The sequence below is a fragment of the Nyctereutes procyonoides genome, unplaced genomic scaffold (assembly GCF_905146905.1).
Source record: "Nyctereutes procyonoides isolate TBG_1078 unplaced genomic scaffold, NYPRO_anot_genome, whole genome shotgun sequence".
Lineage (NCBI taxonomy): Eukaryota > Metazoa > Chordata > Mammalia > Carnivora > Canidae > Nyctereutes > Nyctereutes procyonoides.
Genome location: NW_026575049.1, coordinates 51,461,948 through 51,534,036, shown reverse-complemented (window position 1 = coordinate 51,534,036; position 72,089 = coordinate 51,461,948). Strand labels below are relative to the sequence as shown.

General features: G+C 42.1%; 1 protein-coding gene across 1 annotated transcript; it reads left to right on the top strand.

The window, feature by feature from the left end:
- The first annotated feature begins 15,143 nt into the window (after positions 1 to 15,143).
- Positions 15,144 to 71,186, top strand: LHCGR (luteinizing hormone/choriogonadotropin receptor). Its single transcript, XM_055329446.1, has 11 exons — positions 15,144 to 15,313; positions 34,824 to 34,895; positions 37,270 to 37,344; positions 40,295 to 40,369; positions 42,402 to 42,476; positions 42,565 to 42,642; positions 52,538 to 52,606; positions 57,542 to 57,616; positions 61,801 to 61,986; positions 65,253 to 65,333; positions 70,034 to 71,186. The coding sequence occupies exons 1-11, from the start codon at positions 15,144 to 15,146 to the stop codon at positions 71,184 to 71,186; spliced, it is 2,109 nt and encodes a 702-aa protein (XP_055185421.1).
- The last annotated feature ends 903 nt before the right edge of the window (positions 71,187 to 72,089 follow it).

The window sequence follows — 72,089 nt, the reverse complement described above, 5'->3', positions numbered from 1 at the left end:
GTCTGGTGTGTCTCTGCTTCCATGACCAGCATACAGAAAAGGAATTTTTGCCATTGATAGCATGGGGGCCTAAGATCAGGCTCCCTAGATTCATCATTCGCCCTCCCCTGAAATCTTGCTGCTGCTTTAGGCAAGGGGCTCTCACATTACTGAGCCTAAGTCCTCACTGGGCTTTCTCCCTGCCTCCTTTCAGTTCTGGTGTCTTATTGGAATCCCAGGGAAATCACTCTCCGCCTCCCCCTCCCCTTGTTGCTCTTCCAGGCATTCCTCAGGCTCTTCCACGACCACCAAGGCCAATCAGGGCAATCTCCTACTCATTCCACAGTTAGGAAGTTAATCTGCTTGCTAAAAGGAAGAAGCACTTGGGGCACTGGGGTAGCTCAGTGCTTAAGCATCTGCCTTCAGCTCAGGGTGTGATCCCGGAGTCCTGGGATCGAGTCCAAGTCCAGGACTCAGTTCCCTGCAGGGAGCCTGCTTCTCCCTCTGCCTCTGTCTCTGACTCTCTTTGTGTCTCTCATGAATAAATAAATAAAATCTTTAAAAAAATAAAAGGAGGAAGCACTCCGTTCTACTTTGGGTCAATGGAGCATAGAACAGAAAAGACCATATATGGAAAGAAAAGCAAAGAGAGACTTTGTATACAATTGGGTTCTTTGGTTGTAAGCATTAAAACTGACTAAAAAAATATATAGACAAAATAATAATAATTTGTTGGGACAACAAAACATTGGGTAACGTCCTAGAACTGAAGAAAGATCTGAACGCGCAGTCCTCAAGAAGGACAAGAAGAGTTCCAAGAATTTCAGTCAGTATCTCTCAGATGAAAGAAAATGGCTCAGCTCCAGCCGCCACTGGAGATGAAACCCCCAGGCGAGAGTCTGATGGGCCCAACCCTAGTCATGGGCTTGCCACCTCTTGGATAAGACACTTGAAGGTCAAGGAGTACTCAGATCAATAGGTTAAAGAGGGGACAGAGAGTTCCCCTAAAAGGAAAGCAGAGTGCTGCTACCAAATGAAGGGAATACTAAATTGACAAGATGAACAGTGACCATCATAGACAGAAGAGAGCCTTTCCAGGTAACAAGGCACCAGGGGCAGGGCATATGTGTATGTGGAGAGAAAAACATCCTCACCCTAGTAATGACATCTGATACTTAAAATGAACTTGGGACAATTGCAGATGCAAAACCAAGAGCAGGCTGGAGAAAAATAGTACAAATATTAATATAAGAAAATAATCACCCCAGAGCAGACTAGGTGGTAAGAGAAAATATTATTGGCCACACCCTATTGAATCTGGCTATTTGGAAACAGCTGGAAAAGAAAACTATAGACAAGACCAAAAAGAGGACTATTTTCTTAAGAATAAATATTTTATCAGTTATCTTAAAAGGAATAACTTAAGAGTTATTCAAGAATACCACTCCAAAAACATACGTCATTGCTGTGTAATAATGTCTAGGCTACCTATATAGGAAAAGACATATAATTCTCAATTACATGTGAGTTCAACTATTGTCAACTAATTTCTTTATGGTCTTCACAAAATCCCTAGTTAAAGAATCCATCCTGTTATTACTAAACATTGATACCATGACTGGATATCATTCCAGGGAAGATTCTGAACACCAAAGTGGACAAAACCAGGTAAGTATTGGCACTTAGAAATGATGTCTCAAGATTTATTTCTCTGTATATGCACTGTGCATGCATAAAAACTGAAATGTAGAATTTTGAAAACAAAAATGCTATGTCAGGGCAGTATTTCTCAGGCTAATATCTGACACATCAGCTCTCTGAGATGTTCCTGAGGGAAAGGAAAGAACGAGATTTTAATTAAAAAAAAACAGAGACTAGAAACTAGAAGTCTCCTATTAGGAGACCACTAAGGTAGCTCATTGACCAGGTACTGAGGACCATGATAAGAACTGACCATGAAAGCAAAACAGAAACAAAAGCTATAGAAAAGCTGAGTGAGGTACCCCATCTGGGAAGTAAATCATCAAGTAGTGGCCCAGGACCTAGAGGTCGTATCTCTTTATTCTCAACCATAAGCTTTTTTTCCTTTTCAAGAATAAGTCCTTCATGGGATGCCTGGGTGGCTCAGTGGTTTAGTGCCTGCCTTCTGCCCAGGGCATGATCCTGGAGTCCTGGGATCAAGTCCTACATCAGGCTCCCTGCATGGAGCCTGCTTCTCCCTCTGCCTGTGTCTCTGCCTCTCTCTCTGTATGTGTGTGTGTGTGTGTGTGTGTGTCTCATGAATAAATAAATAAAATCTTTAACAACAACAACAAAAAAAAGAATAAATCATTCACAATTATCATATGGTTTCACTGATACGTGGAATATAAGAAACAGTGCAGAGGATCAGAGGGGAAAAGAAAGAAAACTGAATGGGAAGTCATCAGAGAGGGAGACAAACCATGAGAGACTCTTAACTCTAGGAAACAAACTGACAGTTGCTGGAGGGGAGGGAGGTGAGGGGATATGTAATTGGGTGGTAGGCATTAAGGAGGGCACATGATGTGACGAGCACTGGGTGTTATACACAACTGATAAATTACTGGACACTATATCTGAAACTAATGATGTACTAATGTTGGCTAATTAAATTTAAATTTAAAAAGAAAAGAATAAGTCATTCAGCAATGACACGGATAAATCTCAGAATAATTATGCCAAGTGAAAGAAGCCAGACCAAAAAAAAAAAAAAGAATATATGCCATATGATTGATTCCATTTATATAAAATTCTAGAATATGCAAACCAATCTATAGTGATAGAAAGCAAATCAGTGATTGGCTGGGGATGAGAGGGTGGGATGGATGGGAGAGCAGAGGTCTAAATTACAAAACAATGGGGGAAACTTTTGGTGGTAATGGATATGTTCATGCTCTTGATCGTAGTGATAGTTTCACATGTGGTGACGTCAAACACATCAAATTATTTATATATCAATTAGACCGTGCTAAGCCTCTTTAAAAAAAAAAAGAATATGTGAGTTTTAATCTATAACAAAATTTCTCAACCTCTGCACTACTGACATTTTGGGCCAGGTAATTCTTTGTTGGGGGACTGTCATACATCGCCTGCTGTTTGGCAGCGTCCCTGGCTTCTACCTACTACTATGATAACCAGAAATGACTCCAGACATTGCCAAATGTCCTCTGCTGGGAAGGGAGGAAAAGGGAGAAACACTCCCAGTTGAGAACACATGTCTCCAAGAATTCAGCAAGTTGCAAAGGAGGTAAGGAAAGAGACCATCCCCAGGGAATCCATTCGGACTGAGCCATCAGTACGGTGAACTGCACAGAGCTGCAAGCTAGCAGGCAGGAGCAGGTGCAGCTGGAGCCTGTGAGGCTCCTGCTGGGAATGCCATGAAATGCCCGAGTCAGTGCTGGATGACAGAGAAGGCTCCGACAATAGCAAAGACTCAAGGGAAAAGTGAGAAGGATGTAAATATTAAACTTGAGCTTGTTTATATTTTCCTGAGTACTTTTATGCATATTATCTCATGGGTCATTACAAGGTGTGTGCAAGGAGGAGAGAGGTGAATATTGCTCTCCTCACATTCTAGACCTAGAAAGACTGTCCAGCAGCCTCTGAGCTCCTAGGTCACTGAGCATAGTGTCAGTAAAGGACAGTTAGGTAATCCCTCACCTAGAGCTGCCAGATAAAAATTCTGAAGGACTATGATTAAGGATTCTCAGTCTCTAATGGCAATCCAACAAGTAACAGGCTGTAAAATGTGGGTGAGAGGGCAGCCCGGGTAGCTCAGCGGTTTAGCGCCACCTTCAGCCCAAGGTGTGATCTTGGAGACCTGGGATCGAGTCCCACGTCAGGCTCCCTGCATGGAGCCTGCTTTTCCCTCTGCCCCTCTCTCTCTCCCCCGTCCCCCGTGTCTCTCATGAATAAATAAATAAAATCCTTAAAAAAAATTGCAGGTGAGGGATGTAGAAAGTTTAGCTTAGGGAAGCATTTCTGGGGTGAGTCTTACCAGACAAAGAATGTATGACTGAAGGATGTTGAAGAACATCCTCTTCTGCTGCTTAAAAATAGGAGGAACTCACTTCACTGGGATGACTTGAAGCTCCTGCCAGAGGCAGGAGGATAAATCAGAGGGCGGTGCCCAGCCCCTCCAGCCCTGTGAGTCTTTGCACAGTAAGACAAGAGGAGATAATTCAGGAGTGAGGGACTGAAGGCCATTTGATGTGAGATTTTGGATTCATGCCTAATAGCACATTCAGGAAGGGGCTAGATGTCCCTGTGTCCTCCCCCACTTCTTTTCCCTTCACAGATATTAAAACCTTTCCTTTGGAAAAACGCCATCATTTACACGCAGTGTGAAGGTCACAGTGCCTCTCCTTGAACGGAAGAAAGCATTGCTCCCCCCCGAAGAACTGCAGACCCGTGCAGGAGATAGAGAGAGATTTGGGGAAGAGGCGTTCATGAACCACAGAGATGATGCCACATATTCCACTCCTCGAGCAGCCTCCCAAAATCTAGGTTAGTCCTCAGTGCTGGCTGACCACAGCAAGCAGATTCACGGAGACTTCATCACACCAACATTCCAACTGGAACCTCGTTATCAGAATTTAATGACCATCCTTGTGTGTGTTTACGATGTGATCATATTTTGATGATCATGCTTTCATTTTTGGAGTGCCTTTCTTGTAGAGCTGCTCAAGGAATGTTCTAAATGGGATTTTTAATTTTTAAATTATATATCAATGCCTTTATGGTGAAATACAAGCAGAATCATCAAGAAAGGAAAACCTCAGCCCTTTTCACCATAAAACCTAAACTAGTGTCAAGATACAATGGTCTCTCCTTGCTTTAATATTGTAAGATACAACTTTTCAGAACTGCATTGAAAGTACTCATATTATTTTAAGGTTTTATTTTAGTTAACACTATAGAATCTAGGTTTTGTTTTTGTTTTTTTTTTGTTTTGTTTTTTGCATTCCTACCTTATTTACATATTTTTAAAAAGCCACATGATATTCAGTTTAACATACCAGATTATTTAAACAAAGTACCACGGTTTGGTCATTCACATTGTTTTTCATTGAGAGAGAAAAGTCCTAATGAGAATATCATAGTTACCTCCCAATATTTTGCCCATTCATTCATTCATGCATGCATGCATTCATTCATTCATAGAGCAAGATGGAAAGATCTTGAGTCCTTGGCAGTGTCTTATTGCCATCATGCTGGTTCTGGGCTGCCTATCACCTAAACTACTTATTTAAGCCACAGTAGTGAAGTTTCTGTTTCTTGCAGCTAAAAGCAATCCTAACTGAGAGACCACTGAAACCTCTCTTTATGTACGCACCTCCCTCCTTCCATTGCTCATATCTCTGAGAGAGAGGTAACCCTCTTGCTATTGGAACTAGCCCTCCATGTGCATTCTTGATCCCATCCCCTACACTGCCTCTTCGTAGACCATGCTCATAATGTCCTTTCTTATTTGCGTCCTCTGTCTCTCCTTCCATTCTAGCCCTTTTTTGTTTACTAAGAACCTGTTAAGGTTTCCCTTCCCTTTACCCAGCTCACCCCTAGAGTAACGCTCTCTTCCTCTTCTTCTTTTTGCCACCTGACTTCTTGACAGACTTGTCTTCACCTACTTGTCTTCAGTCGCTTCCATGCTGGCTGTCACCCCCAAAACTATGGAACCAGCAATAAATTCACTGACTCCCTAGTTAGCAAGTCCCACAGCTTTTTCAAACTCTATCATCTTCCAGCTTTCTGCATATAGCCCTTCAGATCACCTTTTTCATCTTCTTTAAACTTTCCTTAAAAGTAAAAACACATTTTGTAAGTTGTGGAGAGAATCATCTTAAATGATTGAAAAAAATGAACACAGAACTACATCCATCTATTTCCTTTCCTTCCCTAGATGCCACTAAAATAAAGGAAGGATTTTTTTTTTAAATACACTCTCTCCACCCTGCCCCCTAAAAAAGGAATCATCCAAAAGATAAAGGGACTGAGAGAAGAAATTGTTTGCAGCAGCCATGAGACTGCTCAGACCTCCATCTATAGGAATGTAATTGACCAAGGGCCGGCTATTGGGCTCTGACACCCACCTAAAATCCACAGCAGTAGCTGATGCAAGCAGTGTGACCCGAAAGCCAAGCAGAAAGGAATGCTGATAAGCATTAAGCCAATTCCACTAGCAGATCTAGGAAATCTCAGCACTTGGAGACACAACTTACTGCAGATGTTGAAGGGTGGGGGTGGGAGGTACCCTGTGGAGCTAAAAACAGCTTTATTCATGGGAAGTCTATATCCAGAGAGATCAGGCCACCAAATCCTCCCCCTGACCTTGTCCACCCTCCACCAGCTAAGCTATACCCAAACTCCTGACCCACAGAAACTGTGCAATAACAAATATGTGCTGCTTTAGGCTGCTTGGTTTGTGGTTTATTATACAGCAATAGAGAATTAACAGAGATTGCTATAGAAGTATATTATTTAGAAATGAAGCAAATGCCAGAATTTTAGATGAGGGAGGAATATGAAAAGTATTATATTTTTCAATATTAGGTACAGCTTTACATTTGGATAGTTTTAGCAGGTTCTGATGCAAAAAAAAAAAAAGATATTTTATGACTGTTGAAGTAGATGTTACTACCTGAGATTGTCTGAAACTGGGAAAGCCAGTCACAGCAGAGTCTGAGGAGAAGGTGAAAGCCAGGAGTGAGACAGACCAGAGGCTGATATTAGATGCAGAGGGTCCCAGGTGGCATCCAAAGCTCCATAAAGAGGCAAGGGTTGGAAGATCTGGAAACCAAACCAGCGAGGAGGGGTTTAGGGGGTTTACAGAGCTACCTTGGCCACCTGAGAACCATATCACTGCTCAGAACACCAACTGGTATCCGAGGCTTGCTTTAGATACCACCGGGCACATGGAGCACGACGCTCATTTAGAGACATGAGACTGGGACAGAAAATGTGTCCATTTTTCTCTCCTCACAGGAGTATGTTTATGTTATTGGGCTTACAATGTAAATATTATTTTCTATTCTCACTTTTTTATTTGACCTATCTAACTTTACTATGTCTCTAAATTAGTCAAATTGTTAAAATTATAGCGTATTCCATTGATTATGTGAATCAGAATTTCTTTATGTCACTGTAATTTCACTGAACATTCAGGCTGTCTCATAGAAATACTCCTTCATTCTCACAGCATTTTTATCCCGTTCAATTACCTTTGGAAAATCCTGAGTTCTAGAATCACTGGATTGAGGGGTATGTATACACATATGCCCGGATCTAGATGGGAAAAACTGTATTGCTTCCCAAAAGGCTTAAATCACTTTAAATGCATGAGCATATTTGTTTTACAATTATTTCTCTACCATTTGGTGTTTCCTTTAAGTGACTTTTCTCTTGGCTAATTTAGTAGAAGTCAAGTCCTATGTAGGATTTTAACTTTCATATCTTTAACTTCAAGGAAGAATAAACTTTTCCTTTGTGCTGGCCTATCATTTGTCTTGTTGCTGGCATGGATGGTCTATTCCTTCCATTTTGCCTTCTGCCTGGTGTCCTAGAACCTATCTGATGGCTCCTCTGATTCCACCTCCTCCTCCCTGTGGTAGATATGCCAAGTTGTCCTAATTCTCTTCCAACATTCTCTCCCTGGATTTCATCTGGAGCAGTGTTTCTCAGAAGGTAGATTGGGGTCTTTTCTCAAAAAAATAAAAAATCATTTGAGGCACTTTGAAAATTTCCTATGGTGACACCAAATATACAGGAGCAGAATCTCCCAGAGTACCTCCAAAATCAGCTTCTTAAGCAAATTCTCAAAAGTCAATCTAAGAGTTTGACAACCCCTGGAGCACCTGGATGGCGCAGTCAGCTAAGTGTCCAAATGTTGCCTTCTGCTCAGGTTGTGATCTCAGAGTTCTGAGTTCAAGTCCCACATTGGGCTCTGAGCTCAGTGTGGAGTCTGCTTAAGAGTCTCTCTCCCTCTCCCCCTGAAATAAATCTTAAAGAAAGAATGAGAGGGATCCCTGGGTAGCTCGGCGGTTGAGTGCCTGCCTTTGGCTTGGGCGTGATCCTGGGGTCCCGGGATCCAGTCCCACATCGGGCTCCCTGCATGGAGCCTGCTTCTCCCTCTGCCTGTGTCTCTACCTCTCTCTCTCTGTGTGTCTGTCATGAGTAAATGAATAAAATCTTAAAAAAAAAAAGAAAGAATGAGAAAGTTTACAACTACTGATGTAGACATTTTCACCATCACTGTTTCCCTTGCTGAGCACCAGTGCAGTTAAGCTGTCTCCTGGATCCCTCCAGCCAGATGTCCCTCAAACTCCACATGTCATCTTCCAGAGCTCCCTGCCTTTCGCGGGCACTCCCCGTGCCTGCTGATCCCCTTTTGCTGAAATCCATTCTTCCAGGCTGTCAGCCCCACATGCATGATTCAGTACTGAGAACTACTTCCAAACTAGTCTTTGAAGGAGATTCCCTTTTTGGAAACAGGCCTTGCAGGCCCTAGGGTAATGACTGACCTCTCTGTTTGTCTGCATGCCACTTGATGGCCAGAAAGCCTAATTCAACGTGACAGATATTATCAGCCAGATATTAGCAGCTGCAGGCTGGCAGACGTGCATCTCTAATGGAGCCCTACCAAGTCTCAGCAAACCCAAGAGCCCCACGCCAGCCCCCTGGGGCAGGATGTATGCAGGAAGGAATGAGAAGAGGGCTGACACCTCCACTCAAAAAAGCCAGGAGGTTTTCTTCACACGCCAGGCCCCAATCTCTGTGTTCTGCATGCATCTGGGGGCAAAGCCTAGGGACTGATCCTGGCATAGCTCTGATGGGAAGAAGCTTCCTGCAGAAACTCCCTCCCCATCAGCCAGAAGCATCTACCTCCCAAACTCTACACATCCTGGGTCTTCACACCACCGTGGGCCTTCAGAAATTACTCTGAAAGTGAATAATTCTGATGAAGATACCATCAAATCAATGTGCTCCCTCCCTGTGCTGTATTTTCATTTTTTAAATGGAGAGAGCAGGGGCGGCCTGGGTGACTCAGCAGTTGAGCATCTGCCTTCCACTCAAGTCATGATCCCAGGGTCCAGGGATTGAGTCCCACATCAGGCTCCCCACAGGGAGCCTGCTTCTCCCTCTGCCTGTGTCTCTGCCTTGATCTCTCTGTGTCTCTCATGAATAAATAAATAAAATCTTAATAAAATAAAATAAAGCAATATGCAACCTACAGAAGTATATTAATAACCTTGGGATTTACAGACCTTGAGCATCACATGAAAGAATGGAGGGAAAAGACGGACCGGGTGCCTCTCCTCTCACCACCAATCCGCACATTATATCCATGCAAAGGTTAGCTCTGGCTTCCAGTTCAGTGAAGAGTTCTTTGCCATAAAAGTCAGTCACCTGAAAATTTGTTAATAAATCCACTTTCTCAAGGTGTAATCCCAAATCAGTATTCTCAGAGTATGTCCTGAAGAAACATCTGTCCTCCACATATACTCTGTAGCCCTCTTAAAGATTCAGAATACATGTTAAAAGTCCCAAGAAACTGTCTGGTACAAAACTGTGCTTAATTTTTTTAACCCGATTTTTCCCAAATTTCTTCAGCTTTGACACCTTTTCCCTAAATGCTGCCAATTAGCATGGCAGGCAACCAGTATCCTGTGGTATACACTTCAATAAATTCTACATCCATTTTTTAAAAATCAAATCCTGTTTCTTTGTTGATTTATTTCATCATTTCAGAGGGTTTTCTCTCTTCCCTCCTGTTGGCTCTACCTAATATTTTAGCTTGAAATTTGATTTCTACACCAAGGTCACAAGTTTACTAGGAGGCCTTCTCTAAAATGGAAAGAAAATGCTTGGTGAATTATTTAGCAAAGTGCAGCTTCTCTAAAAAGAAGAATAATGTGGCTCTATGCCACTACCTCTTTGTTCACTCATTCGTCATTCATTCATTTGTTCATTCACCCCTCCACCAGTTTATTCCCAGAAGCACAATGATAAATACTCTCGATGCAAAGGAGAAAAACTCACTGTGTTTGTGATGAGTCCTATGATGGAGGTAATCCCTATATCTTTCTTATCCGAGAGTAGGTGGAAAAAGTAGAAGGTCAAAGAAAGATCACAGACAGTAGAGATAGTAGAGATCAGAAATTTTGGTGTCAAGTGAGAGAGACTCAACTCCAATGACCTTAATTAAGCAAAAGAGGCAACATATTGGCTCATCACTGGGGAAGTCCAAGGGAGGTCCTGGCTTGACTGTTTGCCCCCCATCCGTCTCTCAGTTCTGTTTTTCTCTTTGTAGCTTTAGTCACTATCAGGGCAGATAGGCTTTTTTCATGAGATAAGGACAACAACCCCCAATGCATTCACATCCTTCAGCAACATAATGACCAGAAAGGCCAAGCCCCTTCTCTAGCTCTCTCTGTGTGTCAGCCTTAGAGAAAGTCTCTCAGGTCTCAGAAAGTTCTCTCTCTCTCCACTCCCAGACCTACCCTGGGGCCAGGGCCCAGGCACTCATCAGCCTGCAGTTTCTCGTTGATTCCTCCTAAGGCCACAAAAGCCCCAGAGCAGCACTGGAGGTGGACACAGCTGATCATATCTCTGATCTCACACCATCTACACAGTGAAATGGAGGATAAAATTTCCAAGCAAGCTACTAGAGGGGATGCACAAAACTTCTCACTGTAACTTTTAGGGATAACCTTTTTTGTTTTGTTTTGTTTTGTTCCAGGTGGCAAGGTGAGAAGCTCATAGGTGTAACTGTATTTTTCTTTTCTTACACATTTTTTTTCCTCTGCCCTACATTCACCTTTTCTTCTGAAGGAAAGGTAAAACTACTGCTTTTAAGGGGAACAAATATCTGTTATGGTACTAACAAGACATATGTTCAAGAATCAGAAAGTTTTGCCTATTCTACTTGAGGTTTTTTTTTTATTATTTTGCTAATTTCCTCCAACTCTAAGGTCTTAGCGCGACATCAAGGGCTATTGAGTTCTGATCTAGTCAGGCATAAAGAAAAATAAGATTCCCTTCTAAAAGAAAGAAAGAAAGAAAAGAAAGAAAAGAAAAGAAAAGAAAAGAAAAGAAAAATAGGATACATGATCATGTGAAATTGTTCACTCCCCCTCCCAACAAATTAAATTTAAAAATTAAAATAAACTGCTACTTTTTTTAAAATGCCTCAAGATTACAATCAATTGTGCAATTTTACACATATACACACTATTATTTGTATGCATGTGCTTACATATGCCAGGTTTCTTTAACAATGCATCAAAATTCTTAGGCTTTATTCAGAGTCCTTAGTATGGATTCTCAAGCTTTGTCTTCCCAAGGCATATTGAATTCTAAAATTTCCCATTTAGTGTTTCACCAGTTATGCTCTGGGTAACCCATGAATCAGAACTACATGGGAGCTTATTAAAATACAGACTCCTAGGGGCACCTGAATGGCTCAGTTGGTTAAGAGTCTGACTCTTGACTTCAGCTCCGGTCATGATCTCATGGGTCATGGGATCAAGCCCATCATCCAGCTCACCACTCAGCAGGGAGTCTACACAGAGTCTGCTTCTCTATTTCCCTCTGCCGCCCCTCCACCACTGCCACCCCCCCCAACACACACACACACACACACACACTCTCTCTCTCTCTCTCTCTCTCTCTCTCTCGAAGAAATAAGTAAATCTTTAAAAAATAAAATAAAATGCAGACTGCCAGGGGTGCCTGTGTGGCTCAGTCAGTTAAACGACCAATTCTGGATTTCAGCTCAGGTCATGATCTCAGGGTTGTGAGATTGAGCCCCACATTGGGCTCCACGATGCGTGTTGGAGGCTGCTTCAGGTTCTATCTCCCTCTCCCTCCGTCCCTCCCCCCTCTTAAAAAATTCAGACTCCTGGGCCCCACTCTATACGAACTGAATCAGAATCTTTCTGGGGGAGGGTGTCTTTGAGGAGTATTTGTCTTTAAAATTTCCCAAATTATACTTTTCATCCTAAAATATAAGAAGCCCTGCTCTAGAATTTTGGAGAGTTTTATTAGGATTTCTGAGTTGTGGTGTCAGATATTTCTATATCTCTAAGGCAGGATAAACTTCTTGTGAATTCCATGAACTTTAGTTTGTCAGTAAAATATAATAGCAATCCCCATGGGTCATGCTCTTTTGAAGTTCTGTAACAAAAGTAACTATAAGCATAGTTATAGTACACAGAATTCTTTCAGATTTAAAAATATCTCCTCTAAATAGGTCACATATTAATGAGTAGGATAGGTAACTTCCATTGTAACAAATGTTTGTGGTTATAACAAACAATTCAATGTAATTTTGTTAAAATAGGTACATTGCAAGAACTGACATGATAATTAAAATCCAACTGAAATTAATCACAGAAAAATGTTATGAAAACTCATTAGTTTTGAGTTTTCTTCAAAATGAACTCATCCTCTTCATAAACATGATTTTATTTTTAATCCAAGACAAATAGTAAGAAGTCAATGTCCACAATCTGACTCCTTCCACCACTAATATAGTAAGAGTCGTCAACAAAGTCTTTGCATTTTAGAGCTAGAAGAGTCTTAGGGATTGTGAACACCAACCCTCCTCTTAGATGAAGAAACCAAAGACCAAGTCACACTGTGGACAGAACAGAAAAAAAAAAAAAATCCAGATGCCCAGGTGGCCTAGTCCTTTTCCTACTGAAGCATAAGCAACCCCCAGGTGTACCCAAGCAGGGAATCAAATGGTTCTTCAGGTGCAGGTAGAAGCAACCATTCTTTTTCCATAACAAATATGCTACGAAGTAAAAAGAAAAGGCCACATGAAATTTAAGGTTTGAAATAAATACCACTCAGCCATCTTGAGTTATTCATTCCTTCTCTCCTACAACTCAAGCTACATGGTGAAAAGATTTGAAAACCCCAGTGCTACTCCAACTTCTCTACCAAAATCTGCCATATTAAAATAGGAGAGAATATCTGACCCCAAAGTCATGAGTAATTACCTGATACCTGTCCAGATTGATCCAGTGTGGTTGAGAATAAATCAAGCAAAGCTATTAAGCTCTTCTCAGATGATTTGCTAAACATATGCTATAGGTCTGCACCTGGGTTTCATTTATTCATTCTGTTATTCAATAGATATAGACTGAGCACCTATGAGGAGCTAGAAGCTGTGACATGTTCAAGCAATATTAAGATCAATAAACAGGAGAAGGAAAACTAAAGCCAAAATTACAATGTGTTACATTACAGACTATAGAATCAGGTATCATGGGCACAGATGCAGCTAGATTGTGTCAGAGAAGGTGTTACAGTGAAAATGACATTGAGCTGAGTCTTCAAGGACAACCAGGAGTTTAACTAATGGGATATGGGAAAGGAAGAGAAGATCGTTCCAGGTAAATGAATAGCATATGCAGAGGTATGAAAGGGTGAGAAAAATCTAGTAAGCTTTGTTTTTCATGCCATCTAGCACAATGAGGGGAAAGCCCATTTTTAAAAAAATAATAATAATTTTTAAAAATCTCCTTGGGCAAAAAACTCACAACGGACTACATACTTGTGACTGAGCCAGTCTGACCCTGAGAGTTAGTTTCAAATAAGAAAGAAAGAAATCTGTTCCTTCACTTCTTGTCTGTAGAGTCTTAGACACCTTCCAGACTCTCAAAGTCCACTTCTTCCTGCAAGATTCCAGGATTTCCAGAGTCCAAACAGAGTCATTGTAAGAGGAGGAAGGAAAAATGTTTTGATGATGAAACTGAGTAGGGGAAATTATGCATTCCCATAGGTAACCATAAAATTGTCTTCTACATTCTTTGTATGCAGATCATATAGAATTTATAGAATTTTTTTACACGGGTAAGATAAAGTGGGTGATAGAAGTGAGCTCAAACAGGTTTCCAGGGATCCCTGGGTGGCACAGCAGTTTGGCGCCTGCCTCTGGCCCAGGGCGCAATTCTGGAGACCCGGGATCGAATCCCACGTCGGGCTTCCGGTGCATGGAGCCTGCTTCTCCCTCTGCCTGTGTCTCTGCCTCTCTCTCTCTCTCTCTGTATGACTATCATAAATTTAAAAAAATAAATAAATAAAAAATAAATAAATTAAAATAAAAAAAAAACAGGTTTCCACTTCTTAAGAACTATGTGACTTTGGGGAAGTCACAAAACCTCTCTGGACATCATTTTTCTTGTTGCAAACATCCGGCCAGTTTGTTGTGAAGCTTAGACATAACCAGAGGGAGGGCACCTGTCACAGGGCCTAGCTTGTAAGGGGCCTCTCCCTGGGGCAGTTGCTGTAGGTTATCATAGCACTTTCATTCATTCAACAAATCTTTACTAGAGACTCAACATGGAGAAGCCAGGAATAGAAAAATATATCTGAACTGGATTTTGTTCTCCGGGATGGTCACAGTCTATGGTGGAGATATAGAACAGATTCATATAGCTATACTATAAAGAAAAAAGTGGTGTTGAGCAAGAAAAACACAAAGAGGGGGATGCCTGGTTAAAAGAAAAAAAGATTTTTTTATTTATTCATGAGAGACACACACACACAGAGAGAGAGAGGCAGAGACAGAGACAGAGGGAGAAGCAGGCTCCATGCAGGGAGCCCGATGTGGGACTCGATCCAGGGTCTCCAGGATCACACCTTGGGCCAAAGGCAGGTGCCAAACCGCTGAGCCACCCGGGCTGCCCTAAATAAATAAAATCTTTAAAAAAAGAACAGAGAGAGAGAGTGAGAGAGAGAAACTACTTGGGAACTTGCGAGGACAGAGATTACTTGTGCAGAGGGAGTTGGTGGGGGAGAAGGAGAAAGGGTTTGGGGCTGGGAACCCGGGAGAGGAAGCGCATCTGGGCGGGACAGAGGATCCCTGGAGGTGACAAATCTCCCTCCGCTTCACGCTCGGTGACAGCAGAGCCTGGTAAGAGGTCAGAGCCCCCTGCCCCCGTCCGAGGCGCTCTCAGTCCCCACGTTCTCCTGACCTTGTGCCGAGGGCAGGCCGGCCAGGGAGAGGCCAGAGGGGGGTGATGAAGGGGTCGCCGCCGCCAGGGCGGGGTGGGGGGAACCAAGGGGCGGGGAGCGGGCGCACGGGGCCGGCCGGGGCCCCCGCGCAGCCGCCAGAGCCCGCGCTCAGCTCGCCAGCCATGGGGCCGCGGGGGCCGGCGCTGCTGCCGGTGCTGCCGGTGCTGCCGGTGCTGCTGCTGCTGCTGCTGCCGCCGCGGGCGCGCCCTGGGCCGCCCTGCCCGGAGCCCTGCCGCTGCCCGCCCGCCGGCGCCCTGCGCTGCCCCGGCCCGCGGGCCGGCCTCGCCCGACTGTGAGTACGCGGCGCCCCGCCCGGACCCGCCCGACCTCCTGCCCCGGGCCGTCGGCTCCCGCTCTTCCGCCCCCTTTGCCGGGAAGCTTGCAGAGAAAGGCTTCGCCCGAGCAAACTCCTCCACTTTTTAAAGTGCTGAGAAGGCGAGGCTTGCGGAGGGTCTCGGCCTCACCTGCTGGCCTCGCCTTGGGGCCTCACCTGCTGGCGCACCCTGCAGCCCCCGGCCGCCCCAGGCCCGCGATTTCCACATCCCACCCCCACCCCCGGCTGGGGCTCCCGCAAGGGGCGTGGAATTGCCCTGAAGCCACAGGGGAGGCCTGCTCCCTGCCGCTGCTGGAAGGGGCCCGGTATGATGCCTCCCAATCAGCAGCCCGTCCCCGCTAGACGAGTCCTAAGCCGTCTTTGGCCCTGGTGCCGGCCAGGCTGGTGCAGGTTACTGTGTCCTCTGGCCCCCTGCTCTCCTCTGGGCGCGTGGGGTGGCGGGCCCTGTGGTAAGAAGGGGGTGACCTAGTCATCAACCGGGATTGCTGCCCGGCAGCCTCGCCCAACGCGTGCATTCCCGCCACTGCTCTTTCTACCCCTTCCCGGATGCACTCGCATTTCAATCTGGTTGTCTGATCAAGGTGTGCCTTGTGTCACGCCTCCCACACTCCACCCAGGCCTCCCGTTTACAGAAGTGATTAGAAGAATTGCGTACGTCAGCAAGCAGGTGGAAGAAGCTGTTTACTGAACTGATGGGGTAAAGAGAAGAGGGGCCTGTAGTGCTAGCAGATCAGAGTGTCACCTGGTGTCCTTTCGATTTAGAAAAAGGTACCACACAATGGGGGCCCTGGGTGGCTCAGTAGAGCATCTGCCTTCAGTTTCAGGTCATGATCTCAGGGTCCTGGGATGGAGCCCCCATCCTGCTCCCTGTTGGGGCAGTGTTGTTTCTCCCTCTCGCTCTGCCCTTACCTTCTGCTTGTTTCGGATCTCTTTCTCTCCCTCAAGTGAATAAATAAAATCTTTAACAAAAGAAAAGAAAAGAAAAAAGAGAAAGGTACCACACATTATATGATTCTATTTTTATGTCCAGATTGAAAGGAGATTAGTAGCTGCCAGGTAGAGGTAAAGGACTGGTGACTGCTAATGGCTGTGGCTTCTAGGGGTAACAAAAATTACTTAAAATTAGATTGTGGTGATGACTGCACAACTCCATAGACATACTAGAAACCATTGCACTGTACACTTTTTAAAAAAGATTTTATTTACTCACGAGAGACACACACACAGAGAGAAAGAGAGGCAGAGACACAGAGGGAGAAGTAGGCTCCATGCAGGGAGCCTGACGTGGGACTTGATCCGGGGGCCCCAAGATCATGCCCTGGGCTGAAGGCAGTGCTAAACTGCTGAGCCACCCGGGCTGCCCACACTGTACATTTTAAATGGGTGAATATGGTATATGAATTATAGCTCAATAAAGTTATTAAAAGAAAAAAGGAAAGAAGAGTCCTATAAAAATATTCAAAAGGCACTAGCCTGGTGGAAGCCTGGGTTATATTCTAACCATTGGCAGCAATAGAATTCCATTCTTGGGGAGGAAAGAGGCAAGTCCCCACCATTTCCTTGGGTCCCAGGAGCCTGCCTAGAGCCCACTTCCTAGAGGACCTCCCTCCTGAGGGGCTAAGCCTCTCCTCTGAAAAAGTTAGTAGCCTTCATTGGGCACCTGAGTGGCTCAGTGGGTTAAGCGTCTCACTCTTGATTTCCACCCAAGTCATGATTCAGGGTCAGGAGATCCAGCCCAGCACTAGGCTCTAGGACTGGGTATGGTGCCTGCTAAAGAGTCTCTCTCTCTCCCTTTCCCTCTGCCCCTATCCCCTCTCCTGTCAGAGTGCTCTCATAAATAAATAAATAAATAAATAAATAAATAAATAAATAAATAAATAAATAAATAAATAAATAAATAAATAAATAAAGTTACTGGCCTTCAGGGAGTGTTTGCAGTTGAGAGATACAGTTTAAAGGTTGAAGGGTTTATATTAATTAGTTTCCATTAATTATCTTGTCAGCTCAATTCCCTGTAGCTGAGGACCATGCTGACGGAATTGGTTTCAATCAATCAACAAATTCATGGAACTTGCCTTTCGAGTCCTAGCCCTTGTCCTTCTGTGACAAACCTCCCATTCTTGCTCTTAGGAATGATTGTGCCACTAACAGCCTTTCTCACACCCAGTACTTTTATACAGGCTTCCGGAAACTGAGACCCAAAGAGATGGAATAACCTGACCAAGGTCTCCTTTTGCTATTGAGTAGCAAAGACCATTAAATGTGTTTTTATATTTGCTTATCTTTGTGAGAAAATTACCCTTTCCCAAATACACACACATTCCCGGCTCCTTTCAGTTTCAGCTTTTCACCTAGCTCTCTCAACAATTCCTACTGCCACACCACACCATGTTGGCCTCAGAAGAGTACCTCTTTCCTGGAGAAAGCTGAAGTGAAAAGACCAAAACAAAATAGTTCTCCCACTGCCCCATAACACAGTTTAGAGGAGCCTAGAACCCCTCAAAAAAGATTGTACAGGCTGACTAGGTTTGTGGGTAGAGGCAAGAGGCAAGCACAGTATGAGCAGCACAAGCATGCTGAAGCTGGCTCATCCCACTCCCAAAGAGGAGCAAGCTGTCCAGGCTCTGACACCCTTTGTCATCCCTCTGAGTTTCTGGAGAATCCTCAACTTCCCCCCTTCACATACACTATCTTGGTATCCACACTAAGCACATCTTCTAGACATTCAGACACCCTAGGTTAGCAAGCATGCTACCCCACACAAGGCCAGGTTTTCTGAGGATCAGATAATTGAGACGTGACCTCCTCCTTTAGGTGGGAACCCTATGGGCACAATAAGGTGACCTCAACATCCATCCATATGCCAAGGGAAATATATAAGAAGGGATAGGAGGGTAGTTACTTTAAGGAAATTTACTCAAAGTGTGGTTCTAGACCAGCAGCATTAGCATCACCTGGGAAAAGTTAGCAATGCACACTCGAGCCCCACCCCCAATCTACTGAATCAGAAACTCTGAGGATGCGGTGCAAAGCTGGTGTTTTAACAAGCTCCACAAGTGGTTCTAATGCATGTTAAAGTTTGAGAACCAAGATCTTATACTTTCCATAAAGGAATACAGTCTTTTGGAAAGTAAGAGTATGTTTTCAACTTCCTATGCCATATACTTTTCTTCCTCGTGCACCCCTCCATACACACACATATACAAAATACCTATTTATTGCAAAAGGCAGCTGTGATCAAATTAAAAGCCCAAACTCTGATGCATATTGAAAATATACAGGATTGAGAAAAGGTTTTGTTCGGTTTTGCCTTCAAAGAGGAACAAGATGGGGGGGTGGGGTGTGCCTGGATGGCTCAGTGGGTTAAGTGTCTACCTTTGGCTCAGGTCATGATCCTGGGGTCCTGGGATGAGTCCCGCATCATATCCCACTCCCTGCTCAGCAGTGAGTCTGCTTCTCCCTCTCCCTCTGCCCCTCCCCACCTTGCTCATGCTCTCACTCATTCTCTCAAATAAATAAATAAAACCTTAAAAAAAAAAGAGGAATAAGGGAAGGAATACCTGGAGGACAGCCTGAAGATAGGAGGGATGGCGGAGAAGGTATTTGATGGAGAAAGATCTCTGTGCTGATGGGAGAAAAGTGGCAGTCTCAGATCATAGGGGGAGAGTTAGGCTTAGAAAGAGAGGTACTTCTGAGTCCTGGGGGATGGATAAAGGTATAACTTCACATTGAGATGAAAAACAGGAAAAGTGAACAGCTTCCTACTGAAATCCTCTTTTCTTGACGATGAATGAATGGAATGGTAAACAGTAATTACAAGATAGGGAAAAAATGTTATGAATAACCAATTATCAGGAGTTTGTAAAAAAAGAAAGCTGAAATTAGGAAATAAGGCAGTCGAGAAGAAGAGAGATATGGTCTTAAACATCATGCACAGGGTCTGATTCTGCAGAAAGAGGGGGAGCACTCTCATCTTTTGGGGGTCAGAGGAGGCAAGTATTGTACAACATTTGAGAATTCACCATCAGCCTCTCAGTAGATACTAGTTTGTATTTTAATCTTCCAGGCCTTGGAAGTCTGTCCTGTAAGACTTCCATCTCAAGTCCACTATTTGGTTTAAAAAGGGGGGAAAAAGGAACGTGGATTATAATTGTTATTGGCAAGCCCACTGTTTGCAAATTTTGAAAAAGGCACTGTTCAATCATTCATATCTTTCTACCTCTTCCATGTTTTATTAAAAACTTAGGTATTTAAAATCTAAAATGTGATATAAAAAGTAGCCTCCTGCATGTTCATTCATTTTCATTGGGGAAGGGGGAAGTAAAGAAGAAAACTGATTTAAAACATTTCCTTCTCCTTTTCTTATTAGTTCCAGACAACTGGAAGAAGAGAGAAAAAAATATTCTCACCTTGCCCATGGATATATAAAGATCTTTGTCTCTATGACAACAGAAAGGTTGATCTTCTTGATATGGAAACAGCTTCTGAAAAATCTGTTAGTAAGAAAATGCTAATAATAATAATGGCAATTTATTTTTTGCATGTCGTGCCTACTGAACAGTTTAAACTTTAAACTTTATTATAAAACACAATCCAGAGACTTTGGAAGGATAAAATGTGCTGTATCTATCAATCCAATATTACAGGAAGATGTTAGTCTCCTGACATCTTTCCTGTCTTTCTTCTTTTCATCGTACCTTCAGTGGAAATCATAGTCCAGAACGGTGTTCAATGCTATAGAGGGATGTACGGGTGGAGGGCATGGTCCCAGTCCTTAGGGGGCCCACAGTCTAAATAGAAACACATGCAAGAGACCACTGTGGGCAGGGAGAGAGGCAACAAGGGTCTAGGAATTCAGAGAACAAAGCAAGTACTATGGACTGGAAACTCCAAGGGAAGGCTTCACAGGTGAAGGGGTATAAGGCTGAACCTTGAAGGAGAGAAAGGAAGAAGAGTCCTGATGGGAGAACCACAGGTTCAAGTAGATTCAGATTCCTTGCTGGGAAGCAGAGAATAAAGTTGGTTGGGTTTGAACTGTTTAGGCCTTTCCTAGGCTCTTTGGGGAATTTTTTAAAGGAAAAGATAAAATCATTAGAAATATTTGCTTACATTACCCAGAGGATTTGTGCACAAAGAAAAAAAAATCCCAATACATAGTGCTTTAATAATAAATTCTCAATCAGAGCCATTCTTGGACAAATGATTACAAAAGCATTAAGTAAAAATCATGATTTGGAGTCACTTCCCCATGAAGCTTTCCCTAGTGCCTCCTCCCTCCCAGACATGCATCCTTTGATACCCTGTACTTACCTGTATTTTTGCACATACCCTGCCATAATGTAACCATTTATTCAAAATAAGCCTCTTCTGCTAGAGCAGGGTTTCCCAACCTCCGTGCAATTGACATTTGAGGCCAAATGATCATCTGTCATAGAGGGCTATTTTGTACACTACAGGGTATTTAGCAGCATCTCCAGCCTCCACCCACTAGATGCCAGTAGCACTGCCTTCCCAAATTATGACAACCAAATATGTCTCTAGACATTTGCCAAATGCTCCATGGGGGGGGGGGGAATCCACACCCACCCTTGGTTTTGAATCATTGTGCTAAAGTAAGAACCACAACCACTTGAAGAGAGATCCTATTCAACTTAGGAATCCCAGAATTTCATGAGTATTGTGATTAAAGGATTTATTGAACTACTATGATTATCAAACGGAATAGGTGGACTATTAGGAACAATGAACTAACGCCAAAAAGAAAAAAAATGTGTATTAGTTAACATGTACTGCATCTAAAAGTCATTTTAAAAATCTCCGTCCTGGGGATCCCTGGGTGGCTCAGCGGTTTAGCACCTGCCTTTGGCCCAGGGCATGATCCTGGAGTCCCAGGATCGAGTCCTGGGATCAAGTCCTGCCTCAGGCTCCCTGCATGGAGCCTGCTTCTCCCTCTGCCTGTGTCTCTGCCTCTCTCTCTCTCTCTCTGTCTCTCTCTGTCTCTCATTGATGAATAAATAAAAATCTTTTTTAAAAAATCAGATGAGCACTGGGTGTTATACTATATGTTGGCAAATTGAACTCCAATAAAAAAAAAAAAAAAAAAAAAACACTCTGTCCTACAGGATGGGGAAGCCAGGAGGTGCTATGGGTAGTGGAGAGAGTTCTTTATTATGTCAACATCTAGGTTTCAGATCTTGCAGACACCCAGTCTGTCTTTGAACGGGCATAGTATCAGCTTCAAAGAAGCAAGACTGGAAGCTTACCTATAGTATATCCCATTCAAATTGATTTTTTTTTTGTTATTTATTTTAATTCACTTATTAGAGAAAAACCAATCCTCAGCCCAGGATCCATTAAAAAAAACCAAAACAACCACTGAGGAGCCTGGATTGAGACCAGCGGGTTCCCAGTTATGTTGTATAACTATTCTAGGATATGGAGAAACCTACCAAGTTCTTGCAAGTACAACAGCTTGGCCCTGCCCTCAGCTTTCCTACAGCTGGGACTGACAAAAAAAAAAAACAAAAAACAAAAACCCAGAATTCATAAAGCTCATTTCCTACCTCCCAGCACCACTGCCCCCACACACCCAACAAAAGCAAAGGCCGAAGGTAGAGGTTGATCTTGAACCTCAATTCTGACTCAAGTCTCTCAGGGGCACCTTAAAGGCAATTCTTAACCTGGCTGTGCCTATAAACAGACTCCAGAGGGAAGCTTTGCAAGGACCAGATTTTATTAGTTTAAAGATCATCCTTTTGGGGGCAGTGAATGATGGCCCCTAGCAGGACTCTTAAAAAGCAAGCAACAGAGTTCCCAAAATCTCAGTGGAAGTGTAGAACCAAAAAGGTTCACATACCAATTCCTTTGGCATTGGACCCAGCTCCCCCCACCTCACAGAGCAACAATTCCTTGGGTTTGTTTTCCTGCCTTATTCTTTTTTTATTTCCAAAGCAGTAAGTCAGATTAATTCAGGGCTCCAGTTCTGCTCCTTCGCCCCCTCTATCTTCCTCCCAAGCCTCTCAGTTTGGCTTCTCTTCATGTCTTGAAATGAGACGCAAAAGCTTTTCTTCCAAAATGTAATCTGTCAGAGTGGCTGCACCAGACGGTGTCTTGGCTGCGTGTAACTATAATCTTACACATGGAATTTTAAAGTCAGGTGAGTCATGTTGGTGGAGGGAGACCCTGCTGCTCACTTCCAGGCCCAAGGGGGCTGGCTCCATGGAAGCATATGAATTCTGTTCTGGCACCATCCCTTGGCATGCAAAAAAATTATATTTAATGCAGATTTTAGCAAATTTCTCACCAGCTATTTTTTAAGAGGAAAATTAAAATAATCCCACCCACCCAGCAGGTGGACTCCCTGACTTGGTGGGCAGCTTCTAGCAGGTTCTCTTCATGGTCCTCATTTCCTCCTAGCTTTTGCCTCACAGGGAGATGACAACCTACCCCCCCCACCCCCCAACCCCACCCCCCCACCAACCAGCAAACCATTCACAGCTGCCCTCTGTGTGGTCCTGAACCACAGCTCTTTGCCACCCGAGCCAAATTCAGAAAAGTCCAATTTCTAAGCAAAATAACTTTCAGAATGAAGGGGTTTTGGATTTTTTTCCCCTGCAGTTGTGACATTTGTCCTTGACTCTGATGAAATGAGGTGACTCCTGGGTTCCTAATTCTACCTCAGGAGCAGTAGCAGCATTTCTGAGCCCACAGGGGTAAGGCTGCTCAGGTATGACAAGGTAGTGTCCAACACAGCCCTCCAATTATCTGAATTGATCAACAGGACAAAAACAGGGCAGACCTGAGTTCTAGCACAAGGTCTCCTTGCCCTAATTTGCACTGTGGGTTCGGGCTAGTGAGAAAACCTCTGTGCTGTCTATAAAAGGGGCGTGATGGTTCCTGCCCCTGAGCGGGGCTGACTGTGGTGAAGATAAACGAGCCAGCAGAGCCAAAAGTACTGGGAAATAAAGCCTCCACGTAACTACAAAGCGTGATGGTAACAATCTGATGATACAGAGAAGAGTGCAAACCCACAGCTGGTGTATGTGGTTGAGCAGAAAATACCTATCATCCCAGGGGCAAGCCTGATGGAATAGTTTTGTTCCTGTGAGGTGTTAATTAGAGAAAATGACCCACTAGGTCTTCTCAAACCTGGATGGTGAATAAGTTAGAATCCCAAAATAGCAGCACTCATTATTGCCCGGAGTCTGATATGCTAGTCTTTTCAGCCCAGGCTGAGCTGCCTTTCAAATATGCCACCTAACACCTGATTCTGGGCTGCCTACTGTTGTTCCACTGGATTAGTCCCTGTATCCAGCTAGAGCATCAGAGCCTCTTCTGGGTCCTTTCAATTCCCCATTCCCCATCCCAAACCTCAGGCTGACACATAGAAGACCTTCAGGGCAGTCTGGTTGACCATTTGGGAACTAAATACTGAAACATACAGGACAATGTACAGAACCTGTAGCCACTCCCCCTGTGCTCCAAGAGCGTCTTGTCTTCAGCTATAGGACAGAAAGGTCTAGTTCTCAGATGACTGGAGAGAAATGTAGAAGGTGATAAAAGTCAGCAGAAGATTATAAACCAAGGCTCTTAGGAGTTCAGGAAAAAGGGCCATCCCTTCTGGTCTGAGTAATAAGGAAACCTCGGTGGAGGCGTCACATGAGCTGTAGTTCTTTGAGCCTCCCTCTCTCTGGGGCAGCCAGTGTGGTTATCCCAAAAGCTCAGTCCTGCTCTGACACCAGCTTAGAAAGGCCACTGGGGAATCACTACTGAGAGCCTTCTGCACTCTCACTGACCACTAGCAAATACCTTGTATTATGGATCCTCCGTGGAGCAGAGGATTACTTCCCCCAGGAAAGGCCTGGGGGGCTCTGATTAAGGCTTTTCTTATTTGTGGGCACCAGAAATCAACTCGGGCAAATTTAATCATAAGAGGTTAACTTGATAGAAGAATAAGGAGGTAAGTAGATGGATGTGGGCAAGATCCAGAGACAATTTGGCATTTTAGCAGCAAGAGGTCACTCAGCATTTCTCTAGATTCCACCTTTACAATGAGTCAGCTCCACAGATCCTGTCTATTACAAGTTTGAAATTCCTCCAAGAGAGAATCTGACTGCCTCAGCCTGCACCCCCTAGGCAAGAGCAGAGGAGCACAGTCAACGAGATACTCCACCCAGACACAACCAGCAATGAGATGCTTCTGAAGAAGCATACAACCACACAAATTGGTGTCCACCAGAGCCGGGGAGTTAGTGAAAAGTGAAGGCACACATGCTAGTAATTTTAGGCACTTCAAATCCATCCTCGGATTAATTAAAAGTACGTGGTATATCAGTTGCAACCAGCTTTTACAGACTTATTTAAGAAAAAAAAAAAAAGTTTTTAAGTGCCTGGAACAGGAGCTTGTAATGAAAGAGTTTCCTGAAGCATATCTGCAGTGTCACTGTCCTGACAACATAATATTCTCTGCTTCTAAAAAATACTTTTGAAAAATGATTACAGATGATACAGACATTCCCTGGGGAGAATTCAACATGCAGTTTTATTTACCAGAGTTATTCTTGTCATGTTATATTATTGCTATTCAGTTTAGGGGGTAAAGATTGGGTTCTTTTGCTTGTGTCTTTAGAAAACTTTAAATGGGTTTTGAGTAAGGGCTTAAATGTGTTTACCATTTTCCTCTGAGGCTTTATATTTTTTAATTTAGTTGTTGCACAAATGACTTGGAAAATCCATTATCCAGGGAATCTTCTTGAAAATTTTGGTTCACAGTTTAATTCATAAGCTCCTCACAGCTTCTTAGGTGCTCTATAGAGTTTGTCTTGGAGGAGAATCACCCAAATAGCACTTCCCAATGGGAGGGCTCCAACTGACTGAACTTTTTTAAAACCAGTGAGTAAATGAGAGCTCTGCAGAGTGGCTCTCTAGGGTTGCAACATTTAATGGAAGGTTGTTCTTTATCAATTTTTAAAAAGGGCTATCAGGTGACACCTGTAAGAGGTAACTGAGCCCAAAAGAAAGGTACCTACCAAGTAGGAATATTTACCCTCCCCCTCAGTTGTCCCATAATCAATCAGCAGAGAGTTAAGAGTCAGGAACAAGTCACAGATATTTTATAGATTAAAGCATGACCCACGACAAACAGAAGAGTCCATTCCAAGGTACTGAACTCACCAGCCCTCCACCCCCATTAATCCCCTACCCTTGACAAGGAAGTTAAAGTTGTCTCTTGAAGTGGCTGGGGTATCTGTGAATCCTCCACAGTAAACAGCTATGAATTATGAATATTTACTGTGCTCTTATCTTGTGTTAGATGCTGTATTAGTATTATATAAACATTTCCTATTTAATCTCAGAAATCTCTGTGGTAGTTCATATAATCATTATTTTATTAATGTGCAGTGAAGCTGGGATTTGAACACAGGCATTCTGACTCTCCACTGCCCCATGATGCTGCTTCCAGAGAGAAAGCATGTGCAGTTGGTGATGAAGGCATAGTCTTGATAGTACATAGCACCTAAGAGAGACCTCTAACCAAGAGTAGAAGCTAACCAGCAGAGAAGGGTGAATGTGCCAGCTAGTGGAGACAGTGGGAATGAAGGCAGAAAAGGGTGAAGTGAGTTCAGGGAATACAGTAGCCTGATTTGTCCAGGGTGGCACAGTCCAGCAAAAATGTAGTATCAGTCACGTGTGTAATCTTCACTTTCTAATAGCCATATTTAAAAAGCTTTTAAAAAGTGAAACCAACAAAAAACAAAAAAAACAAAACAAAACAAAAAAAACAAAAAAAAAGTGAAACCAATTTCAGTGAAATATTTCATTTAATCCAAGCGTACAAAATATTATCATTTCAACATGTAATCAGTATAAAAGTTATTCACAAGATACTTTATATTCCTTTTTCTTGCCGAGTCTCTGACATCCGGTGTGTTTGATACACTTTACAGTGGATGATTCAGACTGGCGTGTCTCAAGTGCTCAGTGGCCATGTGTGGCTGGCAGCTGCCTGATTGGACAGCACAAATGTAGTGTATGGGTTATATAAGAGGAATAGTGGGTGACAGGACCAGCAAATAAAGTTTGAGCTTTTATTTGGAGGGCCTGAATGCAGGGCTGAGACATGTGTCAATACTAGGCAGGCTAAGGGGAGGCACAGAAGATAATTGAGCATAATAGTAACAAGGTGGAAGTTATCTGGAAGATTAATCTAGATCTGTTAGGGAAAACCCAGGGTGGGATGAGGGGAAACCAAAGACCAGTCAAGGGTGGAGAAAAGAATGCCCAAAAAATTTGGCAGTGGGAAAATAATAAAAGGGGTGGAAGCAAGAGACCATTGTGAAGGTTGAGTCACCAGGGAATGGGTGTTCAATGGTGGAACAGAGGAAACATTCATATAGGGTACCTGGCAAATTCTCAAATAATAGTACAGGGGGAAAAAATGAGTAGTTATTCTTGCTGAGGAGGATGGGGAAAGAAAGACAACCCACTCTGGTAGGCTTATGGAGGAAGAGGAATTCGAGTAGCATCTTTGAAGTTTAAGACTGAGCACAAGCCCTCCTGAAGCTGTCAGAGCCTAGGTTTTCACCAGAGAACCAGAGGACTGTGTAGCAGAGTGTATCAACAAAACCCCCAAAGGAACAGCACTGATGTGCTTTGATTAGTGAAGGACACAGCACTGGACCAGGAACGAAGTGAACTATGTTCTAGTCTAGATCTGCCCCTGAATTGCCACATGGTTTTGGGGAAATCATTTCACTTTCCTAGCTGAAGATTCCTTGTCTATAAAGTAAGGGGTTGGACCAAATCACTTGCAAGCAGCCCTTTTCTCTGATTCCTTGAGTCAAATACAGTAAGTATTTAAAAGAGTAGTCAATTAAAAAAAAAAAGAGTAGTCAATCAAAACCATATGGTTGTATTTTTAAGGAGGTTTCCAAATTTTTTTTTTTTAAAAAAAGATGTTATTTATTTATTCATGACAGACAGAGAGGCAGAGACATAGGTAGTGGGAGAAGCAGGCTCCTCTCAGGGAGCCTGATGTGGGAATCGATCCCCAGACCCAAGATCACGCCCTGAGCCAAAGGCAGACATTCAACTGCTGAGCCACCCAGGCATCCTGCATTCCAAATTTTCTGATGTAAAATTTAACAAATTGCATGTCCATCTACATTGACTTCATATTTCAGGTAACATTGACATCTCAGCTCCCTGTAGGTAAATGCTACAAAGACAAGAGGCCAATAAATGAAGACATACCCAGTAATGAAGTTACCAAGTAGACCAACACATTTGAAAACACAATGATTTAAAACCATCTGGAAAGGGGGAAGCCATTTTTATTTCATTCCAAGATGAAAGCAAGTTTATTATAATTACTGAGCAGCTTTGAAAAGAACACAGAAATTCTTCAGTCTCTGTTGAATTTAGATCAAGGTCTTATGCAATAAATACAAAAATATTAATGTTCTTTTAAATAAAGTAATGATTCCCCCTCCCATTTCAATGAGGTCATTAGGCAAAAAGGCTTTGAGTCTCTCTGATTTCTGTCTTTTTTCCTCCCTCTGATTTTGTAGCATTTTAAAATTCAGAGCGTATAGGTCTAGCAATAAACTAATGGTCTGTGAAAGATGGATGGATGTTTGTAGCTTTCTTAAATCGATAATATAGATGGCTTTTCTAAATAATTAGAGGGAAGTGAATAAAAATATTTCATTTATGCTGTGCTGGGCAGAAGGACAGGTAAAGGCTCGACAAGATACCTAGGATTTCACCCAGTCTTTGGGGACTCTAGATTGGTACAGAACTTTTTACGTGGCTCTCATCTTCCTCTGGCCCTGCTCAGCCCATGTGCTTCAGAAAGTGGTCCTGCCCTGGAAACCCTTATGCAATCCAAGCTCTTAAAGGCCAAGGAGAGGTGGGGAACCTACAGTTGTAACTGACTTCATGCAATACCTGTCTTTAAAAGAAGACAGCGTGTCAAGTGGAACTGTATTTTCCATTCACCTAGGGAGTTTGCTATTTAAAGGAACCTTCCTAAAAAATAAATAAATAAAAATTAAAAATAAATAAATAAAGGAAACTTCCATGGTATCCTTTTGTAGAACAAAGAACCTTTGATAATGCAAATGTATCTCAATTGATAGGTTTTTATAAACAGGGATTTCTAAATCCTGGATTTCACAGGGGGGACACAGCCCTCTTGACACTGAAATTCTCCAGCTAACATTATTTGAAGGTTCATTAACAAGCCAGTGAACTGGAGAAACTGACCCCTTCTAAGGTCATCTGTATTATTAAACTCTGAAAAAAAAATATGAGGGGTTCAAGCCCACTTTTGAGTATTCAGGAGACAGTAGGAACAATTATGGAGGACCCGATAATATGGCATCATCCTCTTTAAGGTGACTGAGTTTATGTAAATGCTATTTGCTTATCTGCAAATTATCCCCTGGTAATGAGTTCTAACACACAGTGCACTGGTGTCTTGGCAGTTGGAGTTGGCTGGGAAGGGGAGTAAATCTGGGGTCCAGGTGAAAGAGTGGATGGGAAGGAGCTCTAAAGGTGGGATAGCCCTTCTTACTAGTTCCACCTTGAGGCAAAGGGGCCAGGCCTTCACCCTGCATTGACCAGTCATTGGATGCATGCTGCCCAGGACAGAAGATGTGATCTTGGGTAAGGTGGCAATCTTAGGCTGAGGGTAATTCCAGGAGAACAACTATTTAGGAGCTTCAGCAGACCTGTCTCCTGGCCTTTGGAGGAAGGAGTGCCTCAGTCCTGAAGGGTGAGCTTGGTAGCCCATCACAGCATCCTCTATGGGAACTCAGTTGTACTGGGTAGCCCCAGCAAAGAGTCTCCATCTGTGCCACGGGCCCAGTTTGAAAGTCAGAACCCACCAGTGAGAGATACTAGGTTGAACCTAACCAGACAGCAAGTAGGAACTATTTCAGATCAGTTGTGTTTTTTAAGAAGCAGAGACACAGGAATCAGGATCTAGTGACTGAGAAGCCAAGGAAAAAGTCAGTTACAACTGTAGGTTCCCCACCTCTCCTTGGTCTTTAAGAGTTTGGATTGCATAAGGGTTTCCAGGGCAGGACCACTTTCTGAAGCACATGGGCTGAGCAGGGCCAGAGGAAGATGGGAGCCAGGGAAAAAGCTCCACTCCTAGATGGACTCTGAGGAGACCAGGGAGGCTACAGGATAAGGAATCAAGGCAGGAACAACCACCACCATGGCCTTGGGGGAAGCAAGTATAATTCAAGACACTGCAGGTGTACTTCTGCCTTCCAAATATTGTTAGGTTTAATGTAGACAATGTAGAAAGACACAGGACTCCACCAGAGGCATGACCAATCACAGGATCCCAGAACTAGAGTGAGTGCTTAGCTCCAATCCTAAAAGGGCAAAGGATGGTGCTACATCAACTTTAACACCTCCCTGGGAAGGCTGGGGACTTGCGGACAGGATTCATGAATAAATGGAGTTTTCATACTTGATGAAACTAAGGCAGACTGTCATTCTGTCTAAGTATTTGTTTCAATAACTGTGACACAGACACTTGAGCACAGTGAGATTTGGCCATAATCCAGGTGTCACCTGTGTTGTACCATGCATTCATTTAAAAACCAAAGTGTCAAATGGTAAAGAAAGAGAGGAAAGGGAAAGGAAGGAAAAGAAAAGAGCTATGAAACATAATAAAAATAAGTAGCTGGAGTGTCCCCTACCATGGACTTCCTTACTCATCTCACTATTTAGGAGGCAGAGAGAACTCTCCACCCTGCGAGTTCAACCTCAAGTTTGCCCAGTAGCCTGGCTCTTTATTACTCTCTGAGCTGCATAGTTTGGGTCTGTCACGCTTTTTGTCTGATAAAATAGGCTCTGCCCCTCTTTTATTGGTCTTTGCTTTATGCATAGCTTTCATTTCCTCTTTTGACCCTGGACAGCGGAGTTGCTGAACTGTCCTTGCCCTTGGTCTTCTGTCCTCAGCTCTCCTTGGCTGCTGCTCTATAGCAAATGATATTGCCTAGGCTTTTCCACAAGTTTCTGAAGTTCACAAAATTCTTGGAATACACAGAGGCCTAACTTCAAGAGAAGAAGAAAAGAAAGAAGGGAAAAGGAAAGCAGGGGAGCACTCTATACATCAAAACAAAACTTTTATTCTTTTTCATCTCTCAGATACAGAGGGTTAAGTTGATCACATTTCTTCATCCAAGCAACATCATCGCTGGTCCAAAGTCACTCTGCTTTTATTTTATCCCCTTCTCTCACTTCCTTTCAACTTGCCATAGGCAACAATCCTAATAGGTGCTCAGGTGTTTTCTCTTAAAATATCTAATGTTTTGGGACGCCTGGGTGGCTCAGCGGTTGGGTGCCTGCCTTCGGCTCAGGTCATGATCCCAGAATCTGGGATTGAGTCCTGCATCGGGCTCCCTGAGAGGAGCCTGCTTCTCCCTCTGCCTGTGTCTCTGCCACTCTCTCTCTGTGTCTCTCATGGATAAATAAATCTTTTTTTAAAATCTAATGTTTTGTGCACATGTAATTTTAATTCTGCAAGTAGAATTTTATTCATTAATTTCTTACTTGTTGCTCTGAGCACCATGATTCCACATAGGCTGCTCTGTGTGCCTTTAGACTCTTGCTTCTAGCTGCTTACCTATTAGTTAGATATATACTGTCCACACTATGATTCTCTCACTCAGTAATGGACACTTGGTTTGTATCCAACCCCCTGATGCCACAATGCTGTGAAGAAAATCCTTATACAGGTTCCCTTAGGTATCAATGTCAGAATTTCTCTGGGATGTACACAGGAGTAGAATTACAGGGTTATTATGGAGACAGTAGTTCATGTTGCTACAAGTTTTGGCCTCATAAAAGCACCCATCAGCAGGTCACCCGGGTCACTCAGTTAAGCATCTGCCTTTGGCTCAGGTCATGATCTCAGGGTCCTTTGATAGAGCCCTGCATTGGGCTCCCTACTCGTTGGGGAGTCTGCCTCTCCCTCTCTCACTGCCTGCTGCTCCCCCTGCTTGGGCTCTCTCTCTCTCTTTGCCAAATAAATAAATAAAACCTCTAAAAAAAAAAAGCATACACCAGAGCAGGGAGCACCTTCAAAGGGAATATATTCTAATGGTTATTGGCAAATCACGGGCTAAATGAACAATTGTTTAAATACAGGAGACAGACACATGAATGCTTAGAAACTGCTGCCCGTTAAAGATGAATCAGGAATGAAGACATGACATCTCTAAAATAAAAATGTAAGTCAGCGGGTAAAATAGCTTTGGATTCAGAAAACTACATTCTGCACCCACTTCATGAGAATACATCTAGTGTCAAAAACTCAGTACCCCTGCCTCACCCACCTGTCTCCCCATTCTCCAGCCCACAGGCTCTTCTTGCCCCAGCCACATCCACAAAGCTACCTGCTGTTTGCTAAGTTCCTTTATGGTAGGAACTTTATTTTTATTCTCATTACTGCTGCCTTTTCTGATCTGCAGCATCAACATCAACTGCAAAATTTCATCTTGCACTAGGGCTGTTCTGTAGTCATTGGGGACAGCCAGTGCATGATCTACAGCCTCTCTCACTTCTGTCCAACCTTTGCTCCTCATCCCTCATCCCTACATCAATCAAAAAGCTCAGGCAACCTCCCTGGTCCAACCTGAACCAAACTGCTCTCCTGGGAGCAACACTATGCTCCCTTTTGGAGGAGGAGGCTGCTTGCTTGAGAGGCTCCAGCTTCTGGGGTCCATTTGCATGAATAAACAGCTCTGAAGAGTTCATTTTAAGCTTTTATGTAAACACTCTCCAAAATATGTTCTGCACTGCATTATCCCCAGCAATAAAGATTCTGGAATCAGAATTTGGCTGTCAGTTTTATTGATGTTGCATGGGGTACAGTAGAATACAGCTTTCTCTTCTGGAAATTTATTGACTTGGCAGTGCAGAGAGCAATAAAACTGTGTTTTTAATCAGTAAGCCAAGCGGACATGATTCCAGAAGAAATATAGGAAGCAAACATGCCACCATAAGAATATTTCTCCCCCCACTGTCCCTGTTCTTCTTAGATGCCCTGTTAAATAAGTTCGGGTATTGAACAATGTGCTTAGTGGGACTATCTGCAGGAATAAGATCAGAGGACCAGGTTTGGATAACTTCCCCTAGGTTGTACCATCTCTAAGAGACTGTTGAGTAAAAGCATTTTCCTGAAATGAAATTTCTTTGCATTAGCCCCTAGAGAGGAACTCTTGGTAAGCTGCTTTGCAGGAGAAATTGCCAGAGTATAGATAGCATTTCTCCTTTCAAGAGAAAGAAGGTTACAAAGCTCTCCCTCCACCTTGCTCACTGAGAAAGACTAGGTTACCTGGAGATGGATGGATGGATGGATGGATGGATAGATAGATAGACAGAAAGAAAGAAAAACAGACCTGAAGGAAATGAAATCACTCTAAGAGATATCTGCATCTCCTGTTCATTCTAGTAGCATTCATAACAGCCAAAATATAGAAACACTAAAGCGTCCTTCAACTGATTAATGGATTTTTAAAATGTAGTAAATACACCTACATACACATGCATGCACATACACGCAGAGGAATATTTTTCACCCATAAAAAAGAAGGAAATCCTGTCATCCATGATAGCATAGATGAACCTGGAGGGCATCATACCAAGTGAAATGAGCCAGACAGAGAAAGACAAATACTGTATAGTATCACTTATATGTGGAATCTAAAATCTAAAATAAATAAATGAAACACTAGAAACAGAGAAGAGAAACAATTTCCTAGAAACAGAGAAGAGAATCGTGGTTGCCAAGGGCTGAGGGGAGGAGAAAATGAGGAACTATAGATAAAGGGCACAAATTCTGAGTTATAAGACTATGTTCTTATGATCTAATGAAAGCAGATTTTAAATGTACTCACACACACCCCCGGCCCAAAAAAAGGAATTAACTAGGGAGATGACGGATGTGTTAATTTTCTTAATCTTGGTAATGATGCCATAATGTATGTGTATATCAAATCCCCACACTGTACACTTTAAATACATACAATTATAATTGTCAGTTATTCCTCAATAAAATCTGGGGTGGGGGAAAAAGAGACTAGGTTAGGAATCAAATACTTTGGTCCAATATAGAACAGTAAAAAAGGTATTTGGGCTCAGTGTGCTTGGTCATGTTGCTTTGTTTAGGCTACAGAATCTCTCTGTGATCTAGTTCTTCTGCTATCAAAGGGAAACACCCACCTCACACCATTGTTGAGTGGATAAAATAAGGTTGTGTGCTCAATTCACATAGCACCTTACACCAGTAGCAAGTCCCTTCCGAGACCATAAGACATCTCTCTGATTCAAATATACCCCGATGCAGAAGGTGTGCTTTCCAGGCAGTTAAGGCAGTCTGCTTATAGACACACGAAAAGGAAGGCAGCATCTTCCACCTCTACTCTCATATTCCTGATACTCACTTTCCTCCTGAAGTGTCCTCGTCCATGCTCCTCCTCTCTGCCAGTGCTTGGTCCAAAATCCTGCACCATTGTAGATGCTTCATAAATGTTGGTTGAACATTCATCCCTGCTTTGCAGATGCTTTCTTCTGAGTTAACTTAACCCCAGTTTCCTTTAGCACGTGTACATCATCCCGTTCTGCTTTTGCTATTGCTGAGTAACTGCTCTTTTCTCAAATTTTACATAATGCCTAACTTTTATCTCAATTCAAGAACATTTAGATTGTTCCTCTGAATATAGGTGAGTGCCTGAAAGAAATGTTCTGTAGATGTTCCCCCAAAATGGCATGAGATGCCCATGTGATTGAGCCATAGCAGCCACATGATCTGGTTGGGCGCATACTGAAATCGGCTGTCTGGGGAAGATGGTATAGATCAAAATAAGAACATGTTCTTAGTGAATCTTCCCTTCTCCCACCAGTCTGGTTTCCAACTGTATTTTCACCAATCACTTCTCCACTTTACCCAAGACAGTTTCTTTTCCATCTTCCCAACCAGGTCTATGGGGCCACCTAGAACTATTTATCAACTATTTACTTGGTACCAAGCTCTGTTCTTTACATTACTTACCCTGATTAGTTAGCATAAAAACCTGTAAAGCAGAAATTATTATTCCAATTTTACAGATCTGGAAACAGAAATAGAGGGCTTAAATAACATCCTCAGGATCACCTGGCCAGTGAGAGAGTGGGGATTTGGACCTAGGTGTATCTGATCCCAAAGTTTGGGATCTTACTTACAAAATAACATACTCTTTGACATAGACCAAGAGTGAGTCATGGCACATCACTTTATTGATATAACTTAGAATTCTCCATCTGAATCCAATCATTGGAACTCTGTAGTCACACATGCATGCGCGCGCACACACTCACACACACACACACACACATTTTATTCATGAACTTAAAAGATGCCCAGTCTTAAATATTAAACTCGTGGCTTTCCTTTCTTCTTTTCTAGATCACTCACCTATCTCCCTATCAAACTAGTCCCATCTCAAGCTTTCAGAGGACTTAATGAGGTCATAAAAATGTAAGTAAGATACTGCATATCAAAAGACATTCATAATTGGAATAATAAAATTTTTGCAAGAGAAAACATAATTGAAAAGGGATAATTTTTCTAGGAGAGAAAGTGTGTTAAAGAAACCTCAGTATTTTTATCTTTATAATACAAATAATATCTAGAGACTTTTGAAGAAAAGTATGATTTTCAAGAGTCATTAAATTCCAGATAATTAACCTTGCTTCAATGAACTGAATGGATTTTGATAAGTGACGATAAACTTCTCAAGTAGAAAAGAAAATAGATTCCAATCATAAAACTTCTGCTTCTGCTAGAGCACTATTCCCTTGTGTCACATTTTTAGATAACACCTACATAAAAGAAAATGTGTTGGAGGTTTATTGTGTATCAGAAGATAATCTTTATATCTAAAATATAATAAGTGTATGACAAAAACAGAGTATTTATAGTTGTATTGGTTAAAGGCCTTTATCAAAAGTGTAAAGCAACCTGATAATACAGGGTGATTTCACATTTGTGTCAGATGTAACTTTAATCCATTCTCCCTGGGTCTCAGCCTCTAGGGCATAAGACACCAGACATGAATGAAAGAACTTTCTCAGGAGTCCAGTATTCTAGCATCCTCCTTAAGGTTAGTCCACATGAAAGGACCTCAAAGGTCATTTAGTTCCTAGAGAGTGTCTCTGATTTTAACAATCCACTGGGCTTTCCAAGCCAATTTACATCTCTAAAGATGCTGCATCATCAATCCTAGCTCCTTGGGGAATCTCTGACTGCTAGATAGGGTATCAGCAAGCAATGAGGATATTAAAAATAATTCCCCAAGAATTACAGAAATGTCAGTTTCTTGAACCTAACCCTATTCTTTTGCTTTCAAATTTGATAACTTTTAATGCATTAGACCTCCTCATGAGAAAAAAGGCCACAGCTAAAGAAACAAACCATTAGGTACAAATCAAATGCATCAGTTCAGGAATAATCCATTACTGTATTGTTCATAAAAGACATTACCTGCCTTAGGCTCAGTCTTTCTATGGGCTAAAGCTCTCAAGTCTGAAAGCTTCAGTAAATGTTAACCTTAGAAACATTCAAATGTACAATTTATGAATATGAGACTTTTTTCTTAGCTGGCAGCAAGTGTTAGCTTATGTTGGGATTTTAGGGTAACATTGACATTATTTGCATGCCTGGGATGATACATGGCAAAGCTGGTTCCTTTACGTTTGTGTCTTAAAAAAAAAAAAAATCCATGCAGGGGTGGCCTCGGTGACTCAGTTGGTTGGGCATCCAGCTCTTGGTTTCAGCCAAGGTTGGGATCTCAGGGTCATGAGATGGAGCCCCATGTCAGACTCTATGCTCAGCGTAGTCTGCTTGGGATTCTCTGCCTCTCCCTCTGCACCTCTCCCTGTTCACTCTCTTTCTTTCTATAAAATAAATAAACATGTAAAATCTTTTTTAAAAACTCCATTCATTCATTCATACTCTATGTACCAGGCAATATGAAGTCACCACAGATTCAGAAGTGAACAGGATATACTGCTTGCCCTCAATTTGCTAAAAGAGAAAAATAGTTAAAGATATAGACAATTAGGGGCAGCCCAGGTGGCTCGGTGATTTAGTACCACCGCCTTCAGCCCAGGGCGTGATCCTGGAGACCTGCGATGGAGTCCCATGTCAGGCTCCCTGCATGGAGCCTGCTTCTCCCTCTGCCTGTGTCTCTGCCTCTCTCTCCCTGTGTCTCTTATGGATAAATAAGTAAAATCTTTATTTAAAAAAAAAAGAAAAGAAAAGAAATCAACAGTTATAACCCAGAAAGGGCACTAGGTGCAGAAGTTGACCATCTTGCAATTGCCTCAGAGCCGGATTTTGGGAAAAGGAAAGAGTTATGAAATGACAAATGCAACCCAATTTAAAACCTCACTGGAATGATCGAGTTGAGAATTCAGACATCTGGATCCTGGTCGTGAACCTTCCCATAAACACTTTTGCCTCTCTTCAGAAGAATCTCAATTTCCAAAGCTGCAATACAAGAGAATCTGACTAGATTTTCTCAAAAGACCTGTCCACTTGTAACAATCTGTGACTCCAAGTCACAGATAAAAAAGAAAAAAACCTGTCACACAAACAGGGGTTACTGAAACCTGCATTTCAACTTCACCTGGGTTATAGATGCCCATCAATGCTCCTAAAGGGAGATGGTAGCACTTTATGATGTGAGGACAACATAAGGCATCCCTGTTCTTTTTTAAAAAGACACCCTAGAGCCTCCAGTTGTTGAGTCACACACACAGCTGATTGTGATGCATGCATGGTCATTTCTTTCACGTTTCTTTTTTTTTTTCTCTCTCTCTCTCTCTCTCTCTCCCTCTCTCTCCCCTAGTGAAATCTCTCAGAGTGATTCTCTGGAAAAGATAGAAGCTAATGCCTTTGACAACCTCCTCAATTTGTCTGAAATGTAAGCATCAGCTAACAGTTTATTGCTGTACACTATTACCCTCGCTGGCTGGAGCCCACTCAGTATTTGTATTCAAGCATCCACTGCTAGGAATCCAAGAGGAAAAGACTATAGCAATTACTAGGTCTGGGCAGGCACTAATTTCTCTCACTGCAGTGCCCTGAAGGTTGCCATGGTGACAACTGCTTCTTCCTGGGAGCTGTGTAAACTCTGAAACATCACAACACAAAGTTGGAAATTAAAATTGACATTGTGGAGTCCTGCCAAGTAGCTCTTATCTTATGGAAGGGAGGGTATGAGGTATCTGGAATAGTGAGAAAATTTGAAAAAGAGCTTAAAGATCATGAATTAGTTTATTGGGGACTGTTTGGGCATCTTCATTTATTTAGTAAATGATTCTTGGAAGCCTACCATGTAAAGCCCTGTGTTGGACATGTGTATGCTGTTTGTTATTGTTACTGTGATGTTTTAGAATTGATTCTTAAAAACAGTTTTTCCCAAATTATCATTTTCCTCAAATTTACAAAAAAAAAGATGGGTGAACACTGGCTCAATTCAGTTTTCAGATGATGAACCCATGACCCAAAGAGGTTAACTGACTTGTCTGATGTCACACAGCAAGTCAGTGCTGGAATTGGGGCTAGAAACTGAGTCGTGTGACTCTCAAACCAGCCTTCTTACTGCTGCCTCATTTGGCTCAACCCTGAGCTTCTAAAAATTTCACCTTTTGAAAGTTAAGGGAAGGGGAAGGAAGTTAGCAACAAACATTTTCTGTGCACTAGTGCTTGGCATTCCCCCCACTCCCACTCCAGGTTGTGTTTATCCTCACAGCTTCCCTGAAAAGTGTGTTAATTACTCCTTTTGTTCTGGGGAAGGAATGGAGGCTCAGAGAAGTCAGTAACTTGACCTGTGTGGCACTGTAGAGAATGGCAGGGCTGTGATTCCACCCTGGCCTTTCTTCAACGCTTGGGCATTCCCCACCACACCACAAGGCCTCCGTATGAATGGTCCAATTAGCAATTATCTAAAGAGAATAACTGATTGATAAGTATGTGAGAGGTACCTGCCACATGTCCAACCAAGGGTCCAGTGCTGCTGGAATACAGAGGAGATAAAATATAAATCTTCCCCAGGAGATGACAGTATAGTCAGGAAGATGAGACTACCTCATCAGCTGATTATGGGAAAATCCAAAATAATGGGTATTCAAATGCAGATAGTCTGGACTTGGCTGTGAAGTAGAATTTTGGGGGTGGGAGGGTGGGAAGGAAAGTGGAAGAGAGAGGAGTGGGGAGAAGAGGTCATCACTATTACAGATGACAGTGCTATCCCAGACCTAGAAATCTGCCCAAGTGATAATGAAACACAGCTTATACTGGGAACCACCAGAACAGCTTAAGATAAATAAATTGCTCGTGGTGCAACAGAAAGAAAAACAAAATGCTCTAAGGGAAAGTTTATGGACTTTTCCAAAGGAAGGCCCTGAGACTAGGATGTTAGCCCCATGAGGCTTTCTTTGTTAATAGCTGTATCCCCAATACTTACAAGTGTAGGTACTTACTACATGTTTGCTGAGTGAGGGAATGTATGGATGAGTAGTTTCAGGTGAGACCCCAAAAGCTCTTTAAGAGATAAAATTTCCTTCCATCCTACCTATATAATGCCTTATATGGTCCATGATTGCTTGACTAAGTTGTTATAAAAATAATTACAACAAATCACTCACCTCTAAAGAATCAAAAGGACATAAAAGATGGAAATAGGCACAAACATTAGGTAACCATAGTAAGGGGGAATGAACACCAGACTCAGGGTCAGACAAATGGAGTTTACTTCCAAGTTGTGCTACTTCTCAACTGTGTGACTAGAGATAAATCATTCAACATCCTGATTTCATCAACTATTATAATTGTTAACTTTGGTTTAAGCTTTACTGTGAACCAGAAACACAGATTGACTTCTCAAAAACTGCCCTATGAGGAAACTGAGCTTTAAGTGATGTATCCAAGGTCACACAATTAGTAAAACCAGGATGTAAAACCAAACTGACTCCAGAGCCCCTCTAACTAGCCAATACACTATATTTTCTCTGTAGAACAAGAGTAATTATCATTTCTTCAGGTGGTTGTGGCAGGGGGTAAGAAAGTCAAAGGCATTTACTGGCCTTTTATTGAATCCAAAGTAGACACACAACTGTGGCCATTTCTCAAAGTGTCAGAGTCACTGGAAAAATAAGGAGAAGGCCAATCACACCACTGTAGTGTTAGTTATAGCTATACTTTAATACTTTACAAAGCCCTGCCTCTGACATTATCTCTACCTATTCTATTACTCACTACATACCAACCTATGAGGTAAGAAGAGTGCATATTATTACTATAATTTTATAGAAGGGCACACTAGCCCATGGAAGTTAGGAGGCTGGGCATCATCACCTAACAAATTACCTATACAATGGGCATAAATCTCCCCCAAATCCAAGCCCCTGTACTAATCCAAAGAATGAGTGCCCATCTGGATAACTGATCAGTGGGCTGCCAGCCCAGTATGAAGAAGACCAGTTTGCCTATAAAGGAGAGTAGCCAATTTGCTCATCTGACTTGAGACTGGAATCTCCCATCACCCCCAGTGTGTAGGCTCCATGGTGGGGCAGGATCTTCTTAGCCAGGAATTCTGGAAGTTGGTGCTACCTCACTAAGTTGGGGTGGAACAGACTCCCAGCTATGTTTACACCTGCCTCAACAAGAGGTTGAGAACAGAGCTTCCTGGCAAGAGCCAGCTGGCTCTCACCTTGCAGTTTTAATCTCCAGGCTCTCAGAAGCTCCTCTCAAGCACATCAAAGTCACTTGATTTTTGTTGATGCCATTTTCAGCCAGCATCCTCCGGTGACCATGGTCTGGTGCATTCCAAACAATATACATTTCTTAAACTGCTCCTTCTCTCTTTACAGACTCATCCAGAACACCAAAAACCTGGTGTACATCGAGCCTGGAGCATTTAGAAATCTCCCCCGGTTAAAATACCTGTAAGGATTTCTCCTTTTTGAGTAACTGAGGAGGGACATTGAGTATCTGATGAACATCAAAATAATTAAAAGATTGGGAAGAATTTTTTAACTATATACTTAGCATTATTTGCACGTCTGTCTTCAGCCTTCTGATTAAAATTTAATCAGCATTTCTTGTCAGCCACCAGGCTGGGTGCTTTCAGAATCCATGTAAGTGGCTCCCAACATTTTCACTCTCCAAAAAACACAAGAGAAGAGTATCATCTCCTTTGCAATGATTTTCAAAACTGATCGTGGGAATGGGGAGGAGAGGCCATGACACTTTAAAAAGGGTAAATTGGAATCTCTTCGGTGAGGTGGTGATGCAGACAGACCACAAATGAAAGGAGGACAGGCATTCTGATTTGACGTCCATCTCTGGTTAAGAATTACTGATTCCTTCATCTCATTTGTTCATTTCTGAAGTGAGAACTTTTAAGTACTGCCTTGAGGTAGGCACTGTTATAAACTAAATCATTATTTTCTATTTCCCATTAAATCTTATTAAGTCTAGTTAGAATTATACATTGAGTACCACTCTAACCCAGCAGATTCATTGCCTTGCCAGCAAAACCAAAATTCCTGAAACCTGATACAGCCTCTAAACTGATCTCTATGGATCTTCTCACACGTCAAGCAGTCACATATTCACACAGAAAAATTTAAATCCTTCTAACACAGATGTCCTCTCTTCTTCCTGACAAGTTAAATTTCATAAAATCTCCAAGGGGTGGAAACCCACAACCTCTACCTACCACCTAAAAAAAAAAAAAAAAAAAAAAAAATGGAAAAGAGGGGAGGACATCTCTCTGGGTCTGGACATCTCTCTTGTCACCTGTATAGCTTTGCCCTGGGGCCTCCTAGAGGAGCTGCTGCTGGCACAAGCGTAATTCTTTTGCCAGCTCTAACACTGGACAGTTCCCAGACCAGGTGTTCCACTTTAACAGGCCTCTGAGGTTGTGCAGGACACATAGGCGTCTGCAAAATCAATCACTTTAGAAAAACAGAAGGAAAAAAAAAAGAAAAATACAAGAAAATCTCAGAACCAAATTTGACCTCTATATTCCTTGTTATCTAAGAATCATGGTCTTTATTAAAAAGCATTTCACCCCCAAAAAAAGTGATATTCCTCCAACTCCAGTACACATTGCTAAGTTACAATGCCATCATCAGTCACAGAGAGGGCAAGGATTCAGTGCGATCTGGGGTTACAGGAAAGAAGGAGCATCAGAAAGAGCCAAAGGAGAACCTGGCTTCCTTCCATTGTCACCAGAGTGCAAGGAAGTTCCTATCAGTTTCTGCAGTCCCTCACAGGTGAATTTAAAACTTGGTTAGGGACAATCCAGATGTCTGGACTCCTCTAAAGGAGTCCCATTCTTGTGTAATAAGATATCCTTCAATTTAACCTATCACTACTTCTCTCTTCTTTGAAGTTTAAATAAAAGGTGAGAGGAAGAAGAGCCTTGACTAGCTCCAATGACCAAAAGAATGTTCAGTGATTCCAGTAAGTTATAAAGAAGAACTTCCTGAACCACAAGGTAGTGAAAGAGAGAACTATTTTTTTAATAAGGGATATGTATTTCTCATAAGAGATTAATATTCCTAAAGTGTTTGAGTTAGAGACTATTCCAAAGTAGAGGGATGTTTTCTAGAACTATCAAGAGCAAATTGCCATAAAAGAATAAGATAGAATACAACAGAAAAAATGCAATTGATACAATAGGAAAAAGGCTGGAAACATAAATATAAATGAAAAAGACCTGGAAGTTCAGTCCCGGCTCCCAGATCTTTAAACAGGAGTCTTTAGAGCAACTTTTTCCATTGTGTTAGGGGCTTTAAAATTCTGACAATCTTCAACGGTCAAAAGTGCTACCAAGAAAGCCAAACTCAATATTTTTAATGTGAAAATAGTCCTTGCAAAGTGCCTTTCTGCTGCTTTTATCTTTATGCCTTAATAACAATCACTTTTACTCACTCTCTGCCTACATCCCCACCCTGCCCCAAATCACAGGAGCATCTGTAACACAGGCATCCGAAAGCTTCCAGATGTTACGAAGATCTTCTCCTCTGAATTTAATTTCATTCTGTAAGTACCAGGCTGATTGCTATGCGTAACAGTTTCCTATTTGCAGCTAAAATTTGGAAAGTAAATATTTCCCATTTTATTCCTCCAGGGAAATTTGTGATAACTTACACATAACCACCATACCAGGAAATGCTTTTCAAGGGATGAATAACGAATCCATAACACTGTGAGTAAACTCCCAGATTCACATACAGGCTCCTGCTATTCTCGCTTCTAGCTTGAGGTGAGCTCTTTCTCATCTTTGGCCACGTTCCTCATTCACCAGTAACATTCTTTATGACCTAAAATGCTAAGGATGAGAGCAGTTGTGTGGATTGCAGCTGGGCCATGTGTTCACACAACCAACCAAACCACTCAGTTTAAAATTAATCAGACGGGCACTGAGGATTGACAGTGACCAAATTTCCAACTGATGAAATTGTTCACCGCATCAATGGAATGCTTTGAAGCTGGGAAGACAGAGCCTGGAGGGAAATGGCTGCCCTGGTTCAAAGAGCACAGAAATTTCAAGTTTTAAATGAGAAGTTTGGAAAAATATTCTCCAAGTAGGTAGGATAGTTGATCGATAGACCCTGCATTCACTAGTTTACTCTCTCTCTCTCTCTGATTTTTTACTTTGCTTTCATTCCTTCTATCACTTAAAACTTGAAAATAGTGTCTTTTTATTTGACAATCACTCATCAGGTTATGAGGCTCATAGCTCCTACCCCTTTTATGTTCTTTCCTAAGGCGTGCTATTCAAAGTATGGTCCACGGACCAGCATCTACTGCATCTTCTAAGAGCTGGTTAGACATGCAGACTCTTGTGACTCAGAACTACTGACTTGGAATCTGCAAGTACCCGAGTGATTCACATGCACATAAAGTTCGCAGATAACCCACTATTCTCTTCACTGTTCATCTGCCTGACTTCTTTCTTTCTGGGGTCCCAGTCATCTGCACATGGGGTACCTGCCTTTGCCCCACCATTCAGACAGAGCATTCTGGGCACCATGTCTCACTTGTATCAAAAGTCCAGTACCCATACTCAATTCTTTTCCCCACATCCATATCCCTCTTTGTCTTTCTGCTTTGGTTACAACCCTTGACAGGGTTGTAATGAGTCAATAAATGAGCTTGCCCTTAAAGACAGAGCATGCACTGGATGACCCCAAAATGAGGAGGTAGTTGTGAAGCAAGAGAAGAGATCATCTCAGAGGTTTCACTTTTATATTATGGATTCTAAATATTGGTATCAATATACATTGCAATTGCATAGTACTTTTTACTTTGTGTAGTTGTAACTCCACAATATAATTACGTTACAAGAGTATTGCAATCAAAAGAATACAGAGCAGCAACCAAAAAAAAAACAAAAAACAAAATTTATTTCAAGATAAATTTTTTACCTGCAGCTCTTTTTTCTTTTTTTCTTTTTTTTTTTTTAAGATTTTACTTATTTATTCATGAGAGACACAGAAAGAGAGGCAGAGACATAGGCAGAGGGAGAAGCAGGCTCCCTGTGGGGAGACCGTTGCAGGACTCAATCCTAGGACCCAGGATCGCAACCTGAGCCAAAGGCAGGCGCTCAACCACTGAGCCACCCAGGTGCCCCTACTTGCAGCTCTTAAATACCAGGAAGGAGACAGGATAGCCTAGAAAATCTTCTCTACAGTCTTTCTGCTCTTCTACTTCCCTCACACACTATAGCCCTTCCAGCTCTTTAAAAAGTATTCCTAACTCACTGCTGCATGTATCCAGAACTACTCATCTATCACATCTCCTGTCAGAACAGAGCAAAGATTGCATGGGGTGTGACTGCATACCTTGGGATGGGGGGGGTCTTCCTATGTCTCTACTGAGAACACAAAAGACATACAATCCATGTCCCCAAGGAACTCAGAATCTCACTTACAGGGAAAATGGAGAAATTACGGGGCCAAACATGAAATAATGAAAGAATAATACAAACCAGTAGATATTCGCTGTGAGAGTTTGTGTTATGCAGAAATTAGAAGTCTCGAAGAAGTCCTCTTGGGCTAGAGAAGTGAGAAGAGGCTGCACAGTGGAGCTGAGACTTCAGTTAGACTTTGTAGTATCAGCAACATTTGTATGGATAAATGTGATAATAGCAGCTAATATTTATACAGCACTTAAGTAAATGCTGCACTGTTTTTAAGTACTTTTTTAAAAACTCATTTACATCTCACAGCAACCCTATGAGGTAGGAACTAACAACCCCATTTTTAAATGAGGAAACCAAGGCACTACAAGGCTAATTTTCCCAGGGTCATGATTTAGAACCCATGTGGCTCCAGAATCACAGTCTTAACCATTATGTGGTACTACATACCAAAAAAGGGGGAGCGAATAGTCTAAGCGAAGGAACATCGTGAGCAAAGGCATGGCTATGAGAACAAGGACAAGAGGATATGTCTTACTTATTGGGTAGTACATACCCAGCTGAAGAAACAGGAAATAGGTTTAGATAAATGGCAGGGGTGGAAGGGAAACTGGATTGCTGAGTCTTGAATGCTAGGATAAAGAATTAAAACCTAAAAAAAAAAAAAAAAAAAGAATTAAAACCTTAGAAGTAACTCTGACAAAAGTAATAAGAAGAAACCACCCAATAGAGTAGCCTTTATTGAAAGATCACAAATATCCTAGACTTCCTTTGATTTTGACCTAAATCTAAAAATAACCAGGACCCAAATGGTACTCCTCCCAGGTAACTGTACAGCCATAGAAATGAAGTGGAAATGGAATGAAGGAAAGGACAGAAGATGCCGAGAACAATCACAAGAATACAAATGTTGGGATGATCCACAGGGTTCTGTGAGATCCCAAGACTGGACCACCCCATCAAACTCAAGGAACAACCAAAGGTTCCTTTCACATGCTACATTTCAGCATGTGCACATGAGAGCTGCACAGTATTTTTATTGTGGAGTCATTAACTTATATTAGTTATGATTTTAAAAAGAACAGTGCCTACCAACAGGGCAAAATTGCCCCACCTCTGAAGTTAATGAGGATTGCAGATCTATCTCTCCTAGCAAGCCCAGGGGGCATTGTGCTTCCACCACCCCCCCCCCCTTCTCACTCTCAGCCCTTCATCTGGAAGCAGAGTGATTAGTCATTTGCTTGGCACTTGTTCTCAACTGAATGGGCCCTTCTGTCAGTGAAGGATCCTGTGGAGCACCCTGCTGGAAAAAGGGTATTACACTTAAAGAGGAAAGCCCTATTTTCTCGGCTATAAAGTTCAACTCCCTAATTAGAAAATAATGAAAGTAGGCCATCTCTCTTCATTATTAGTATTTGAGATTTTGCTTTTTGTGGAAACTTTCCTGCCCTCCCCCCCACCCCCAATTTTTACCAACCGTGAGCTCATTTAATGAAAACAAAACACTTCACTTGATGCTGGAGAAGCTCAGTGGGGCTAATGCTAAAACTATGCATTATACTCTTATGTCCCTTTATAGCCACTTTGGCTTTTCATTAAATCTCCTCAAGAGGCCACCTTGAAATGTACCCCCTGAGCGAGCAGGATTTGGCTGCACCACCTTTAAAATATTCTAGATGACTGGTCATACAAGTCTCAAAAAAGAGGCAACTTTGATTCATGTCTGAACTCTACAAAGAGAAGGAAAGGTCATGGCAACTAATTCTCAAAGAAAGAATGCCTGGCAAAAAGGATGGCAGGATTCCAGGCTGCACCTCTGATAAGCCACACTAAAGAGACTGCTGAGGGTTGAAACAGAAAGCCTGGGTTCTAGTCCTGGCTCTGTGTTTAATGAATCTTAGTCAAGTTACACCACCCAGGCATGGCCTTGTCTCTGTGTATCCAAAGGGATTATTAATACCTCCTCATGCAAATTCAATTACATCATGTCAACTACATAACACCGCCATAATTAAAAGCTAATTAATATTCAGAAAGCCAGATGTTTTAGACAATCCTGAAAACATCATGTCTCATTGTCTCTTTTTAAATATTTTTTATTTTAAAATTTTCAGTGGATAAGTGGAGTCAATTTCCATTTGTCTTTCCAACATCACCCCTATACATCTTACCTAGATTTATCAACTATTAGGAGCTTGCTACACCCACCCCATCTCTATGTATGTAATTACATACAGTGCATTTCCTTTGGGCCAAACCATACAAAAGAAGTTTATAGATATTATGACACTTCATACCTTAAATACTTCAGCATGTATCTCCCCTAAACAGGGATATTCTACGTAACTACACCATTACACCTGAACAAATAATAAACAAACAAACAAAACCATGAATTTAATGACATTGTCCAACCTACAGTCCACATTCCAATGAAAATGTCTTTTATAGATTTTTTTAAAACTCAGAATCCAATCAAAATTTTATACATTGCATTTTCACTATTATGTCCCTTGGTCCTCTCAACCTCACCTCCTATCCACCCACTAAGATGTGCTCCCTCACTTTCCTTTGTTCTAAATGACACGAATTCCTTGAAGGAGCCCAGGCCAGTTGTCTGGATTCATCTGACTGTATTGTCAGGATTAGATTCAGGTCAACATTTCTCCAAAAACATTGCAAAAGACATGCTGTATCTCTCCCAGTGCATCAAACCAGAAGGTACATCATCCCACATTCCTTGGCCATTTGGTTAAATGTGACTGCCAGACATCTTCATTGTAAGGGCACATTTTTCCCTTTGTCATTAATAATAAACCATAGTGGGAACTTTGAGTGGGTGCAACTAGCCCATTGGCCAACATTGCTTCATCTAATGGCTTCAGCATCAAGTGATTATTCGGTTATTATGCAGTGAGTTACAGAATGGAAATTTTAAATTTGATCATTCTTCTACATTTGTTATCAGTACACTTCTATAAAAAAAGAAGAATAATCCTCTCCTCTCAATCTCTTTTTAAAATATCACTGTGGAAGTAGATTTTTCAAAACTTTTATTCAATATATTATAATCCATTGCTGTCATCATTCTTTTGGATGCTTGTTATCTTTTTGTTATTACATATGTTAAAGTCCTATAAGATGATATGAACCTGGTTGAGGGAAATGAAGGGAAACAAAACAACTCAGTGCTGCTGAAAGGCAGGAGGTATGCCCACATCAGAGAGAGGGTTCCTTTGCCATTGAGACTGTGAGCCCCACAGAAATGGGGGTATTCTGATGATCATTCAGAACTAGGGTCATGGCAGTGTACAGTGATCGGCTTGGTGACAGTGACTGGTGACAAGTTATCCATACAACCACTGCCACGGTATCCACTAAAGAAGCGTCTTCATACACTCTACACAGAGGAATTATTCAGGTATAAAAGAAGTCCAGCAAAACACCACAGGGAGGATAAAGTGATGAATTTAGGATCCTTGTTCTTTAGTAGGTATCTATATAGTCAAAAATTTGCTTATAGATATATCACCATGGGCATATTTTCTAAAATGGAAACCCTGAGGCCACTTTTTGAGACCCTGCATATCTGCAAACACAAATTAAGCTTTCTGCTTTAAAATCATCCAAAAGCTAGGTGGTCACATGATCCAAAAGTAAACTACAGTAGACCATCTAATACTGTTAATATAACCCCAGAAATGCTTTTAGAGCCCCAGGAATATTTGGAGTTTGTTTCAGGGCAGCATTCAGAATTAGAGTATCATCTGTGATTAAGTTCTAAAGCCTGAACCTTATTTTGAATAAAAAGGTGACATTCTCTCTTTTTGAATCACAATTGCTGACATTTGAATAGAGAACATAGACAATGCTTTAAAGTAAGGTGCAGCTATTGTAATACAGGAGGGGTGGGGGAATCACTTCTGTGCTTGTGACAGCATCCTCAAGGCAAAGGGAGCCGTTCTCATTTAATTCTGACACCATGATGTTTGGGGAAAAAAGTTATCTGAAGTGACTCTCCAGATGTTCTAAGGGGCATTTTAAAGCATTCTGCAGGCCTGACAGCAGGAGGCCTCCCACTCATATTTATAACTTCTCCAAAGTAAGGAAGCCACTGTTGTAATCAAAACAAAGCAACACCTTCTCTTGTGCACAACTGGTAAGAACAAAGCCGAGGAGCAGCAGCTGAAAAGAAAACAGCCCCATTCTTTGGAAAGTCGGGACAATAAGGACCCAGGCTATTAAAAAACAAAAAACAAAAACACGACATGAAAAATGTCCTAATACAAAAATGTCAATGATACCAATATAGACCAAAGATGTTTGAGGGCCTCTGGAGAGTGAGTCCATGTGAGGCAGTCTGGGCCACTAAACTGACCTGCTCCATGGAGAATAGGAAGGCCCCTGCCCCACTGGATGACAGTTCAATTAAACCAACTACTGCATTTCATGGAAGTCCTCTCCAGAGCATGGCAAGGAAGACCCTTTCCCTCTATTTTGGTCAGACAGATGGAACAACCACAATATAATGATGATGATGATGATGATGATAATAATAATAATAATAATAATAATAACAACAACAACACATTAAGCCTTTACTGTGTTCCAGGACTTATTTCTAAGTGCTTAATACATGTTTAGCCTTTTAATCCACCCAACAGCCTTTTGAAGTCAATACTGTGATTATCATCCCTATTTTCAGATTAGGAAATTAAGACACAAAGAGGTTAAATAACGGCTTAAAGGAACTCAGCTAATGAGTAGCAAGCTGGGATTCAAGCCCAGGCAGTTGAGTTGAAGATTTACAAATTTAACCAGAAAGCTGCACTTAGAGCAATGTCATTGTAAACCCCACGAAAAAAACAATTACAAAATCCTAATATGTATCAAAACTAGGATCAGGACAGCACATAACAATATGGGGAAGGGGCATCCAGACAATTGCTGGCAGCTTTGCTTTGCTCAAAATAAAATAGGAGCTACTTTTTCTTAATTCACTCTACATGTAGCTCCATCACTTAGAAGGTAGAGAGAGCAATAAGGGGACCAGACTCTGGACTCAGTTCTCTAGCATATGAAAATGCTGAGAGTTTTATCATCATCCTATGCTGTACCCCAGAGCAAGGAGCCCCAAAGTGACATGCTCAAGGCTCACTGGGAGAGCTTGTTATAAAAGTACATATTCCTGAATATCATTACAAGATTTTGATTCCAGATCTCTGCAGTGCACCTGGTCAGTAGGTCTGAGTCGGCATTTTTGGCAAGCAGCTCCAGTTGATTCTGAGTCAGTAGATGAATGGGAATGCTTTGACAAACACTGGCAGAGATGCTAAGAAATTCTATTTCAAAGTTCAGAGAAAAGTCCAACATAATTCCTTCATCTGCAAGAAGTTGCTATAAAGGAATTCAAACCCCCAAATGATAAGGGACTGCCAGAGAATAATATTCTGAGTATAAATTTTTAAAAAGAATTCTTTTTTTTGAGCTGCTAAGGAGGCAAGGTTGTATGTAATTACACAAAACAGTGGAGATAAACCAAGTACCTATCCCCTCAAATTCTAGAAAACTGAAAAATAGCACCAATAATCCATTACAGAACACAGTTAAGAGCTCATAAATGAAGTTGTAAATTCAAAAATCCAGAAGAAAGCACAGAAGAGCAAGAAAAGAAGCCAGAGAAGCCTGTTCCTCAGGTGGAAGGGCAAAGCTACTGCCCCACGCAGCCTGTTGACTGAGCTCCTGCTATGTAGCAAGCATGACAAGAGACCCGGGGGTTTTACAAAACGAGTTTGCTCTGAATTCAAATTAATAAGGAGGCTTTATGAATTATTTTGTAATCTCTGTATTTTCTGAATTCCAGTGCAAATGTCATGCTTCAAGAGTCCTACTTAGATTTATTTATATGCTGGTTTATCTCAAGTGTACTATGTATTGGTAGAAAGAGACCCTCCCCACACACATACACACTACACATATCCATATACACCACAAGATGAAATTCCATGCTTGTTTTATTTAACAAAGGCCAGAGAAACCTTGCAGACAACAGCCACCTGGAACACGGACGGACAGCTGGGGACTGTGTCTAAACTGTTTCATTTTTTTTTTTAAGATTTTATTTATTTATTCATTAGAGACACAGAGAAAGAGATGTAGAGACATAGGCAGAGGGAGAAGCAGGCCCCTCGCAGGGAGCCTGATGTGGGATCCGATCCCAGGACCTGGGGATCACTACCTAAGCCAAAAGCAGACACTCAACCGCTGAGTCACCCAGGCATCCCTAAACTGTTTCTTAAGTCAAACCCACTAGGCCATCCCTGACATGACCATGCAACTACCAGCAACTCTAGAAAGGGAAGCTAGGGTCTTGCCAGATACTGGAGCTTAATTTTATGCTATTCCACAGCATAGCCCTCTCTCACTGGAACATTACATCATTGTTCATGAAGAACTCGCAGAAATATTTCTAAGAATGTGACTTTCAAACTTACTTGGTTGGCTATGATTTACAGTAAGAAATTCATCTTACATATACCCATCTGTTCATCCAATGCATTTAACATATATTTATTGTAATTGTCCCAAGTACCCGGCACTATTTTAGATGCAGGAGATCCTGCAAGAAACAGAACAGTTTGAAATCCTTGCTCTCATGAAGCTTACATTCTGCTGGGGAAGACAGATGATAAACGAGTATGGTATAATCACAAGTCAGATGCTGATAAAGTCACAGAGGAAAAGCAAATCCATGAGGGGGGATAGGAATGTGGGAATGCAGGGGGAAGGGAGGGTGTAGTTTAAGTGGGCAGCCAGGGAAGGCCACAAAAAGAACATGACAGGGACACCTGGGTGGCTCAGTGCTTGGGCATCTGCCTTTGGCTTAGGTCATGATTCCAGGATCCGGGATCAAGTCCCGCATTGGGCTCCCTGCGAGGGGCCTGCTTCACCCTCTGCCTCTGTGTCTGCCTCTCTCTCTCAGCCTGTCTTTCATGAATAAATAAATAAATCTTAAAAAAAAAAAAAAAAACATGACATCAAGCACAGCCCTCCAGGAGGAGGAAGAGGGGCCAAGTGGGTATCTCAGGAATAAAAGTGAAAACACCCAGTGAAACTGATAGGCTGGAAGTAGCTAGCCCCAGACAAAGTGCATTCTAGTCCCGTTTCTGCCTGTGGTGGGCTTTAGACAAGTCACTTTCCTGTCTGAGCCTCCTCCGTTCTTTGCAAATGAAGGTGTACCCATTTGATCCTCTCTAAGCTTGTTCCTGGATCCAACATTACCCAACATCTGTCTTGAGAAACCTCTTTCATCTTATTCTAGGCAGACATGTACAGATCTATATACATGTATATATATATATATATATATATATATATATATCATAGAAAAATGGTGGAACAAAATTCCATAAATAGTACTACCCTAATTACATGCAACACACACCAATATTTTCCATTTTGTCCTATTCTGTTCTATTTCATTTTGCTAAATGCTGACTGCACCCAACTAAATTGATTTCACTATCCACAACTGGTTAAAGAACCTTTAACAGGAATTGAAATCTTCTTGGTTATGGAGCCAAATATGACATCAGCAAAAACACATACCCATGCAAGAAAAAGAAAAGCTAACTCAGTACTGGAGTCTCCCTCTGCTCTCTACATTCAGTCGGCTGGAAAGCCCACACACCCGCACAGGCCTGTAGAAACAGAGGCAAGACTTGAATGCTAGGCAGATAGCTCTGGCCACTAATCCTACTTCTACCCCTACTTTCTTTAACTTTGAGCCAACTACACAACAACATTGAAACTTAGATTTCTCATTGGTATCATGGAAATGACAGTGAGGATTAAGTCATAAAATGTATGTAGAATGACTGATCAAGTATCTGGCACCTAATAATACTTAATAAACAAACAAATTGGTGGTGCTGCTGCTGATGGAGGTTAAGCCAAACTAGAGCAGGAAGAAAAAAAATTAAAAAAACAAAACAAAACAAAACAAAAAAAAAACACCAGTTCCATCTCACCAGCTCCTTAGAATCCAAAATGTTGGAGAAACAGAGCTAGATATTGTGAATGCCGGTAATTATCTTAGTAATGAGTGTCACAGAAGGAAGAGTGTGTGGTTTCAAAATGTGCTTCTTTCACTGCTAAATTCTCTCTCCTCTCACTTCAGCAAACTATATAGAAATGGGTTTGAAGAAATACAAAGTCATGCCTTCAACGGGACGACGCTGATTTCCCTGTAAGTATGTGCTTATTTCCCCAGCTCATGAATAAAAATGAAATATTACTCCAAGCTACCAGATCACATTCAATCTTCAGGAACTAACTCAGGACAAAAATAAACTTTCAAGTGGCTAGTCCTCAGTGTTTCACTCATGTTACTAGGCAACTGGCTGGCTAGAAACCCCAAAGCACCCTGATTTCAAAGATAGATGCAGCCTGGAGACATTAAAGTTGACAGTTTGCTAAAATATTCAACACCCTACTTTAGTCTCATCTCTCAGCCTCCCTCTCCAGCCCCCTCACTCAGGTTGATGGTGCCTTAGAAGCAGCCTGATTTCAGGGAAGAAATTCTTCCCCCAGCCTCACTTACAGAGAAATCAGGTGACTCTAGTTACCAGGCTAATCAGCCACAACAGGCCCACTTGCAGCCCCATGCCCCTACTGCCAGGGAGGTGGTGGAGCACATTTTTCACAGGGTGAGGGGGCCTTGTGCTTTCATCATATCCCACCCTAGGCCCCAGCATTAACAGCCTTTAACTCAAGGAGTACATCCCTATCAACTGCTTCCTTCATTGTTCCACACCTCTGTTTCCTTCTGTGGCTCCTTTTCAAAAAGAGTGGCTCATTCACAAAACCTGCTGGGCTGGGGCCATTTGAACCATAACAGAGTGAGATGACATTCACCCAGCAGTCAGGTATAATAAAAACTAAGAGCATGTGAAAAGTTCAACTGAAGCCAAAACTAAGGGAAAAAAATGAAAAGGCTTTTATAATAGGTTGTATAAACCACAGTCTATACCAGTGCTTCTCAGACTTTAACACACATGGAATAACGTGGAAACTGTTAAAACACAGATTCCCAGGCCCCACCCCCAGAGACTTTGCTTCAGTGGGTCTAGGGTAGGGCTTGAGAATTTGTAATTATGACAAGCTCCCAGGACATGCTGATGATGCCAATCTCAAGCTGAGTAGCATAAGTCTATACGATATAATATTTATTTTAATTATACATATTAACCAAAGACTCTATTATATTGATGCCATGCTACAGAGCTTGGTGGCTAAGAACAGATCTGAGTCACTGACTGGGCTTCAAATTCCAATGCCAACATTCATCATTTTGACCTTAAGCAAGTTACTTAATCTATCCCAGACACAGCATTCTCATATGTAAAATAGAGCCACTAATAGGCTTGTTTTGAGGATATCCCACCAAAATGAAAGGTCTGTTTTCTATCCTCAGTACTTAACACAGTGCCTAGCACAGAATATGTGCTCATTTATTATTTATTACTTTGCACAGTTAATGAACTACAAATGAACAAATGAATGATAAATAAGATTGTATTTTTGTGATCTTAGACTGAGTCTGACACATACCAAGTGCTCGAGAAATGGTAGCTTCCTATCATGGAGTAGATTTTCCTTCATTTTCTTGCTGACTTGAATTCAACGAAGAGTTTTCTGTAGCCAATTGAATCTGTTTGTGCCAAATTTAAATCCTATCCTCTCCTGGCACAGTACTTTCAGATGCCTCATTCACTCAACAAGTGTTTGCCAAGCATCAGCTGTGTTTGAAGGAAAATGCTATATTTGGGGTAGAAATGGAGATGAATAAGCCCTGGCATTTGCCCCACCAGAGCTTACGGCCGAGGAAGAAGCATTGCCAAATAGTATATAAACCATACACTAAGTAGTAACTAAAACAGAAGGCAAAATATGCTGCTTCCCCTGAGAGAAGTAAAGTCCTCCAAGAGGCAGAAGAGAAGAAAATTCCAGAAAGCCTCACGAGAGATGTAGACTTTGAGCTGGACAGGCAAAGAGAGAAGGAAAATGCATTCCAAGCAGAGGACAACAAAGAGAATGGCCTAGAGGAGGAAGCATGTGACAACAGAATAGCAAACAATACCTTTTAGAAAGTTCTAGGGACAAAGCAGGAAGGGCTTCAGATGCCACAGTAAAGAATCTGGACTCTCTTCTGTAGAAAATGAGAAGCTGTTGAAAGTTCTGGGATGTGAAGTGAGAGGGGTAATGAAGGTTCATCTGTTAGCAGGGAGGACAGGGGTTGGGGTGTGAGGTGCAGGACCAGAGACAGACAACAGCTATCGGAATAGAGGGGACAACTGAAGACCTTTGTGCCTCACGTCACCTGGATGATAAAGGAAATAAGAAAACTGAATATAAAATGGGGGGACAACAAGAAAGGAGGAAGAAAAGCCAGAGCAAAAGCAAATGGAGAGGGAGGGACACCAGCAGGGTGCATCTTTGGGAGGTCAGGGACAACAGGACTTCAGGAGGGAGGGCCTTGGTCAGCAGTGTTCCAGTTGCCTTGGTGATGCCCAAATGGGTATGAACTTCCTAAAGTCCAAATAGTCAAGATTCTGTATCTTCCACATCTCACTGTTGCAAGAAAGAGGAAACCAAGAACACAAATCAGTTTGCCAAGAACACAAATCAATTTCATTCACTTATTCATTCAGTAGACATTTATTAAGTATCACCAATATATTAGGCACCGTGTTAGGAGCTGGGTCTGCAACAGCAGAGTGGAAAGAATCCCTGCCCTCGTGAAGCTTCTGTTCTAACAGAAGACACAGACAAAAGGACAAAGAAGTGAAGTGATTGCAGATAGGGATATACACTGTGAAGGAAATAACCCATTGCTGAGATTTGCGACAGTACAAAGGATTAGGTTAGGGGCCCAGGGATAGCCTCCCATATGGACATGAAATTTAGGCTGAGCCTAGAAGATGACAAAGAGCCCACTGTGGCAATAAGGAGGGGAAGTGCATCACAGAAAGAGGAAGCAAGAAAGGCAAAGGTCCTGAAGTGGCAAAGAAAAGAAGTTGTAAGCTCCTGGAACTGAGAAGAGGCCAGTGTGGCTGGAGAGTCAACAAGGGGAAATAAGTATGAGACAAACCTGGAGATGGAGCAGGAACAAATCATGCAGAACTCAGAGGCAAAATGGATAAGACTCTTTCTAAGAACAAGGAGGCCCACTGCAAGACTGAAGGCAGAGAAGTGGAAGTAGGTTTCAAAACCATCAAGCAAAATTTTCAAACTATCCATTCAACCCATTTCTGGCAACTTCCTCATAAATAGGCCTGTCCAAAGTTGTTCAGAATGATGACACCAAAGCCCTAGAAAGTTCTCAAACTTCCTATTTACCAAGGCAAGATAGGATGGAGAGAAGCAGAACAGAAGGTTGTTGCCTTCAGACACCTCCAGGGTTCTGAGGGGCAATCCCTACCATTCCCAGAGCACTCCACTTAAAAATTTTGGGTGGAGTTTGAGAGATCTCCCACTGTGCTTCAAGAGGTTATCCTGCCTGTGCTTCTCATACCTGGAGGGCTGTGTCACTTGGGAACATGAGAAAGACCCCAGAAAAATGTGGTAGACAAATTTATTTTTAACTGAGTTACATAATGCAGAGTTATCAGTACACAGAAAGATCAGAGTTTTAATAAAACACGTGAAATGCTGTCATGAAATTTGAACAATTAATTTGACCTGGCTGACATGAGGATTATTTGCTCACAGAGCCCCATTTCAATGATTTATGACCATAGCAGGACATAATTAAAACAAACCAAATCAGGAAGAAGAGCCATGGAGGTTTGGAAAGGAAATTTTCTTTTGATTTAGATTTTAAACAGCAATTGACTCTGACAACCTCATCTCTTTGAAAGTGGAAATACAGCCAGGGGATGGAAATGTGTGAGACTGACGGGTGCATTCTGATGGAAGGGCTGAGGATTTCCAAGGAAAACGTTTAGTAGAAGCTTGTGGAAAACAGCCACCCAGGGAGCAAGATCCAGGGGCTTTTGCAGTTTTTAAATGGCAGGCGTGATGTGGAGACATGCAGAAAGACAATGAAAAGGATGTACAGCTATCAAATGAGCTAAGATGCCTAAGGATCCTGCAGGGGAGGGGAGGGAGAGTGGGTATTGGTCTATTTGTTTTGCCGTGTAACACTATAACAGTGATGCAGAAGAATCATGCTCCCGTGCTTGAAATCATCACACCAACAATGGATGCATGTTCCAGAATGTTCTTTGAGTCACCGTTCTTCTTTTGTAGAAAGTACTTAAAAGAAGACTGGCAAAGCTGAGCCTAGGGACCTCACTCCCAGCTCCCTCATCCACCCAGAGAGGGAGACACCAGCTTCAGGGCCCAGACAGGAGCAGAGCCAGGCTGAGCTATTCCTGAATAGTTCACTCTGTTTGGAACTCAAGGGAACAGAAGGCCCAGGTAGCTAATGTGTAGCAGTATTTGGTTGTGCGATAGCCTTAACAGCAGTGGCCCTCAACCCTTTTGTTTCCACAACACACATACCTGGCAACAATCCTACACTCAGCACAGAACCCCGGGTGGGGCCTGCAGGGTGTGTGGCAATTTTCTACACTGGCTGTTCTTCCTCCCCTTTCGTACCCACTGAGAATGCACACCTGAAAGAAAAGAGTACAATTAACATAATGAAAGGGATAACTTTAAACAGACTCTACTTTTTCAAGTAAGGTCTTTGCAAACTTCAGTATATTAGCCAACTCTGAGACCTCCAAGGTCAAAGCAGCTGAGTGCCAGATACAGAGGAGGCTGCACCTCCACCCTTCAGCCTTGAACACTGGAACAGCATTTTCATCCTTGCCCAGATGTGTGGCGGCAAGTTTTCTTCACTCCAGGACAGGACGGGGTGAGCACTTTAAGCTGTTGGACAAAGCATCCTACCAAGTGAGGGGGGACATTGTGGGGGGCGGGGTGCCAAACACGCACTCCAGCAGTTGTACCATTTGCCCAGCACTGGCATGTCCTTCTCTGCTTTTGCTCTAGTTCCCTTTCCCTCTAACACTGAGCACCAAGCAGGCAGGCTGCTCCACACATGTATATGTGCAGCGGTGACTGGCAGTACATAAAGGGCAAACTCCACTAAGGACCCTGTCCTTCCCCACAGGGAGCTCAAGGAAAATGCACACCTAGAGAAGATGCACAATGGAGCCTTCTGGGGGGCCACAGGACCCAGCATCTTGTGAGTACAGAGGTGCTACCTTCCTTCCCCACCCAGGCCTTCTTAGGGTGTCCAGCCACACTGTCTGCAGGCTGGTCCATGGAGAATCATGTGAAAGGACTGTGAAAGGACTGCCATTAACCAACAGCACAAACTTGGAGGGCTTACATGACGGAAAATGTTTCCATTCTAGGAGGGCTGTGAAGACGGGATCTGTTCCAGGCCTCTCTCCTTGCTACTGCTTGTGTCTTCTGGTTGTGAGAGGATAACTCTAGCCTTTACATGGCAATCTCTGTGTGTAACTGCCTATCTCTGAATTTCCCTCTTTTTTTTTTTTTAAAGATTTTATTTCTTTATTTGACAGAGAGAAAGCACACTCGCACAACAAGCAGGGGGAAGGGCAGAGGGAGAGGAGAAGCAGACTCCCCACTAAGCAGGGAGCCTGACATGGGGCTCAATCCCAAAATCCTGGGATCAAGACCTGAGCTGAAGGCAGATGCTTAACCAACTGAGCCACCCAGGTGCCACTCGCTCTTTTTATAAAAACCCCAATCATACTGGATCAGGGTCCATCCAAGTGACCTCATTTTAACATGATTGCCTCTGTGAAGACTTTGTGTCCAAATAAGGTCACATTCTGAGGTACTAGGGGGTTAGGACTTCCACATATGAATTTGGAGGAGCCACAATTCAGTCTATAATACCAAGGATGGAGGGCCATGTCACATGCTGGCAGAGGAGGGGTGGTTGCCCACCTGGCATCCACTCACAGACATCCGAAGGCCAGAGATCTGACTTGTCCCTGGCCCTTGTCTGGACAGAGCTGAGCTGCTATGTCAGGCTCCCTGAGGGTACAACTAGCAGAACTGAGGTTTCTCAGCTATTGGGAGTTTTGTGTGGGGACATGGGGGAAATTATAAAGGAACAGGAAATTGAATCACTAGTCTCCTGACAAGGCCTTAGGAAGCCTGAATATCGCACAGGAAACAACTGCAGTTGTAGTCAACTTTGAGGAGAAACGCAACAGAGCTCCAGACATTCTGCAGCTCTAATGTGGGGTGACCTCTTTCCTCCACAGAGATGCCAAGTCCATTACTCCCTACTCTAGTATTCTGTATTCATTCAACAAGCCGTGATTGAACATGTCCCATTTATCAGGCAGCATGCTGGAGAGACTGATGAGCCAAACAGCTCTGGTTCCTGCCTTTAAAGAAATTATAGTCACCTAGGGGAGACAGCAATAAATAGGCAAAGGAGACAAGTATGTGATTTTCAAGTAAGGAAAGTGCTAAAAGGATAGTGAGCAGTGTAATCTAACTCATTTGTTTGTTTATTCATTTATCCATTCGTTTATCCAGTACCTATTTTGTAAGTCCATACTGTATGGAGGCACTAGATTAGGCATCAGAGAAACCGTAGAGAATAAGATAAATATTTCTTATTCTCTTCCTTCATACAATGGGGAAAGACAGACAAGGATCAAATAAGGAAATAAAATATATAGTATGCAGATGGTGTTGGTTGTGAGGCAGAAAAATTCAGTTGGGAGGGCGGTGAGAAGGAATTCTAGGGAGAGGAAGTTACTTTTAAAGAGGATGGTCAAGGGAGATGATCCTGAGAAATGTCATTTAAGCAAACATCTGAAATAAGTGAGGGAGCAAGTGATGTGGATATCAGCAGGAGGGGCATTCTAGTAGAGGGAAGGGCAGAGCAAAGGCGGAGAGGCAGGAACTTGCCTTGTATATTAGAAGAACAGAAAAGGGGCCAGTGTAGCAGAGTGAGCAAAGAGGAGAGTTCTAGAACACAAGGACAGAGAAGTGGCAGACAGCTAGGTCAGAGGACCTTGTGGCTGTTATAAGGATTTTACCTGTTCGATGAGATGAGATGAGATGAGATGAGATGAGATGAGATGAGATGAGATGAGATGAGATGAGATGAGATGAGATTAGGGTTCAGGGTTTGGGTCAGGGGAAGGAATGAACCAATCCAGTAATTCTTTACATTCCAGCTCCTACCAGTATCAACTCATAATTCTGTCTACTTTCTATCTCCCACCATTATAAATCCCAACTCAACGTCTTAGTTCTTGCCAATATCAACTCCTGACTGACTATTTCTTGACTCCATCTGCTGTCAACTCTACTCCACTGCCAGCCCTGCCACTGTCAACTTCTGACTGTATCTAGTTCCCAGCCCCTACTTCTATCAACCCCCACTGTGTCCAGTTCCTAGCCCCCATTACTGTCAACCCCCACTGTGTCCATTTCCTAGCCCCCATTACTGTCAGCCCCCACTGTGTCCATTTCCTAGCCCCCACACTGTCAACTTCTGACTTCTACTCCCCAGCTCCTGCCAGTATCTATTCTGACTCCACTTCTTAATTCCTGCAATCATCAACCCTTGACTCTGTTTACTTCCTAATTCCCACCACTACAACTCCTAATCTTCTCAACTTCTTAACTTCTGTCACTCTCAGTTCTCTCTCTCTACTCCCACTCAACCTCATGACCTTTGCTCCCACTACCTCATGACTCATGCCCATTGCTTTCTCTGCTGTGTCTCAGCTTCTGCCCCCCTATCCCATAGGTTCTTGTCTATATGTCTCATATTCAAAGTACACCAGACTCACAATCATGCAGGCTGGTTGCAACTCTGCAGTCTAGCACACCCTGTAGGCAGAGCTCTTACAGCAAGCTGGCTAACGACCCAGCCACTGGACAGCCAAAGAGAGCTGCCTCTGGATCAAAGTATATGATGAAGTTAATGTGGTCACAAGACATCCTGCCTGAAGAGGATGTCTTGGTCCACTTACTTGGTCCACTCTGCTTGGTCCACTTACTTAGAATAGAGACACCTACACTGTGTTGTCCAGAACAATCAGAGCAGACCTAGTCTTATTTCACAAGCAGCTGTTCTCATTATACCCTTAGGGTGTAAGTGGTGGCTAGAAGCGTTCCTTCCACCCACAACCCAAAAATATTTTCCCCACTGGTCTTCCATGAGACTGAAAATATATTATCAGAGATTTACTCCTTTAGAATGAGACCTTGCCTTTTCTAGGATCCTAATTTAAAATATATCCCCTGAGCAACACACACACACATACACACACACACACACAAAACACCCGCCTGCAGAGAGCTATGTGCTCTATCCCTAACATATCCAAGATAACACTATAAAGCAGGATAAGAACACTGGTTTCCTCAGTCAACAGGGACACAAAAGCAGCAGAAGTCTGAAGTCCCTGAGATAAATTCTGCTGTCTTGACTATTCACCAGTGACCTACACTAGCCCTCACTCCATGTTGTCAAGTCTATCAGTCACCTACTGATCCCTTTCCATTTGCTGGCCACTAAGCATTGGGACAACTTGCTGAAGGTGACTGTGCTTCTGGAAAAGTTTCATGGGACATTAGCAGTGACCACTGAGGAGGTGGGCAGGATTTTAAAATTTCCACTAACTTATCTTCCTCCTCACATTTAACCTGTTTAGATTTTTCTTGGACATTGTCTAGAAAAACCAACGAGTTTGGGACCTTGTTTACAAAACCTATGCTGTCCACACAGTTCTGTTTGCATGGCCAAGTACTTGCTTGCTTTCGACTGATGAATCCAGCTTGCCTTTTAGAGAATGTAAAGTCTGCTTCCCAGGTAGATGACAGCTAAGGCCATATAGCAGCAGCTCTTAATAGTATAACTGGCCTGTGCTTAGTGAAAACCTACCCTGCAGGGCTTGATCAGTCAAAGATGGAGGCATCTGAAGCCCTGAATATCTCCCCCTGGGAGACAGCACAAAAGCTGATGTCACTGCATGTGCCTGCTGTCTCATAAAGCAAAAGTTATTTCATGTCTGCTAAGTGGAAAGAGGGAGAGGGAGGGAAGGAGGGGAAAAAAGAATGGGGGGAAGGGGAGAGAAATGCTAATAAATATATGGCAGATATAAGGAGTTACAATAAAAAAAAAGGAGTTACCCTCAAACTTGAAAGGAATAATGGGGTGCATATGAGGGAAAAAAGCACAGCATAATTTTTTTTTGAATTTAGATCTTAATGAGAGTAACTGAATGGAGAACCTTAGGGGAAAGGCAAGATAGAGAAAAGATTCCTCAGAACCTAGAACAATACTATTATTGAGAGGAGGTTTCATTCTGTGAATCAAATGTATAAAATAAGCAAAAAGGCTTGCTCCCTTCTATTTTTCAGGGATATTTCTTCCACCAAATTGCAAGCCCTGCCTAGCTATGGATTGGGGTCCATTCAGACACTCATTGCCACATCATCCTACGCTCTAAAAAAACTGCCATCGAGGGAAAAATTTACCAGCCTCCTGGATGCCACACTGACTTACCCCAGCCACTGCTGTGCTTTTAGAAACTTGCCAAAAAGAGAGTAAGTAAAAAACAAAAGGTAGAGCCTACCAAGCTGTGGTAAAAACAGATTTCAAAACAGTCAACTCTGGGCAGCTTCCTGCCCCTTCACTCCCTGCTCTAGATCAGCTCCATAGCCATGAGGTCACTTTCAGAGAGACAAGAAGAAAATGAGCCATCCTGTTTCCTTCTGAAAACTGATTCTGAACAGTTGATTCACCCTACAGCTGCAAGACCTTTGTAGCCTATTCTGGGCTAACTGAATTATAACCTTAAATCAGGCCATAATTGTAGTTGCAAAATGGAGTACAGAACTGGCCTTTTAAAGATTAGCTCTAATCTTTATCAGAGAACATCATTTTTAAAGAAGGAGGGAAATAGGCACAAGAGAGTAAATTTTACCTAATCTTAGTAAAATCTGAATCTTTAGTAAAAAAAAAAAAATGGACACAAAACTCTACAGAAGACTTTTTCTTTTTTTAAGCTATTTCTCTCCCAGCAAGAAGACCATCTTTCATTTTAGAACAGAATCCTAGCTCCCTAAGGATTAGCTTAGTGTCAGAACAAAAAGGGCATGAGCTCCTGGCTGATTTGTGTCCAGTGGGGACATCTTACTGATTTCACTGATACTCTACAATCCAGAACGGCATGACAGAGTGTGCAGGATTTCATTCTTTCCTTAAAGATTGTTTTCTAGACTTTTTTTTCGACTGAGATAGATACTAATACCTTTTTTTACATCACAAGCCAGTATACATGTCACATAGGTAAAAAAAAAAAAAAAAAAAAAAAAAACAGTACTTTTTTACGTGTGTGATAAACACGTATTTTTCTTGTCTATTTTACTCTATTTTATTTCATGTGTTTGTGTTTTTAATACTAGTCCCGATGCACTCTATCGTTTCCACAACCCACTAATGGGTTACAATTCATAGTTGGAAAACATTTGCCCTACAGGGCTATTATTCAGGCTAAGAAGATATTCTCAATTAATTAGATGACATGCTAGAAGAGTGACACGAAGATGCTGCTGTCTTTGTTTGGAATCAATCTATTTATAATAAATCAACCAACATGTATTATTGTGCATCTACTTTGTGCCTTGCAGAGGTGCATGAAGCCCTATCTGAAGTTTTGAGGTAACCAAGAAGACAAAGCACTCGGAGAGCCATGCACCATTAACTGAGCTTCAAAGAATACTACTTGAGCACTTAGTAAACTGTGCAAAATCTGTGCAAAAATCTGAAGATACAAAGATAACTAAGAGCTCATCCCACCCTCCCAGAGTCACAAACAGCTGTGTGGGGGCAACACACAAGAAACCAATGTTTAAGTACAATTCAGCAGATATAATAGTAGTGCTAAGAACAGAACAGAATACTCTGGGAACACAGAGGAAGAGTTTCTAAACAGCAACAGGACTTCTGGAAGGCTTCCTGCAGAACTGACTTCTGCTGAGCTTTGGAGAAAGGAGTAGGAGTTGGCTAGGCAGGTGTGGGTAAAACTATGCCAAGAAGACAAAGTAGTTCATGTGAAGGCACAAAGGCAAGAGACCGAGGATGGAAGTCCTTTGGAAAAACTGGAGCAAGGTGATTTATGGGTACACAGAGAAAACAGAGAGAAATGGACTGTGATGGGCTCTGAGTGCCTGGGCCAGGTTGTTCAGAGGATGGGGAACCACTGAAGAACTCAAAGCGAAACTGCCCAGATTTGCTTTTGTAAAATAACACTCCAGCAGCTCTGAAGGATGGCTTGGAGGTAGCAAAGCTGGTAAGAGACCAATTTGAAGAACAATACAGACACTGGTTTATGGTAAAGCGGATTCTGGACACCTCAACTTTTGTGGCAAAGAGGTCACATCCCTTCTGAAATTACTGGCATGTGAAAACATTAGTTCAGGAGATATTTATTCCAGTAGATGAGAAAGACTACCTCTGGGTAAAAAAGGGGAGGACAGGAGTATGCAATTGTAGGCCAGTATCAAAGTGAGATGGGAAGAGAGTAACATAGAAGTTGTCTTGATGGGATTACAAGCTTTAATGGACTCCCTCTGTATCCTTAAAGCTTGAAACTTTGGATGCTAGTGAGGCCAGAGAGCCTGAAGCTGAGCCAGTGGAATGTTTATGCAAACTCTGAGCCACCCCTCTGCCCTGCAGCTGCTGGGCCTGGATAACACACACAGCTGCCTAGGCAGATGGCCCCAAAGACCTCCCTGGTATCTATGATTAAAATTTCAAAAAAGAGTAGATGGAACCCAGTGCTATCAACTGAAGGCTAAGAACAACCACATTTCCTGTTAACTATAGATTGGTCCACACATAAGATTGGTCCACTCTAAGTGTCAGATACAGAGCCAGCATCAAACACACACACACACACACACACACACACACACACACACACACATCTTTGATCCAAATTTGAGGATTTATAAGCCTGACCCAAAATAACAAGCTGATTAATTTTTGAAAGCAGGTCCAGTAGGTCAAATAGTTCTGCTATATTATCCACTTTCCTGCCTTGTATACAAAGTTATCTGTACAAGGAATTGTCTGGTTAATATTGGAGAAGAATGATATACAGAAATCTCTAGTTTCAATTGCCTCATTTCTATTTCCTCCTCGAGAAAGGTTGAGCTTCTCATCACTTTCTCTCTTTCCCTCTGTATCTTCATCCAGTTTTCCTTGGTACCTCCTTTTGGTTTCATCTTAGGAATAGAAGTACAGGTCTCTTTTAATATCTTGATACTCCTCCCCTTTCCATTAGGTTAAACTTCTTGGAACGATGGAGGAGTAGGGAGCACCCACATAGATTTCTGAAAAAAGGCAGAAAATTCACACCATAATATCAAGTATAGTATCTTCAAATCCTTACAAAACAGATTTCCCAGTTACGATTCAAAGCCATGAATTCTGAATGGTTATTTCTTCATCAAGAGCAATGTGGTAAAGAGAATGGTAAGGAGCAAACCCTGATATACCATAAAGGTAGTTTTTAATAAGCATTGAAAAACCCATGATTCAACATGACCGATTTAGGTTTATTCATCTCTTGAGCCCACACAAAACATTTAGCATTCCGGAACATTTTATCTAAGCTGGAAGCACTCTAATAACAGTTCTGAAGCCTTTACTCTCTCCCCAGGAAATGTTTCAGGTAGGACAATAGTACAGAGCATCACTGGTATAATAGGTAAAGAATTTGGATGAACAAAGCATAAATAGACATGATCATGTTTAAAGACCAAAAGCTCAACTGTTTTTTTTTTTTAAACCTTTTTTCTTTCAGGCAGAATTTTTCATTTTCCATTTTTGAAAACTTTTCCAAACAATGTGAAAGCACAGCAAGGAGACCAGATAATGAAATGCTGTAAGTATTTGCATGCAAAGAAACTCAGGAAGCCATGTCTCGTTCTCTGTGCACCTTATTATCAGTGCCAATGATTTTCTTCTGATAAAAGTCTTCACTGGGGGGATGTTTGCAAAGCACTTTTTAATAGATTAAAAATGGGATTTTTTTCTTTGTAAGCGGCATCCAGTTGATCTCTTTTAACTGTTAAAAAAAAAACTCTTCTAAAAATGTATCTTTATGTTCATTCTACAATTAAATTCTTCTCAGAAATTAAAATTTTATTTGTAGGTATTCTGAGGTCATTAAAGGCTTGCTTAAATGATAGCTTAATTTGTAGAAATTTTCACTAGTCAGTGGTCAGCATTCCATAAAGTAACTGATTGCAGACATAGCTTCTAGAAGTAGCCACTTGCCTTAAAAAGACTCAGGCCACCTTGACCACTGTACTCTGGAGCTTAAAATTATTCAACCTCAATGCTATCGCTAACATACACTGGATGGGAGCTCTGTTTCTATTCTACTGACTGATTTTTTTTTTAACATTTTTCCTGGCTGCCTTGGCATTTCACATATCTTCAAATGTAAAAGAGTATGCTTCAAAAGATAATCCCAGTGTCCCTGTGCCACATTTACTATGATTTATAAGTTTTATTATTCCCCCCATGTGTCTTTCAGGCTACAAAACCAGATGCCCTTCTAAGACACCTTGTCATTCTCCATTCTCTTTTCATCTTCTTTTCTTTTCTCTTGCTTTTTCCCCCATCAATCTGCAAGTTATATAGAGGCAGCAGGGTGGTATGATGGAAAGACCCTCGGCTTTGGATATGAATTCTTGGCAGTGATGTTCCTGTAACACTGGGAATCCCTGGGCAATACTTACTTTTGGAGACATTTTTCCTCATCTTTGAGGGGCAGCAGGAATATCATTTGGCTTTCAGACCATGAGAATGAAGGGAGTCGTTAAAGAATGTGACAGCATCTGGGGTACGTTAGAAATAGCATACTCTGTAATCCTTCTTTTCTCTTTCATTTAGGTCTGACACCAAGTATATTCCAGTGTTCCTTTTCCTTATCATTTTTGTTCTTGTCTTGATATTTTGTCTGTCACTCATCTTCCTTGTAACTCTTTTGTAACCTATGGCTTTTTTCCTCATCAATAGGAAACACTCCTGGACAGGAGACTTTAGCCCACTCTCAATAATCCTTGTCAATCCCACCCCAAGCCTTCCCAAATAAGGCTACAATCTTGAGTTTGCTACGCTAACACTGCTTTAAAACAAATCCCCCAAGCTCCAGCATCCCCAAAGATTATTAGTAATAATCTAGGTAGAAAGAATATACTCCACCACCCTCCTTCCCATTACCTTGCTATTCCTAAGTCCCTGGAGTTCAGAAATTCTAGAGCCAGGCACTAAGTTTTACCTACTCTCCCCAGGATCTCAGTGTCCTTGCTGTTAGGGCTGGCCCCATTGTTCTCCTACAGTCTCCATCTTTCCTCCTGTCTTTGTTCACTGTGATGGGAGTGGCCTCTCCTTCCTCTGACTCAGTGTTGTAGGTCTATGGGGTCCATTCATACCATTCTGTACTAAAGACTGCTCCCTGCTGGGTTTTGTCAATAAGCATGCTGCTGCCCTTAGGAGCTGTCCCAGGACACAAATGTAAGTGGCAGGAGGTAGGTATTTGGTCTGAAGACAAATCACCAAGGAGAAAAACTCCTAGACACATGCTCAGTAGGGCAGAAAAAGAAAGAGCAAACGACCAGAGGAATGAGAGAGGGAACATGTTTGACCTCCTATTGATATAAATGTTTTCAGAAATCATGGCAGAATTTTTAGAAGCTTTGAATTAGTGCTTCTGACGCAATTTAATTAATAGCTGCTACAGTCGTTTTGATAAGGGGAAAGGAGCAAGGGAAATTAAGGTAGCAATAGTTGGAAAGGTTTCACCTGGTTTAGTAAAGGCTATTATTTGTAGGAATCATCCAGGGAACTTGCTTAAAAAACAGATTCCTGGGCTCTGTCCCTAGAGAATTTGACTCTGAGTTTGAGGTAAAGCCAGGAATCTGCATTTTAACAAACACTCTGGTGATTCTGATGGAAATAGTGCAAGGACCACACTGAAAAGCACTGACTGAGAAACAGTGATGTAGAGGAAAGGCCCTTACTCTATGGATATGAACACCTACCCACCGCTGCTGCTACTACACTTTAGGGATTTTAGGCTAATCACTCACCTCCTTTAATCTCGGATTCCTCACCAATAAAATGCGAGGTTCAGTGAGATGGTCTTTAGGAACCTTTCTAATGCAAATAAATAACCTAGGGATCCCTGGGTGGCGCAGCGGTTTGGCGCCTGCCTTTGGCTCAGGGCGCGATCCTGGAGACCCAGGATCGAATCCCATATCGGGCTCCCGGTGCATGGAGCCTGCTTCTCCCTCTGCCTGTGTCTCTGCCTCTCTCTCTCTCTCTCTGTGTGACTATCATAAATAAATAAATTTAAAAAAAAAATAAAATAAATAACCTATTTTCTTTCGTCATTCTTTATAACCACCACATCCCTTTAAAAATTAAAAAAAAAATAGGTAATTCTCTTAATAGGCATGAGATGAGGACAAATGCACCTGTATTTAGTAATAAAGCAGGTGAGGTTCCTGTGCAATCTCCTATGCATAGCAGCAATCCTTGACTAGTTCCAAAATGGTTTCTAAAGAATTTCTAGCACCATTTTGGAGTTGCAGATCATAGATTTTTTAATTCTTTTTTTTAATCTGTGTTATTTCCCTTCAGTAATTGTATTGCTCGAATATTTCATCCACTCCCTGAATTAGGTTCACACTTCCTTGTTCAGAACATGAGAAGCTAAATTTTTAGAGTAGAGAAAAATACTCTTTTAACGTGTGAAAAACCCTAAGGTAAAATACATATTTGTAAGAAAAATTATGCCCATTTCTCTAGCTCCCAAGATTATATTAGCAAACTATGAGCAAAGAGAAAATTTGTTGAGCCTACATGCATCATACTGTACACATTCATTGTCCCTGTATCCTTTCAATTCCTCTCAGAGCCAGGATCACCCTGGTCTACTCATTCCACAAGCATTTATTGAATGGATAGTCTGTGCCAAAACTGTGTGAGGCACTGGGAGTTCAGAAATAAATAAGACCTAGTCCCCTGCCTTCAAAGTTATTAAAGAATAGCTTCACAGACTATTAAAGAAGACACACATCATCACACAATGGCAGTATAGTTTGATAATTACAACAGTCCTTAAATGCAGCCATGGCAGAGAGATGAGGTGATAAACTCCTTGGAGGTGTAGAATCAAGAAAGGCTTCATAGAGAAGCTTACCTTTAAGGATGAGGAATTTGCCAGAGATGAGGAAAAAGGAAGGGAAGAAGAAACAGCACATACAAAGACAGAGGGATGAAAGAGTAGATTCTGAGAGCCACAAGTCATTTCATCTAACTGAAGGGAAGGCTGCTCGAGGTATCTGCAAAAGATAATTATAAGAATCCCTAACATTCAGTGAGCACTTAATATGTGTCATGCATTATTCTAAACATTCTATAGGTGTTAATGCAGTTAATCCTTAGCACAACCCTAATGTGGGAAGTATGATTTGTATACCTATTTGGCAAATGAAGAGCTTGAGGCACAGAGACGGTAACTCTCCCACCCAGGATTACATAGCCTGTAAAGACCGGGATCCAGTCAGTCTTGCTCCAGAGCCCATGTTCTGAATTGTGCAGCACTACTGCTTCCTGGAAGTGAGACTGAAGGGGGAGGCAGAACCCGGATCATTTAGGACTTGGAGGTCATCACAAGGAGTCTGGATTTTATCCCATAGTCAGTGAGAACCTAGTAAAAATTTGAACACATTTGTACTTAAGAAAGACTATTCCAGGAGGAAGGTACAAGTGGACTAGGACAGGGCTAAAATTGGGGATGGATGCTGGGTGGGGGGGGGACTAATGTAACTATCCTGTAAGAAAGGATGAAAACCTGAACTCCGTTAGTTGCAGTAGGCATGGGAGGAAGCGGGTGGAGAGGTGGGGCTGTTCCATCAGTAGAGATGGAGTCCCTCTCCAATTCACTCTCTGAATTTGATTCATACCCCTTAAAGAGTATCTATTGTCCCTATTTCTCAAGGGGAACATTTCTCCCTATTGTTCATGTCTATCATCTCCCGCTAGGTTTCTAGTAGTCCATCCTTGCTTTCCACTTCTCACCTGCACTATTTGATTAGCCAGGGACCAATGTGCAAGCTAGTCTACCCGTAGCTAACACCCCTCAGCAGTGTGAGCCTTCCCTACCCATTTGTGTTCTGCTACAGACACGCGGCTTGAGAGCAGTTTGGCGGGCAACTAAATGAGATAAATACCTAAGAAAATGCCAAGAAAGGATTCTTTTAGACATAGCAAACACATACTGTGTCTCTAATTTTTTTTCAAAGGAAAATCATCCCCTGTAAACAGCTTCATTAAGTCTTTGCATCAATATGAGATAAATATAAATTGCTCTTCATTCCCCTAAGGAATTCCTTATCAATTCAGAGTTCTCAGATAATGTAACAAATAAACCTAAGACTAAGGCTGTTGTAGCTTTGTTTCCTGGGATTTAAAAAGAAAAAATACTAAGGATGACTCTTCAATTTTTTGATACATAGAATCATAGAAAATCTCTTGAGTTTACATTGAGACAAAACATTCTTCTTACAGTTATTCTGCCGTCTTTGCTGAGAGTGAACTGAGTGACTGGGATTATGACTATGGTTTCTGCTCACCCAAGATACTCCGATGTGCTCCTGAACCAGATGCTTTTAATCCCTGTGAAGATATTATGGGCTATAACTTCCTTAGGGTACTGATTTGGCTGATTAATATCCTAGCCATCGTGGGAAATGTGACTGTTCTCTTTGTTCTCCTGACTAGTCGTTATAAACTGACAGTGCCCCGTTTTCTCATGTGCAATCTCTCTTTTGCAGACTTTTGCATGGGGCTCTATCTGCTGCTCATTGCCTCAGTTGATTCCCAAACCAAAGGCCAGTATTATAACCATGCCATAGACTGGCAGACAGGGAGTGGGTGTAGTGCAGCTGGCTTTTTCACTGTATTTTCAAGTGAGCTTTCTGTCTACACCCTCACAGTCATCACACTAGAAAGATGGTACACCATCACCTATGCTCTTCAGCTGGACCAAAAGCTGCGTTTAAGACATGCCATTCCAATTATGCTTGGAGGATGGCTCTTTTCCACTCTTATCGCCATGTTGCCCCTTGTGGGTGTCAGCAATTACATGAAAGTCAGCATTTGCCTCCCCATGGATGTAGAAACCACTCTCTCACAAGTATACATATTAACCATCCTGATACTCAATGTGGTGGCCTTCATCATCATTTGTGCTTGCTACATTAAAATTTATTTTGCAGTTCAAAATCCAGAGCTGATGGCTACCAACAAAGATACAAAGATTGCTAAGAGAATGGCGGTCCTTATCTTCACTGATTTCACCTGCATGGCACCGATCTCTTTTTTTGCCATCTCAGCTGCCTTCAAAATGCCCCTTATCACAGTAACCAACTCTAAAGTTTTACTGGTTCTTTTTTATCCTGTCAATTCTTGTGCCAATCCATTTCTGTATGCAATTTTCACAAAGGCATTCCAAAAGGATTTCTTTCTGTTGCTGAGCAAATTTGGCTGCTGTAAACGTCGGGCTGAACTTTATAGAAGGAAGGATTTTGTGGCGTATACCTCCAACTGCAAAAATGGCTTCACCAGATCAAATAAGCCTTCTCAGTCCACCCTGAAGTTGTCTCCATTGCAGTGTCAATATACGACTGTCCCAGACAAGACTTGCTGTACAGAGTATTAACTATTTTATCAGTAACCACATTACTGAATTGTGCTTAAAAATGTAAAAAAAAAATGATCTATACTAGTAATTTTAACATAAGGAGTTGGTTTTAGGAAATTATTTATTCTCAGGCACACACTAGGCAAAAAAGAGCCATCTACCTAACTCAAAGTGTTATCCATGACCATTGCCAGTCTAAAAATTGCCATTGGTACAGGATGACATAAAACACAGAAGCTGAGAGTGTTAAAAACATTTCTAATGGGGAGTCCAGGTGGCTCAGCGGTTTGGCGCTGCCTTAAGCCCAGGGCCTGATCCCGGAGACCCAGGATCGAGTCCCACGTCAGGCTCCCTGCATGGAGCCTGCTTCTCCTTCTGCCTATGTCTCTGCCTCTCTCTCTGTCTCTCATGAAGAAATAAATAATCTTAAAAAAAAAACATTTCTAGCAATTTTGACAGTAATTTATGTTGAATCTAAAAATTTTTAGGGATCCCTGGGTGGCGCAGCGGTTTAGCGCCTGCCTTTGGCCCAGGGCGCGATCCTGGAGACCCAGGATCGAATCCCACGTCGGGCTCCCGGTGCATGGACCCTGCTTCTCCATCTGCCTGTGTCTCTGCCTCTCTCTCTCTCTCTGTCTCTCTGTGACTATCATAAATAAATAAAAAAATTTAAAAAAATAAAAATAAAAAAATAAAAATTTTTAAATGAGATGGTATTTTAACTATCTTTGGGTTTGCTTTTTTTTCACATTTCATCTTTGTAGTGTTTTTATATTGCATTTTATTAAAATATTAGTATATAACAGATTTGAAATTTAAAATAACTCGTCCTTTTCCTCAGATAGTTTGGAAAAACACTCTTCAGGGATGCACTATACAGTGTGGTAGCCACTAGCCATAGGCAGCTAAATGAAAATTAAA

Excerpts from the sequence above, each read along its gene's own strand:
- LHCGR (XM_055329446.1), top strand. The coding sequence starts at position 15,144 with ATGGGGCCGCGGGGGCCGGCGCTGCTGCCGGTGCTGCCGGTGCTGCCG. Across the intron at positions 34,896-37,269 it reads CTTAATGAGGTCATAAAAAT|TGAAATCTCTCAGAGTGATT; the intron begins GTAAGTAAGATA and ends TCTCTCCCCTAG. Across the intron at positions 61,987-65,252 it reads AGAAACTTGCCAAAAAGAGA|GCAGAATTTTTCATTTTCCA; the intron begins GTAAGTAAAAAA and ends TTTTTCTTTCAG.